Source organism: Arvicola amphibius, chromosome 7 (genome assembly GCF_903992535.2).
Source record: "Arvicola amphibius chromosome 7, mArvAmp1.2, whole genome shotgun sequence".
Taxonomy (NCBI): domain Eukaryota; kingdom Metazoa; phylum Chordata; class Mammalia; order Rodentia; family Cricetidae; genus Arvicola; species Arvicola amphibius.
This window is the reverse complement of record NC_052053.1, coordinates 77736907-77808125: the sequence shown is the minus strand read 5'-3', so window position 1 is coordinate 77808125 and position 71219 is coordinate 77736907. Positions and strand designations below refer to the sequence as shown.

Here is a 71219-nt window from a genome sequence, read left to right as displayed (position 1 = left end):
CCAAATCATTTTTCTTTATCTAACTTCTATTTTTTTTAAGAAAAAATAAAAAAAAACAGACTGGTGGGTACTCACAGAAAAGTTGTATAAAGCCCCCTGTTGCTATTTTTGATGATAGAGAATAAATAGGGTTTTTGAAACCTTTGTAGTGTTTTTTCTTAAAACTCTACTCTTGGCAATGCAATAAAGCAAAGCAAAAACATACAAAAGTCACCAGAATCCAGTGACACCTGACCGAAGCTTTTTGCCATTTGTCATTATCCTGGGAAAAGAGGCAGCTTGCTAGGAACATTACAAAGTGCACTTAGAAATTAGATGGCTAATCTGTGCCAATTGTTTTTTATGTTAATATACTTTCCAAAACTGTCTGGTAAGTCTATTATTATTATTATTGTTGTTATTGTTGTTGTTATTATTATTATTATTGGTTTTTGTGAGACTCGAGACAGGGTTTCTCTGTGTAACCCTGGCTGTCCTAGAACTAGCTCTTGTAGACTAGGCTGGCCTTGAACTCACAGAGATCCTCCTGCCTCTGCCTCTTGAATGCTGGGATAAAAGGCATGAACCACCATGCCCAGCTAAGTCTTACTGTTTTTAAAACTAATTTTTCAACTCATTAGTTCCTGGATGTGTTTTCCTCTAAGCTTTATGGTAACTATTGTAGATTTGTGAGTAATGGATTTTATGCTTTTGTTAACACTTGGATAGGGCTCCATTCAAAACTGTAGATTGCACAGGAGACCAGAGGAGTCCCCGCACTGGCACAGAGCACCAACCCTGGAGTTACATTTCAGAAAGTGGAATTTTAGTCATGGAAGAGCACCGAGGTTTATGTGTAGTCACACCTCAGCAGTTGACCGGATTCCCAGAGCAGCTTCTCCTCTCTGCCCTCTGATGCACTGACAGTGAAGGCGAAATATACACTAAAGCTGTAAGCTGACAGACGATTCGATGCATTTCTACTATCTCTGTGAGCCTGGGGATTTTAAAAAGTTACCTCCAGTGCTAGCATTTAGTTCCTGGCAGCCATTTCTCCAGGGCTTTTGTAGCTCCTCATCTCCTCTAAGGCTGCAATTACTCCTTCAGACAAGGGCTTCCCTCCTTATCTCCACTTTCTGGTGAGGACTTTGAAAGCACAAGATAATATCCCCCTTTAAAACAAGTTGGTTAGCAAGAGCCTCCTCTTTTCTTCTGGGAAGTGTGAAGCATTACTCGGGGGAAATGAGTCCTCAGGTGCGGGAGTGCTCCAGCGAGGACCAGAGGTTGGTGCTTCTGAGAGCCCGCTGGGAGCCTATTGTGGCAAGAGCACCAAAGTGATGCTTTTGTATCAGATTCTTACAAAAGGTCCTCTTGAGCAGTCTGAACCCTCCTCTGTCCCCAGTCGTGCGTGGCTGTGTTTCTGTGAATATTCTGTAAGTTGTGCACATACTTGTTTCACTTGTAAACGGTGACAGGCTTGGGGCATGTGCCATCCCCAGAGTTTGGCACATGTACACATTTAATAATATCTGCTGAATTGAATGCATTTTTCTTTTCTTTCTTTTTCTCTTTTTTCCTTCTCTCTTTTCCTTCTTTCTCTCTTTTCTTTCTTTTCTCCTTCTCTTCTTCCTCCTTCTCTTCCTCTTCCTCCTCCTCCTTTTTCTGTCTAGTGGTCTCATCCAGGGCTGAACTGTCACATTCCGCTTCTGTTCAAAGATTCCTAGAATAGGTTACCAGCTGGAGGGATATGTCCTCTTTCGGGGAATTATTATGCTGACTCCCCATCCAAGTTCAGCTATATGCCCCAAGCAACCTAGATCTTAGTAGCCACATCCTACCCATAGACAATGTCAGTTCCTTCTCCAACTTGTCTTTGCCCTGATTCTTTGAACAGGTCTTTGCCCCTACTTCTCCTGGTATCTGTATACTCAGTAAGAGCTGGAGATGAACCCTCAAAACTCAGAGTCTGGATCCTATGGTCTTAATCCCAGTTGCCCCTACTGGCATGCTCCCACACACCTTTCTCCTTGCCCCCTGGGACCACTTTAATTGCCAGCTTGACACCAACTCTGTCCCTGTGGTCAGTATACTGTCACTTCACTGACTGATAGAGATCCACAAATTACCTTGCCTATGCTGTATCCACGGATGCCACTATCTTCTTGGTCCCTTATGTCAGCCATCCAGTCCTTGAGCTCGGGTACTTAGGAGATAGGAAGAGATGGGGCATTTTTAACAGGATTGCCCATGGAGGAAAAGCTGTCTATGTAGGTCAAGGACCAGCAAACTAAAGTTACACTCTAGGTGCCATCTACAGGACATATGCTATCCACAGGCTAGCTGCTGTCCGCAGGCTAGCTACTGTCCACAGGCTAGCTACTCTCCAGGGGCCAGATACTATCCACAGGCTAGCTGCTGTCCACAGGCTAGCTGCTGTCCACAGGCTAGCTGCTGTCCACAGGCTAGCTGCTGTCCACAGGCCAGATACTGCCCACAGGAAGCTGCTGTCCACGGGCTAGCTGCTCTCCGTGGCCTGTTTGACTGTGATTGGACACACCATAGCTACACTCTCATGTGGACTGTGACCACTCTCGTGTTAGCATTGCAGAGCTGGGTTGCAACAGATACTGCAGGCCAGAAAGCTTCTTAGTGCAGCCACCATGTGGCCCTTCAGAAAATATGCTGACCCTTGTCCCTGGCAGAGACCACCAAAGAGCACTGGGCAGGAACCAGATTACCTCAGGAGGCTTGGGATTTCATTATTAGTGTTTCCTCATCTGTTAAATGGGGACAATGGCACATTCTACCTCACAGGGTTCTTAATGCAAAAAACAAATGATAAAAGGATACAAATTTTAATGAAGCTTAGGGAACTCAGGAAATGATTAGTTTTATTCTTGCTAACGCTTAGAGAGGCAAAGACGCTCACCCAAGGTCACATCTCCCACGTTAGCGCTACATGTACCCCACACCAAATCCAGATGGCAGCCGTAAAAGCAAGGGCAAAATGCCACCTGACCCAGGTGTGGCAAGCACTAGCGGCTTGGAGAAGGTTAAGTCACCCGGTTTTCCTGCCCTTGGAGAAGGATGACACTGGCTTCAGTGTCATCGGGTCACACTGAGATGCCCCAAAAGTGTCATGGGCCCAATCCTTCCTGTACAAAGACTGTTCTCAATGATTTGTCACAGCATGTGTGCCTCTTACTAGTTGGTTGACCTGGGATGAATTATTGTGTCTGGACCTCTGTTTTCCCTTTCTGTAAAATGGGTCTTTCCATAAATCCTGGGGTGATGGACAATCCAGCGGGCAGAGGACTGTGATGCTGTGGGAGCACGGGCATCCAGGGACCCCTGGAGGACGGTTGCTATCCTCCAAAGACACAGAAGAGGACGGCTCACAGCTGCAGGCTTACTTGGTTTCCCCTTGAACCAGTGCAGCTGAGTCAAGATCTGTAAGACCATGGTTATTTGTCGGCAGTTCCCAGACTCAGCTGTTTGTCGTTCCCTTGTAAGCCCATCGTTCTGCCACACACTGCAACTTCCGGCCGTCTCTTCCCTAAGAGCGTCCTCTAAGGCCAAGTGGATACGACAGCTTCATCTCCATTGTCAAGTGACAACAGGACAGAGAAGGCTGGATCAGTCATAGAAGATGGGTTGTCCACCAAGACTCCGGTGAGCTCTGACTGGAGGACCTCTGCACTCACGGGACAGTGTGGACACTGTACTATTCTTCTCTAATGGGAACAGTTTGCAAATATGTGTACTGGACAATGACCTGTTTTGACAGTAATGTTTCTTGTGTAGAATAGACTGTATGGAACTCATTGCACAGTATAAAACCAGGGTGTTATGAAGGGTGACCCATGATCATGGCTGGGGTGTGAAAGAAAGGTTGGCCAGTTCCTTCCACAGCTAAGGAGCAAGCCGTGAGCCTATAGGAAGGACCTTCAAGGGAAGTCATGGAAGCCACTGCCTGTTGAGTGTCTACAAGGTCCCAAGTTCCTTCTAGACTTTACCCTGACTCTCCTGCCTGCAGCAAGTGTTGAGATGTTTCCTATTTCTTCAGTTGGAATACCGGCAGCCCCCTGAGTTAAGTGTGTGCCCTGGGCCACGCAGCTGGCAGTGGCTTACCCTGAAGGCTGTAAGTCCCCACGTCAGAGCTCCATTAGAAATCGCTTGTCTGCTCCTTGGCTGAGCTGTGTCAGAGCATGGGCTAGAGACATCTGAGTACAGCGCGTTCCTGAGGTATTTCCATTTACTGACTGCATTTTGTTTTCTATTCCCCCCAAAATAGCAACCTCATCTGACAAAGGTGTTTTCCCTCTGTCTTTGGGAATAATTTGTGTGTAAAAAAATTATAGATCACAACTTGATTCTCATTTAGTTTTCCAATTACTATAATATTTTATATTATATATATACATACATATATATAATGAATTTGTCTACAAGGGAGATTGAGGCAGGAAATTCACAAGTTCAAAGCTAGCCTGAGTAACTTAGGTCCTGTCTCTAAATAAAAATAAAAAGGACTTGGGGTGTAGGTCAATGGTAAAATGCCTGTCTAGTGTGTGCAAAGTCCTGGGTTCGATCCCTCATGCCACAAAATTACTAAGAAGAAAAAGCATAAACTTGTATGAACTGAAGATTGCGGTGATGAGCTCTTCAGTTTGGAATCCTACTGAGTGGGATTCACTCCGTTCTGAAAAGACCTGCCCCTAATTAATTGTAGCCACAAGTAACATTGACAAAGGCTCACTACATGTCTTGTGCTTTTAATGCAATGATGTCATTTAACCTTCACAATGGTGTGAAATAGGCACTCCTAATCCCTTACCTATGAGCCTTCCATAAGAGATGAGGAGAAGGAGGCTTGGGATGTGTCTTCCTCCCAGGACCTCAGTTGTGTGCACTACAGAGACTAGCAGCTAGACACTAGGAAGGCCCTTTCCTACTCCTCTGACACACAACACAACTTAGAACTATTGAGATCCAAAGGCACCAGCGGGCAGCCTGCTGCTGACCTTGCCGTAGTGCCCCTTGTGTGATGAGTTTGCTGTTTTATTTCTCCTTTTGATTGGTGTACCTGTGGTTGAATACCATGTGGTCTCCAGCATGGTCTAGCTCCCACTACTGATCTGGCCTCACATGGTCTAGCTCCCACCACTGAACTGGCCTCACATGGTCTAGCTCCCACTACTGAACTGGCCTCACATGGTCTAGCTCCCACCACTGATCCAGCCTCAGTGTCAGAACCAACACCACAGCCTCTGAACAGAAATCCTGTGGTCTCTAAGCTGGTTCCTGGCCTGGTAGCCTTCCCTTGTCTACCTTCTTGCCCTGCAGGTCTGGGTTTACTGCCCTCTGCTTAGACTGAGCTCTAGCTTATAAGCCCAAAGACTCCCTTAGCCAGCAGGAAAGGGCAAAGGACAAAGCAAGGCTTGAGACCATGCTCTTTGTTCCACATTGGCCCCCATGTTCCTGGTTGGCATCATCCCTCTGCTGTGGGCTTTGGCTACCAAGAACCCCATCTCTCAGTGTGGCTGACAGCAACGGCCCAGTACCTTGTTGAATTCTTCTGTTGAGAAGCTGAGGTAAGGTGGGTATGCCGAGGTGAGCCCATGGTGCCAGCTGCCCTCTGCAAGGCGCACAGGTGACTTGAGGCTTTAGTTATTTCAGGAACAAATCACTTTTTAATTACACAGCCTAGCCAGGTCCTTGTGGGCCAGTGGAGAAGGGTACCTCCTGGGGCTGTCTGGCTGTCACCTTGATTTCCACCCCTTCAAGAGGCCACTTAGAAAAGAGAGGAATCGTGGATAATCAAGCTGAAGGACGGTTGCACTTTTCAGGTAAGGACAGTCACACTGCCCAGGGGAGGGGGCATTGCAGAGCTGGAGACGGATGGGGTGGGAGCACAAGGCAGGCAGCAGAGTATAGGGGTCTTCAGTGTGTGTAGGGGGGCAGAAGCTGGACTCCAGTGGGTATTAGAGGGGATTGTGCAGACATGGGCCTTGCAGCTGGGTTGGGTTCAGGACCTGCATGTTCTCCTGCCCTGTAGTGAGATGCCTAAGCTTATGTTTCATTAGCTTCAGGATGGAGGGGACAGTTCCGCATCCCTATACAAAGTGCACAAAGAGATGCTGTCCAGCTTTGGCACTGAGAGAGACTGCTAGCAAGACAGGGATGAGCTCTTCTGGGACCTGCCCCATCCCAGGTCTGTAAGCAGCCACTCTTCAGACTCTAATGCTGGTGACAGCTGCTGTTTGGCTAAAGAGAAATCACAGCTTGCAATGGGCGCTTGGCTCCAGCTCCTCCCTGTGCCGTTCCCACGCTACCGAGCTCCGTGCGCTGACTCAAGGCTCCCCACGATGCCAAGTCTGAATGAGCAACTGGGGAACCCTCCTCCACATGGCATGTTCTGCAGCATTTGGAGTCACATGGCGTGAGCACAGCGCAGTGTTTGTAATGGGGATAATATTTTGAAAATAATAGCTGCATATATTTTTTTTTTTTATTCCTCTCCAGGAAACAGCACGCCTCAGACTGTTCTGTGGATGGTGGGGGCAGGAGGAGGTCAGTATGTGAGGAAAGTTCTGGTCGGACAGAATGAGAGGGCAGAAAGCCTACCTCTTTTGGATCGTGGTGGATTGCCGGCCGAAGGAAGAGGACAAGAAATATGGAGGACCGGGAGGCCAGGGTGTATGTCTGTATCTTTCCTCAAGAGGCTACCGTGTTGCTGAGCTGGGCATGTGCCTGGGAGTCCAGTTCTTCTTTAGCCCATGTGTCTGATCGGAGGCCAGAATCCCCAAGAGTCGGGGTCTAAGAAATAAGACACATCAGGAGGATGCTTATAGCACGAGCACTGGGGGCAGCTAGTGACCCCAAGGGCTAGAAGAGCCAGGCATAGCCTGGTCAGCCCACAAAGCAGCCGAGCCAGCCCTTCTGCAGCGGAGAGTGGAGACCACTGAGAAAAACCCCTGGGTCTACGGTCGGTTGCTGTGCCAGTGACTGTCATTGCCTGCTCAGTGGCCCGGGTTGTGGCCTTCAAGAGGGAAGTGGCCCTTGGAGTAATACCACAGTGTCACAGAAAACTAAGATGTCTGCATGACGCTAGCGAAATGGACAAACTACCACCAAGTGTAAATTCAGGTTTGACTACACCCAATTGTGTGCTGTGAGCCTTTATACAAAATAAAGTGCTTTCCAGGGGGTTGGGGCAGAGCAAGGAACAAGGTCATGACAGGAAAACCCACAAACAGCTGACCCGAGCTTGTGGTAGCTTGCTGACTCTGGACGGACAGCTAGGGAGCCGGCATGGAATCCACCTAGGCCCTCTGCATCTGGATAACAGTTCTGTAGCTTGGTCTTTTGTGGGGCCTCTAGCAGTGGGACCGGGACCTGTCCCTGATGCACGAACTGGTTATTTGAAACCCATTCCCTATGACAGGATCCTTGTGCAGCCTTGATATAGCAGGAAGGAGCTTGATATGTCATGCTTTGTTGATTCCCAAGGGAGACCTTACCCCATCTGAATGGAGACAGAGGAGTGGATGGGGAAAGAGGGTGTGGGGGAGGGAGTGGGAGGAGAGGAAGGAAAGAAAACTGTGATTGGTATGTAAAGTAAAATAAAGAAAAAAAATTGCTTTCTTCTTTATGCCCATGTATACTGTGTTAAATTTGTAACCACTGTGTACCAGTTAAACTTAACAAATATTTCCAATGTCTGGCATGTTAGGATGTTTGGAGGGCTGGAGATTTGGTAATGAGTGAGACCTGAACCCAGAGAAGGCCCCTGTTCCTGTATGTCCCTCTTCTAACGGGCAGAGCAGGAAGCATGCACACGAACCAGCAATTTTTCCCGGGTGGACAGCATTGCCATATTGAAGCTAGATTAAGGTGCCAGAATGGAGAGAAGCTGGTAGTGGTTAGGAGAGGTCATGAGTGACCAGAGGAAGAGTCTACCAGAGCTTGATCTCACCATTCTGGTGAGAAAACCAGAGCTCGGACGGGGATGAGCCTGGCCCAAGGTCACCTGCGTATCCACCTTTGTTAGTTAGCTCCAGCTTCCAGAGGCTGGGGTGGCTAAAAGGTTTGCCACTTTCCTAAGGTCATAAGAAATTGTGTGTGTGTGTGTGTGTGTGTGTGTAACAGGCCCTATGAAATCTGTGTACTCATTTAACTTGGAAGAATTGAAACTTAGGACCATGCAGAGCTGGGTCTCAACTGCAGCTCTGCTCCCTTGCTGTTTTTCTGAGCCCTGGTAGCCCCTTAACATTCCTGAGGCTTAGTTTCCCCCTATAAAAGAGGGGTACCTCCTCGGCTTAAGGGGAGGTGTAGAAGTGCTGGAAAGCCGACCCTGGCTGTCCCTTGCTTCCATAGCCCCATCACAAGCTGTCTGCGTGCAAATTATGGACCCACTGTCGCCATCAGCTCACTCCTAAAGGGCGGGGCCCTGCCTGTTCTCCTCTGTATCCCCAGGACACAGCATGGGTATGGGTGGGTCAAGAGTCTCGAGGGGCTTACAGGGTGGCATGGCAGGGGATAGTGTGAGATGTCACACCCACAGGGGAGGACAGGGAGCTAGAGCTACACATAGCCTAGAGGGACCTGTAACTGGCTCTGTGAGAGACAGGCCGCCTCTGGGAGGGGCTTGGGTGGCAGGTTAGATGGCAGGGAGAGGCAAGCCAGAACCAGAGATGACAAGGACCGGCCAAGGAGTGAGGGTAATATGCAACAGAGACACGCAGTCTACCCAGCTAGGGATGGGAGTGAGTGGTGGGGGCAGGAGCAGGGGAGCAGGGCTCAGGACAGCAAAGCTGAAGACCAAGGCCAGGGAAGGAGTCACGGTAGCCAATGGATGGATTGGAAGAAAGCTAGGCTTGTGTTCAGCATGGCACCTGGGTGGTGACAGAGTCCCTTTCTCTGGGGAGAGAGGGGAGAGGGAGCAGGATGACACCTGTTCAGGGACCCCAGTGGTAAGGGGAGGAGGGCTTGGAAAGTACCCCGCCCCACTATGGGAGAGAGGGGTGGGGCCTGACTGACTGTTGGGACAGACACAGCATTGCAGGTGACCTGTCAGGGGAACTGTCAGAGGCCCTGTGACCTGAGATTTGGATTGGGCTGTGGCACTAGTTGGTCAGGGTGGCCTATCGTAAGGGGACCAGCTGGGCTGCAGCCACGGGGCAGGACGGATTTCCAGGTGCCCTGCAGTGTGTTTAGGAAAGGAAGGAAAAAGAAAGAGTGGCTTGTTGCCAGTGCTCCCATGGGCCCAAAGCTGTTTTTCTGCCTCTTCTCCAGCTGCCAGGCCAGGTGCCCTGTGGACACCACTATGAATCGTGCTCGCTGGTCACTGGTCACTTGTGGGCCACTCTCACAGAACGTGCTGCTGTTGGATTGGAGAGAGCAGTGTACTGTGTTGGTCGCTGGAGCTGAAATAAGCAAGGAAGACCCCAGAGAAGAGAGCTGGGCTGGAGACGCGACCCCTGGGATGACTCGCTCAGTCTGTGCCTTGGAGCCCTATTCCTGGGCACAAAAGGACAGAACCTTCTATACAGGCTGGCTACTGTCTGCCTCGTCCTCTGCTGGTCCCAGGACTGTGGCTGGGGTGCGCAGGAACATGTGTGAAGCTTGAGGTGTTTCTACCAAGGTAGAGGGGCTAAGTAAAAAGCCTGGGTGGTCTGGGTGCTTTTATTGACTATGATATTGATAGTAACTGTAACGATGGCCTTTACTTGCCATGCTTGTAAATGGGAGTTCCCATAGCTGGCAGCTCATCAGGCCCCATTGATAGGGGGACTAAAATCAATGAGATATATATTGAGAAAAATATCTCTAGCTCAGCAGGGATCTCCACAGCTCCTCTCATGTTCCTGGTGCCTAAAATGTGGATCCTTGTCCAAACTCATCCTAAGCTGACAACTTCCTAGGCTGGGAGCCATTTGGGAACCACCAGACCCTGGTTCAGGACAAGGAGGGCTCTTTTGTACCCCCTTACTGAGGTCACTGAAGACTGGGAACCTGATTGGAGTAAAAAGATGCAGGAGTGACTCAGTGATAGGGAAACGGTCTATGTTATGGGTCCCTTCAGCCACTAGCAGAGATCAGTGCTGAAGGCTTAGGTTCCAAACCCAGCACATCCTTGTTGGCTGGTCTCCGTGGAGTCCCTTCTTTCTCCCAGCATCCCTCTCGGCACATGTGCAAGGACTGCACTCATCCACGAAATGATGAAAGCATGGAGAAGTTTCCCTGGTGGGGTCTGGATTTATGCGCAGCTCTCAGTGTCTCCTGCTCTACTGCCTCCAGGCTCAGGACAATCTGAGGTAGCCCTGCTCTTCCTGAGGTCCCTCTGCTGGAGCAGATGTCAGGCCAGGGAATTGGGTACTGGTGTCCAGGCAGGGCTGGATGTGCTAGGATGCTGGCTACAGGTCCAACCCCACTCCTCCTCCAGCATGTCCAGAAGATTCTCCATGCCTGGATACCCACAGTGTAGTCAGATCACGTTCCTGGAGCCTTTCCAGTGTGAATTATGGAAGACCTGGGTCTGAACTGGTTCCACCCAGGCAAATTGGAAAGGTTCGTGGTGCTAGTCTCAGTTTAGATGGAGGTACTGGGTGAGAGGACCCGGGACAGGCCTGGTCTTAGAAATATAAGCCTTGCTTAGGATCTTGGGCCCTGGAGACCCGCTGCCTGTTCTTGCCAATCTCCCATAACATCTGCTTCCAGATGTTCCCATACACTGACCCTGAATCAGCTTTGTATCTCAGGGGACCACCAGTCATATATCCCCACTCCTTCCTCTCTCCAGTTTTTGTCATGCACATTTAAAAACCCAACCCCTGGACACGATATGATCTGGTCAACCCAGAACTTTGCTGATGACGTTCTAGAAACAGTGAGTTAGTCCCATACCTGGGACATTCACGTCCTCATGGAGGAAAGAAATAGACGTTTGTGCTGGGTAGTTTCTTTGTCACCTTGATACAAGCTAGAGTCATCTGGGCAAAGGGAATCTCAATTGGCTACCACCTCCATCAAACTGATGGGAAATTCTGTGGCGCATTTTCATTTTTTAAAATATTTTATTTATTTTTTATTTTATGTGTGTGAGTGTTTTGCCTGCATTTATGTATGTACACCATGCATGTACAGTGTCTGTGGAGGCCAGAAGATCTCCTATGAAGTTATAGACAGTTGTGAGCTGCTATGTAGGTGCTGGGAATCAAACCCAGCTCTCTACGAGAGCAGCAAGTGCTCTTAATTTCTATGCTATCTCTCTAGCCCCATTTTTTCTGGTTATTGATTGATGCGGGAGGACCCAGCATACCGTGGACAATGATGCCCCTGGGAAAGTGTCCCTGGCTTGTATAAGAAAGCAGGCTGAGCGGGCCAATAGGCAGCATTCCTCCCCAGTCTCTATTCCATTTTACGCCCTGGCTTCCTTTCATAATGGACCACAAAAGCTGTAAGATGAAATAAACCCTTTCTCCTCCCACCAAAAAAAAAGAAATACAAGTCTTGGGGCTGGAGAGATGATGCTGCTTTAAAAAGCACTTGCTGCTCTTATAAAGGATGCAGGTTTGGTCTCAGCATCCACATATGATAGTTCACAACCATCTATAACCTCAGTTCCAGGGGATCTTCAGGCCTCCAAAGGCACCAGGCACACATATGGCATACACACACACACACACACACACACACACACACACACACACACACACACAAATAAATCTTCAAAAACGAAATAAATAAAAACATATTTCTGTGACTTTAGGATAACCAATAGAAATGAAGTACCTTCAAAGTGTCCAGGCTTCCATGGGGTCACATCAATATGCCTGCTCCTTCTCATGCATGTTCAGGGCCAAGCACCCACCACAGACAACAACGACAACCATATTTATAAGTATAATTTTATTGACAATAAAAAAAATCTCAATGCTTCCTTCCTTGTAAGGAAGGGGCTACTGAGTCTTGACGTGTGTCTGCTCACCAAGACAGAACACCAGCGGCACAGTCACCTCCCATACACACGCATTGCTAAGAAGGCAAAGTTCAGAGTTCAGAGTTCAAGGTATTTACATTCATGCAATGCAGATCTCACACTACCTAGGCTGTTTAGGTCATATTTGTACAGATTGGAATACAGTATTTATATATATATATTTGTATAGATAGATATCTCTTTAAATATATATATAACTATATATAATATTCCTATTTTTTACATCTATTATTCTTCCATCCACACGTCCTCTAGAAGGCTTTGTAGAAACACCTGGTAACTGGGAGAACCTAAATGCCGCTGAGTTCTGACACGACTTGACCACAGTGGAAAGCATCTGGGGAAACAGGTGGACATGGACACTTCCCCTGACTTCTGCATTCAGGCTGCTCGACGGACAGGGTCTTAGCGGAGCTGCTGTGGGGCCCTGTGAAATGATGCTCTAAGTTCACGCTCTCGGTTGACAGGATCACGTTTCAGCCGTGTGGGTTTAAAAACTGGTGACTTCTGTTGTGATGAGAGACGCACCCTCTAAACGGCCTGTCCTGGGCCTGGAGATGCTGTTCTCTAGGGACACCCTTGTAAACCTAGGTCCTTCCTTTGGCTTCCCCTAACTGTGGAGTGAGGTTATGCAAGCCCACTAGAGAGAATTTACATGCACACTAGCCAAGCACAGCGAAAACTCAGCCTTGGTCCCTGCTGGCTAATAGAACACACACTGTAGGCTTCCTAGGTTTCAGCCTAGGTCAGGACGTGGGTGCATGGAAATCTCAGGGTCTGCTCAGTCCTTCATGTCCCCTGGCAGAGAGCTCCCCTCCAGCTATGGGTGTCCCTTCTTCACTCCCAGGAGCCCAAGGTGTGAGTGGGGGTGGTATGCTCTCCCGTGAGGCTCCGGAGTGTGTGTGTTTACAACTAGACCAGTCCTCCTATCTGTCCAGTGTTGGCTACAGGCACGGGCGCCAGGAGACTGTGGCCCTGTTCTCAGTTTAGATCAAGGTGGCGGTGTGTGTGTGTGTGTGTGTGTGAGAGAGAGAGAGAGAGAGAGAGAGAGAGAGAGAGAGAGAGAGAGAGAGAGAGAGAGAGAGAGACAGGGTACTCTGGTGGAGTCTGCCAGGCTTCTCACTCCTGTTTGCCTGTCCCTGACCCACCTCCTCTGGCTTCTTCGTCACTTGGAACCACATCCAAAGAGGACTGCCAGGTGTCTCCCTGGGTGAGGTGAGGGAAGTCCCACAGAAGGTTCTTGGCAACCCCACGCCAGAGCCAAGGTATGCTGTGAAGGGGAAGTTCAAACCCAACCCCAAACCATGTCCTCAAGCAAAGGAGGGCAAATGCCATAAATGCCATGTACAGGAGGCATGCCCCAGACCTCCCCTTAAGCCTGTGCCTGCCGATCAACTCAGGAGCAGGGTAGTGGCAGCTTCAGGGCACCTATCCACATGGGACTGATTTTCTTGTCCCTCAGTTTTACCTGGCTTTGAAATTATCATGTGGCACAAACACCCACCAGAGATCTCTGTTGGGTGAGGAGGAGGCTAATGAACTCAACTAAATCTCTACACTGTGGGGGCGTTGCCCTCTAGTAGGGTCAGCTTCCTTCTAGGCAAGGGATGCTGACTTCTCCGTGTGGGTGGCCTCCAGGGAAACAAGCCTGTGATGTGGGCAGAGGGTTACCACAGCTAGATGGCTCTTCACCACTCTCCCTTGCTCCCACAGAAAGGAGCCCTGGCCCACAGAAAGCCACTTCCGGGAGACACGAAGAACTCCACCTTCTCCTGGGAGCTTTCTGAGTACCAAATTTAGGTTTCAGGGACTGTTGGGGGTAAGGGAGGCACATCGTACCAGACCAACATTGACCTGGCACAGAGCGCCCACATGGTTTTGGCACAAGCTGTAACCTCTGACCAGTGAGGCAGAGCCTGGCTCACACTGATGCTTCCTGAAGAGCCAGGTATGGGGTGTCAGAGCACGGTCAAAGGGAAACCCTGACTTTCTTGGAACACTCTCAGTCTGGGCTTCTGGGAGACACGGAATCCACTCCCAGGGGACTAGGGGACTAGGCAGGCTGGGCTTACTGCTTCTCGTAGCAGGCTTGCAACCAGGAGCCACAGGCTAGGCTGTGAGACTGTAGGTGGGCAAGGGAGGGTGGCACAGGCTCTGGAGGTGGAAGACTATGGCAGGTACAGTTGTGGACAGATGTGTGGGAAGCACCTTTGGAAGGGGACATTTGTCTCATGGCTATGTGATGGCTTTTGTTAGAATGTCCACAGAGAAGTAAGTGGGCTTCCTGGATGAGAGGAAGCTTCTGGAATGGGAGCAATCCCTGAATCACCTTTCTTCTGGCTAAAGAGGGGTGTCTTTCTGCCCCAGGAAGACAGACAGACCCTTGATGTTCACCGGAGTACGTGCTCTTAGTAGCAACTGGGTGACAGTCGATGTGCCCAAGACAAGACAAGAAGGAGGGTATGGAGAGCCCTGGGTGGTGCTGATGCTCAGGGGCCACATGCAGGGGAGCCTGGCTCAAGCCTGGTGTCTGTGCTGCACCCCGGAAGTTAACCAGGGCTACCCTGGGAAGAGGATGCTTTCTCTCTCAGGAGGCCCGAGGCCTGTAAAGCAGGAAGTCATGGACAGGCCCAGGGTCACCCCATGTCCACCAGTGCCACCAAGGTGCCCTTCCAGCCACTGGGTCCAGGGCCTGCAGATTCACACCACCGCAGTGTTCATGTCCACCCCTTTGCTACTCTGGGACGGGCTCATGGGATATTCCGCAACACTGGTGCCGTTTTCATCTTTTCTCAGTGGTTTCCTAGAAAGGGAGGGAGGGGAACAAGGAGATTGTTAGGGGCAGCAACTGGGATGGTGCCACCTCCGAGTCAGAGTCCAGGTTAGCAGCCTGTGGGGTCAATCAGAAGCCGAGTAGACTCTTAGCTAGGATGACCAGGGCCTATTGACAAAGAAAGAGGGGACAGGGACAAGTCCGAATTGGAACTGTTCTGGACAACCCAAAATGTGTGGGCAGCCTAGTATGACCAAGCTCTGATTGATCCCTTTGGGAGCAGGTGGTTCACAAGGAGCAGCATTAGGTGGATTTCGCATCCCGCCTCTGTGTGCTCAAAGTAACGGTAAATGTGGTGAGCGAATGAATGGTCAGGGCGGTGGGTGGCATTAGTCATGCTGGCTGGTGACGATGGGGAGTGATGGCACAGGTGATTCTGCTGGTGACGATAACGGTGGCAGAGGTGTTAGTAAAGTTAGTGGTGGTAGAAGGGATGGTGGTGGTGGTTGCAGGGAGATGCAGGTGGTGAGAGTAGAGGAGATGATGCTGATGGTTGTGACAATGATGGTGAAGGAGGTGGTGGGATTTGGGAGGTTATGGTGGTAGTGATAATGTGAAGAAGGTGTAGAGAAAGTGGTGGGGATAGTTCCAGTGGTGATAATGGAGATGCTGGTGGTGATGGTGGATGGTGGAGGAGGAGATGGTGGTGATGAGGGTGATGATGGTGGTGGAAGAGGAGGAGGTGGTGGTGATGGAGGAGGAGGAGGTGATGGTGATGACGGAGGAGGAGGAGGTGGTGGTGATGGAGGAGGAGGAGGTGATGGTGATGATGGAGGAGGAGGTGATGGTGATGATAGAGGAGGAGGAGGTGGTGGTGATGGAGGAGGAGGTGATGGTGATGATGGAGGGGGAGGAGGTGGTGGTGATGGAGAAGGAGGTGATGGTGATGATAGAGGAGGAGGAGGTGATGGTGATGATGGAGGAGGAGGAGGTGGTGGTGATGGAGGAGGAGGAGGTGATGGTGATGATGGAGGAGGAGGTGATGGTGATGATGGAGGAGGAGGTGATGGTGATGATGGAGGAGGAGGAGGTGATGGTGATGATGGAGGAGGAGGAGGTGATGGTGATGGAGGAGGAGGTGATGATGATGATGGAGGAGGAGGTGATGGTGATGATGGAGGAGGAGGAGGTGATGGTGATGGTGGATGATGAAGGAGGTGGTGGTGATGGTGATGGAGGGGGTGGGGATGCTGGTGGTGATGGTAGAAGGGATGATAGCGGTGATAGTTGTGGTAGTAATGACGGTGGGACAGATGGAAGTAGTGATGGTGGGTGTAATAGCAGTGGTCACGGTTGTGTTGATAGTGGTGGTGGCAATGATTGTGGCGATGGCTGTGCTGTGGTTGTGGTAATGAAGAATTCCAAGCTGAGCTAGTACAGAGCAGGGGTTCTTAGCAGTTTTCATTGAAACATCTGAAGCTCATTTCAGAGGCCATCAAACCCAGGATCCATTTCTGTGATGTGCTCAGGGATCAGGAAGGCTAGGAGGGAAGCACTGCAAAGGGTCTAGCCCACTTGCCAAGAATGTAAACTCACAGTGCTATCTCCCCACCTGGCCGAAGTCCTCGTTCCCCTCTGAGTCATTCAGGGAGTGTCTCTAGCCTCCACCCTAAGTATCTACAACCTCTTGGGCTGTGCTGTACAATCTGTGTTTCACACCACTGTGCTGCTGTCTCTTGGGTGAAGATGACTCAAGCTGCACATAGCTCAGGCACCGCCTACGTCCCTAGAGGTACCCGGACGAATGATCTAAACTAGACGTTTATGGTCATATTCAAAAGCTTCTGCCTTCTCAAGCACCCCCAGAGCCTCCCCAAAGACAGGGTGAGCAGGCATGGTATTTTGTGACTGGCTCAAAGACCGTTGGATAGACTCTGAAAGTCTCAGCAGTGCGGGGAGGCAGGGCATGGTCAGTGGAGTCATGAGACAACCAGGACTTCTCACAAGCTACACTAAGGTCAAGTCTCTGCACGGTCCCCTTTCTTGTAGCAGAAGTTGTTCACTGAGGAAATCACTCTAGGTGGCTGAGCTACTGTGGCTTTTAGAAAGGCAAGATCAAATCCACACTTCCTCCCCTGGTGTGTCATCCTTTGTATAGTGTCTGCTCAGGTAGAGAAAATCTTGTCCCTCCTTAGGGCCTCCCAAAGAAGCTAGACTGGAGGTAAGACAGGCATTTCATGGGAGGGAAACTGAGGCTGAGAGTGACAGCTTTGACTGCATGGCAGTGGAATTGGGACTATCACCCTTGACTGGCCCCTTAGGTCAGCATCTCCCCAGCACTCTCTTAAGGACGGGCTCTGTGGTCTAGCTGCTGGGGAAAGTCTTCTAACACCTCCTCCCAGAGATCTTTCAAAGTCACATTGGGTTTTCCAAGAAGTCTGTCTTGCCTAGCTTTAATCCAAGATGGCCCACTTCATGGGGCTTAAGAGCTCCCAGATGCCAGCTTGTGGTCATGGTGGCATAAAAGGTCTTCATTATTAATAGACTTAGCCTGTCCACTTCCTGGCACCAGAGCCAAGCCCCTCTCTGCTCTGATCCCCATACTCTGTCCTAACTGTTCCCAAAGCCTTCTGGGCTTCACTGGAACCAGAGAAAGCTGAACTGTCCCCAAAGCAGAAGCTAGCTCTGGGACTCCATTCTCTCACCAAACATGTCATTCATGGGTGACAATAGCCATGTTAAGGGGCTGAGGCCACATCTTCAAGAACCTCGGCTTTCTCCCACTCTTTACCTGTGTGAACTCAGGCAATCTAGGCAACTTCTCTGAGCCTCAGTTCCCACATCTCTAAAATGGGTACAGCAATGGCGTCCCCTTCATAGGTTTGTTGGAAGGGTTAAACACATTAGTGCAGATCAAGCATGCGAATGAGTCTAGCATACAGTAAGTGCTCTGTGAGTGTCTGTTAGGACTCAGCACTGCTGGCAGAGAGGTGTCATGGGAGCTGCTTGGCTGGCCAGCGGTGGCCATCGTACCATGCTCTAGTCTGCCAGACTTCCTACTTAGCATGCACCTTCTGAGGCTCTAGAAGAGCTAGCAGACATTGCGAGGACTCCTGATCCTCCAATCTGTGGGCCAATCTGGGCTGGTTCCACTAAGCCAGGCAGAGGCCACAGAGAACGCCTTTAAATGGCCTGGTTCCTAAAAACCAAAAGGAGGGAGTGTGAGCATCTCCACGAGCCCTGGTTTCTGGGCAGAGGGATGGGGGCGCAGCCTTCCCATTTGGAGATCTTCTGTCCCCACCTACTAGATGCTCCTGATCTCCACTGAGAACATCATGTGTTGGGCTCCAGCTGCAGAGCCCAGAAGGGCCTCTGCCTCCACCGGAGTCTCTGCCTGGGTTCTAGGGCTCTGCTGGCAATGAGATAACACTGTCAACCTCAGCCAACCTTTCGCGCGTGCGCGCACACACACACACACACACACACACACACACACACACACACACACACACGCCCTACGACAGCCCAGCAGGAGCCTCCCCTATGGAGTACAGATGTTCCCAACCTTGAGTCTGGAGCTCTCAGAAGCTTTCCCCAACCACCAAGGTGCACTAGGAGAAGCAGAAGTGCATGGGCGCCTCTCTTTCCACACCTGGTGAAGACGAGGCCGAGATGTGACCTATGAACTTTCTCATGTCATCCTTTGGCTGTTTGGGTTGACTGTGGGAGGCTTAGCGTGTGCTCAGAGAGGGGAGCAGAAGGGGACCTGGTGGACAGGGGAGGCACCAGGGGAGGGGGACAGGGAAGGCGCCAGGGGAGGGGGTCCCTCCCAGGCTGGGGCTCTCCTTCTCCACGGAGCACTGCTGCTCTGCATGTGAGGATCTGGACTGCATGGAGCTCTTCCCAGCATGCACGCTGGAGGAAGTTCTCCCAGGCAGCACATGGAGCTAGAGAGGGGCCTTCCATGGTATCTCAGGCTCCCTGGGTGCTCTGCAAACCCCTGGAATGCCACATGGTGATGAGGGTGGATATTGTTTGTGTGGGGGGAGAGGCAGTGGGCAGAGGTGGCCCACATGGTAATGAGGGTGGATATTGTTTGTGTGTGTGGTAGCTGAGGGCAAAGGTGGCCCCACATAGCATCTGACCCACTGAGGTTTTTGGCACCTGCTTTTTCAAGGCTCTATCCAGTGGAATAGTCAGCCACAATACAAAAAGCATAAGTCTGTCCTCAGAAACAGCTCTATACATTTCACTCTGGCACTAGGCACACACAAGACCTCTCCTCTTTTTGAAGACTGGTTCCCAAGGTGACCTTGGACAGCCCAGGAAGGCCTGTCTTGGATTTCCAGAAGTCCTTCCTGGCCTGGGCCCCCTGGGTACACAGGAGGCTGAGGCAGGAGGACTGAGGGCTTGAAGCCAGCCTGAGCTACATTATGAGAATCTGTTTCAAAAACATATGTGTCTACTGAACCTATAATTTGGGGAAGTAACCAGACTGTCAAGATGGTGAAGGGGGGAGAGGGGAGAGTTGAACATGTCAAGACCGAAGCCCTAAAGCTGTGTATGAGACAGAGGGGCCCCATACCACTGGGACAGGAGGACAAGACAAGCTTAATCATATTGTCAACTCCAGAAAAAAGTCACCTCCATGGCTCTGCCAGGGTGGTATCTGTATCATCACCCCGAGGTACACAATGAAGGTACACATACCAGATTTTGAAAGCCCCACAGGCTCAAGGCTCAACTACTGTCAATTAGAATTGGCATTCATCTTTTTTTTAACCACTGAGTAGTACTCCATTGTGTAAATGTGCCACATTTTCTTTATTCATTCTACAGTTGAGGGGCATCTAGGTTGTTTCCAGGTTATGACTATTACAAATAATGCTACTATGAACATAGTTGAACAAATGTCCTTGTAGTATGATTGAGCATCTTTTGGATATATGCCCAAGAGTGGAATTGCTGGGCCCTGAGGTAAATGGATTTCTAATTTTCTGAGAAACCACCATACTGATTTATGATAATACAAGTTTGCATTCCCACCAGCAATGGATGAGTGTTTCCCTTACTCTACATCCTCTCTATCTTAAGCCATCATTGGTGTTTTTGATCTTAGCCATTCTGACTGGTGTAAGATGGTATCTCAGAGTTTTGATTTGCATTTTCCTGATAGCTACGGATGTTGAACATTTCCTTAAGTGTCTTTCAGCCATTTGAGATTCTTCTATTGATAATTCTCTGTTTAGTTCTGTACTCCATTTTTAATTGAGTTATTTGGAATTTTGATGTCTAATTTCTTGAGTTCTTTATATATTTTGGAGATCATTCCTCTGTCTAATGTGGGGTTGGTGAAGATCTTCTCCAATTCAGTTGGCTGCCTTTTTGTCTTATTGACTGTGTCCTTTGATTTGCAGAAGCTTCTCAGTATCAGGAGGTCCCATTTATTTATTATTGCTCTCAGGGTCTGTGTTACTGGTGTTGTATTTAGGAAGTGGTCTCCTGTGCCCATGCATTGAAGGCTACTTCCCACTTTCTCTTCTATCAGGTTCAGTGTGGTCAGATAGAGATTGAGGTCTTTAATCTATTTGGACTTCAGTTTTGTATATAGAAATAGATATGGATCTATTTTCATTCTTCTACATGTTGAAATTTACATGCAAATGGATGGTACTAGAAAAAAACCATCCTAAGTGAGGCAACCGAGACCTAGAAAAATGAACATGCTATGTACTCACTCATAAATGGATACTAGCTGTAAAGCAAAGGATATTGAGCCTATAGTTCATGATCCTAGAGAAGCCAAGTTAACAAGGTGAACCCTAAGAAAAACATACATAGATCCACCTGGAAAGAGGAAACAGAAAGATTGCCTGGCAAAATTGGGAGCATGGGGGTGGTGGGAGTAGAGAGGGCAGAAAGGGGAGATGAAGGGAGAAGGGGAACGGGGAGGAGAACTTGAGGGAATGGGATAGTAGAGATGGAGGAAGGACAGAGATGAGAGCAAGGAACGAGATATTTTGATTGAGGGAGCCCTTATGGGGCTAGCAAGAAACCTGGCACTAAAGAAATTCCCAGGAATCCACAGGGATGACTCCAGCTAAGACCCTAAACAATAGAGGAGACGGTACCTGAAATGGCCTTGTCCTGTTGAATATCTGATGAATGACTGTTGAATATCTTAAATATTACCATAGAACCTTCATCCAGAAACTGATGGAAACAGAGGTGGAGACCTGCATTGGGCACTGGACTGAACTCCCAAAGGCTAGTTGAAGAGTGGGAGGAGTGAGAATATGAGCAAAGAGGTCAAAACCATTATGGGGACACCCACTGAAACAGTTTACCTGAGCTAATGGGAGCTCACCAACTCCAGCCAGACAGGGAAGGAAACAGCATAGGTCTAAACATAGACCCTCTGAATGTGCGTGACAGTTGTATGGCTGGGGCAGACTATGGGGCCACTGACAGTGGCACCAGGATTTATCCCTACTGCTTGTACTGGAACCTATTCTCTTTGGATGGCTACCTTGCTCAGCCTAGATATAGTAGGGAGGGCCTTGGACCTTCCCCCCAAAGCAATGTGCCTTACCCTCTCTGAAGAGTGGATGTGGAGGGGTGGAGTAAAGGGATAGGTAGAGGGGAGAGGAGGAGGGGAGGGAGTGGAAACTGGGATCAGCATGTAAAATAAAAAAGACAGTGTTTTCTTCTTTAAAAAGAAAAGATGAGGAAAGAAAGAAAGAAAGAAAGAAAGAAAGAAAGAAAGAAAGAAAGAAAGAAGGAAAGAAAGAGTTGGCATTCATCATGGCCCCTCTGAGTACGCACAACAGGCAGCTCTCCCCTGGCCTGGGGACCATCAGTCCTCTTGTCTGGGGTCAGGGGTCAGGTGAACAGTTTATGGCAAAATAATCTTTACCGTTTGTAAACACTACCTGTCTCTGTTAATGGAGCCAGCACATAGCAGGCATTCGTAAAAACAGTTTAGCAGTGGGGATTCCACCCATTTTGGTGTCCAAAGCAAGGTCTGTACCCAGAGTTACTGGGTCTCAGGGTCTCTGAGCCCCTCTGTCTGTCTGTCTGTCCCTCTGACCCCAACAGGGCATAGACATCAAATCCAGCAGTCCCTCTTTTCAACTTCACAGAAAGGCAGGCGGGCCTTTGGAGTCTCATCATCAATACAAAACTTTAGTTGAGCACCCCAACATGGCGGGAGGTGAGCTTTGGCACCACACATTTCTGCATTCAAATTCTGATACCAAGGCTGCTTCCTAGCTCCCTGGAGACTCAGTTTCTTAAACTGAAAAATACAGCACATTGGGAGGATGGGAGGAAACGGACCAACAACACAGAGGGGAGATGAACCGAAGCCTTGCCTGGAAATTCCAGTGGTCTCGTCAGTTCCTGAGTACTTGGTGTTGACACCCTTTGTGAAGGCCAGCCTGTGGCCTGAGGGCTGGCAATAAAAAAAAAAGCTCAGGCCCGGAATGCGCATGCCCAGGTCTGTGCAGCTTTATTTCCTGTCCTCCCTCTCCTGCCCAGGTGTCCCGGTTTGAGGCCTGTGTGCCTGACCACACCCTCATTTTAAGTGTTCATTTGTCATTCTTTTTGGTTTTGAATTATTAAAATGAAATTACACAGAAGATTGGGTTCAGCAGGAAAAATTAAGTATTTTAGATGTTAACAATTATTCTAACAATAATACTATAGAAGTAACTTCTGGAGCACAGGAATTAGAGAAGAAAATCCCTTTCTCCAAAATATTATTAATGACTGCTACCTTTTTGGTATTTGGCAATGCCCCTGCATGGTTTTTGTATCAGGCAGAAATAGACGTGTAACTTACAGAATCAAACTTCCTAACGCTGTGAAGGTATGTCTGAGATCACCTCTAAAATGTTAAAGATAGAAGAACAAAGAGGGAAACCACCGTAGCCATTACAACAAACTCATGACAAGCATTAAATGGGGTCGGGATGAAGGGGGTCCCCTCCTGTCCTTTCTGCTCCTGACTGGTGTGACCATCTATCACTTACAATGGTGGCCAGGGAGCTGAAGCCATCCCTGCCAGCCGAGCCGGGCTCCCTGAGGGGGCTCCACCTGGGCGCTGTGGCTGGACACTCACCTCTTTATGGCTTTGTAGCAAATGATGACCAGCACAGTCAGAAACACCAGGGAGGCACAGACGACAGCGATGATGATCACCAGCCCCGACCACCAGCTGTCCTCCGCGGGGCACGAGGTAGAGTTGGGAGCTGGAAGACACTGGAGTCTGAGTATCTCTGAGTGAGCAAGTTGGGTCTGTGAGAGGCTGGCGAGGGAGCGAGCGGCACTCACAGCCATCCATCACCCTGAGGAAAGCCCTCTGACCTCTCCTGCTTTCCCTACCCCCACCTCAGCAGGTGACATCATGCTTGGCCCCCAGCCAGCCCCTCCCCCATTCGGTGCCCCCATGCGCCTTGGCAAGCTCAGAGCCGGGGCCTGAGCGCCTGGCTAAGCAGGCCTCCATCCTCCCAGGCATGAGCTAACTGACAGCAGGGTCGGGTTTAATTTCCCATGAAAAATAACAGAACATCTCATTCTCTCAGTCGAGGCATTAAATCCGGTGTGTCTGTGGTTGGGGGTAGGGCGGCGGGCTCGCAGGGGACTCAGGAGGAGAAAGGAGGGAGGCTGGCCGCTGGATGTGCTTCTGAGCTGAGTTTCTTGTGAGAGGCTCACTCTTCGTGCCTGCCTGGATGCTACCAGGAACATTCTCACTGTGCATGGACGGGGCCAGAACATGGGAAGGTGTGTGACCATCGCAGCTTCTGACCCCTCTGGTCCCCACCCTCTCCTGGAGCAGTTTTTAGGGTAAACCTGTTCCCTCGTAGGTCTGGGCAGTGATGGCGCTCACCCACCGGAGTACAGACCTCAAGAGACTGTTTGCTTCCATGGGAGTAAAGCAAAGAGAGAGCCCAGACCCGTCTCAGAGATCTGGGAAGAACCAGACAGGAGAAAAGAAAGCCCTGGGTTTTACAAAAGGGCTGAGGGAGGGGAGGGGAGAGGAGAGAGGCAGAGAGCAGAGGGAGGGTGAGAGAGGAGAGGAGTGGACAGACCACACAGACAGACTGTGCTACACAAGTCATCAGTATATGCGAAGATTTGCACAAGAGTCAAAACTATGTTCCCAGTTCTGCCCCCTCAGAACTAGGCACTCTGAAGATGCTTCAAAGACACCGGGATAAGTGAGGGGGGGATCCCCTCCTGTCAAAGGACCACCTGACAGCTGTGACAGATGTCTACACCACTAGAAGCCACACTTATTATTCCCAATAATTTCAAAGTATCCTTGAGTCTTTTCCTCAGTAATCCCTAACTTGGGGCAACCATCCTAATGATTGCTGAAATAATAGATAGGATTTGCTTGTTGCTAGCATTCATATAAACCAAATCACATGATAAGCAAGTCTTGTTTTCTTTTACATTTGGTTTATTTATTTAGCAGTGTTGGGGATTCGCCCAGGTAGCTATGTAGTTTATCAGTTTTCCTTTTTTGGCTGGCAGATGGTATCTGCCCCCAGCGCCACACACACGTGTTCCTGTGCTACAGCTGTTTGGTCATTTACCTGCTAATGGGCAGATTCTCAAGTCTCTAGGAAAAGCTGCAGCAAACATCTGTGAAGAAATCTTTTGTATAGACAGTTTCATATTCCTCTTGGGTAAAGTGTGTGTGTGTGATTAATATCATAAGCAAACACCTAGACATCTTTCCCAGATGTTTACGCTCTGGTATGCTCCCAGGCAGAACCAAGAAGGAGAAGTGGAAATAGAAGGGAGTGAACACATCCTGGGATCCGGGAAGACATTCTCAGACTCCTAGGGTATCCAGACTGCCCATTAACAAACACATAGTCCCCCACATTTTCTGACCCCCAGGGAATCCAGACTGCCCATTAACAAATACACAGTCCTTGACATTCTCTGACTCCCAGGGGATCCAGACTGCCTATTAACAAACACATAGCTGATGTGGGGTATTCCCCTCTGTATGCTGTGAATATGTTTTATTACCATTGATTAATAAAGAAGCTGTTTCAGCCTATAGCAGGGCAGAATATAGACAGCTTGGAAGAGATATAGAGAGTAGATGGAATCAGAGAGACGTCATGTAGCTGCCGAAGGAGACGGTCACCAGAACCTTATCCAGTAAGCCACAGCCCCATGGATATATATAGAATAATAGAAATGGGTTTTTTTTAAAGATATAAGAGCTAGTTAATAAGAAGCCTGAGTGAATAGGCCAAACAGTGTTGTAATTAATACAGTTTTTGTGTAGTTTTTCTGGTCTGGGCAGCTGGGAAATGAAAGAGCGGTCTCCACTTACACACAGTCCTGAGTGGACTTCAGTTCTCCACAGATCATTGGAAAACCAGAGATTCTGGATGAAACAGCCAAGGCAAGGACACCACCAGGCTCTGTCAGCTGGAAGGAGCCGGCCTTAGGTAATCAGTCCCCACACTGACACTGAATAGTGCCGGAGAGAGCCAGTAGGATACTTGGGTATCATGTTTCCACCCACGAGCTCATTCAATGACTTTGTTGATAAAATCAAACTCCAAACTGTAGCTTGAATAATAACAGACAGATACTGGGGTTCAAGCTGAAGATCAGAAAATCAAAACAGCCAAACCACTGGAGAAGTCTTACTTCTACCAAGGCTGGGTGACTGCAACCTGAGCCCTGAGCCTCTGTCTCCTCCTGTTTTATATTCCCCTTCAGTGCTGGGATTAAAAAGACGTGTGACTCCCTAGTACTGGGATTAAAGGTGTGAGCCACCAATACCTGGACCTGTTTCTGCATTGATCTTTTGTAGCCCAGGGTGGCCTTGAACTCACAGAGATCCATCTGCCTCTGTCTCCCAAATCCTGGGATTAAAGGTATGGGACTGCACTGCCTGGCTTCTAGTGGTTTTGTTTTACCCTCTGATCATCAGGCAAACTTTATTTATTAAAACATAAATAAAATATCACTACGCCCAATCTTCCCCTTTGGGAGCACGGCTGAGTCTTCCCAGGGTGACTTTAGCTTTAGCACCCTGCCCATAGCTGCAGACACCAACGCCCACAAAGGTTTGCCCCCTCCTTCTTGTGGAGGAGAAAGCTATTTTTCCACTTCTGCGACTTTGCCCCAGGCCCTGACCTGTCTGGGCACATCCCCAGAACCATTCCACCCAGCCTGTGGCAGCTGCAGTCTTCCTGTGTGTGGTCTCAGTGAGTGGTTATACTTTGGAATGTCCCAGAGCATTTGGGTCAGGGGAAGTTGCTCTCTTTGGTCACCAGAGTAAATGATTCAGCTAGGGGTGTTAACAGAGGTACATCTACGTTTGAACCATCTTTAGAAATCGTATCCACATGACAGGTTGCACAGCTCAGTCTGGAATTTGGCAGGGTCTCTTTCCCTCACACTCTGCTAGCTGGGTGGAACTTTTCATTTGATGGTCTTTATTCTAAACACCGGTACTGGAAGCAGCAGGCTCTTGTTGTGTGCCCTTCTGTCTGAAACCCCGTGGGACGCAGTAGATGCCAATGAACACTGTATGTGTGGAAGGCAACACCCCAAGGCAGAAACACTGTGTCTGTGAAGAGGAGGTATTTCCAGAGACCTGGTGGCATGAAGCATGGATTTTGGCCACAAAGCCAGAGATAGATTCGAAGATGGTATTCGTATTTATCCTTGCTCGAGTTGTTAGAGAATGCCTGAGCTGGAGGGAGCCTGGGCGCTATCATTTCAGGAAAGAGAATAAACATTGGAGCAACTTAAGAGAGGGCTGGAGTGGGGACCACAAGATCTTGTAGCTGCCCACTAACCTGGTTACTGCCTCAGTTTCCCTCAATACCTCTCCAGAGATCATAGACTCTCACCATGTGGGCAGGCTAGATGCTCATATTGAGAGACAGCTTCCTGATAGTGCTCATTCATGCATGCGCTCCCCTGGATATGAATTGAGCATGCTCAGTGCCCACTGCTAGGAGCTGGGGGTACAGAGATGAATCAGACACAAGCTGTCCTCTGCCAGACCTGGTGCCAGCTGCCCAGGGATGATTATAAAGCTGACTAAGACCTGATCTTCTTGCATGAGGAGCCGGCAATCTCCCAAAGAAGCGACACACACACACTGACTGCCAATAGGCAAGGGAAGGGCAACCTGCACACTGAGTTGGTAATCCTGGGTGACAGGCAGGTGGCCAGACGGAAGTGTCAAGCACCAGGAAAGAGCTGCCTCAGTCTCTGTCACTCCCTTTGAATATGACAGAAGGCAGGAGCTGTCACGAAACCTAAGGGGTCATGTCACCATTTCCTGAGTCTCAGTGAAGCTGACATAGCAGTCAACTCTCCTGACCCTGGGCAGATGATGGGACAGGCAGCCAGGAGGGCACTTGAAAGGGGCCCAGGCTCAAGTCTGCTGTCAAGGGAGCCTCATTCTTTATAGTCAGCCCATGCTTAAAGGGCTGGGAATACCTAGTTTGGGCCAGGCGCTGGACACCATGGTTAAAGGCTTTGGGAATTCTGCTTCCAGGCAACGAGGGGTAAAGGAGTGGATTTGACTGACTCTCCTAAAACATCCAGAACATTCTAAATATATGAAACAATGGCCAATGGCAACAAGATGGTAGTCCTTAAATAATTTAAGATCTAGATTTCTGAAGCCATTAGAGGAAGATGTTTCAAGACGTAGGCACAGACCAGGACTTTCTGAAAGGGACTCCAAGTCTAGGAAATAATCCCAAGAACTGACTGTTGAGATCGTTATGGCATTAAAAAAATCTCTGCACAGCAAGGAGACAATCATCTGAGCAAAGAGACACTGCTGAAAATCTTCACCAACTACCCATCAGATGGGATTATTATCCAGACTGCATAAAGAACGGAACAAAATAGATAGACAAATCACCCGATCAATAAATGGACCCATGAGCTAAACAGATAGTTCTCCAAAGAAACACAAGTGGCCAATAAACACTTGAAAAGGTGCTTGACATCCTGAACCATCAAGGAAATGGAAATTAAAATAATTTTGAAATTCTTTCTCATAATGGTTACATTGCTCACATTAGCTAAGAAATGGAACCAACCGAAACCTCCATCAACAGATGAATGGGTAAAGAAAATGTGGCCCATACACATAATAGAACTTTTTGATCTCTAAAGAGAAATGAAACATTTACATCAGGGGGAAAAAAAGGATGAAATCAGAGATTAGTAATTGAAATAAACCAGATTCAGAAAGACAAATAGTGTTTTCTCTCAGATGCCCAATTAAGATTCAAGAGTATGTGCGTGTGAGTGTGTGTCTGTGAGAATGAGTATGTGTGTGTGAGTGTATGTCTGTGTGTGAGTGTGTGTGAGTGTATATATGTGTGTGTTTGTGTGTCTGTAAGAGTGAGTGTATGTGAGTGAGTGTGTGAGAGTGTGTGTGTGTGTGTGGTGGACACGTGCATGAGTGTAGTCTGTGAAAGCAGGAAGAGGAGGAGAGGAAGAGATGGCTCATAAGAGAGGAGTGGGGCAAGGAGAGGCTGGTGAGATACATGTGGCATCAAAGCAGAAGGCAAGACTACTGGGAGGCAGGAGGGAAATGGAAAGAGTGAGGGGAGGGGGTGAGGATGAATGAGAACAACGTGTATTGGCAGAGATGTATGAAAAGCCACAACGAAGCCTGTTGCCTTGGATGCTAGCTCACTATGATGACAACGAGGACTATGACTAAGATTATGATGGCGGTGGCAACGAGGATGACGATGATGACGACGATGATGGTGGACAGTAATCCCAGCTTTTGGCCTCAAGGAATTTCTAGAGCAGCATGGGAGGGAGGAATCCAGGCAGTGCCCAGGACAGAGGCGGCCCCTGCCCTCAGAAGTTCTGAGAAGAGTAGAAGTCAATGGAAAGCTTCAAGGACATCGGTTACACATGCTGCAAGTGGGCTCAGCAGACCCCACAGGAGCCTGGAAAAGAAGCAAGTAGGGGTGGTACTTCAGATGCACCCACTGAATGGGTATTAAGGAGACAGAGAAGACCAGAACTGCCCTCTGGGGGGGCTCACAGACTTCAAGACACACAACCAGACACCAAAGCGCCTCGTTGATTTACTCCCTGTTAGCAGTGGGGAAATTGAGGCCACAAAACCAGGAACCTGGTGACAGTTCTTGTAGTCAATTCAATACATACTAAGAGGTAGCCCGAGAGAGCCAGTTATTCCCAAACTAATGGGAGGAAACCAGATGAAGCAGGAAGGAACTAAAGTGGCTGTCTTAGTTTTGTTTCCTGTTGCTATGACAAAGATACCCAAACAAAAGCAACTCAGAGGAGCAAGGTTTATTTCAGCTCACAGCTCAAGGAGCAGTCCACATCACGGCGGGAAAGTCTCAGTGGCTTGAATTTAAGACAATGAGTCATCACGCCTTTAATCCCAGCCCTCGGGAGCAGAGGCAGGCGGATCTCTGTGAGTTCGAGGCCAGCCTGGTCTACAAGAGCTAGTTCCAGGATAGGCTCCAAAGCTACAGAGAAACTCTGTCTCAAAAAAACCAACCAACCAACCAATCAAACAAAAAAGAAAAAAAAAGAAAATGAGTCACATATATCCACAGTCAAGAGCAGAGATCTAGCTCTCTGTTCACCCTCTCCACATTACACAGCCCAGGATCCCCTGTTCAGAACGGTCCTGCTCACAATTAGGATGGGGCTGCCCATGTCAATCATCACAATCGAGACAACCCCTCACAGACATTCTCAGAGGCTAACATCAATCTAGTTTCACATAGGTTTGCCCAGAGGCCTTCCTTCTAGTTCACGGGATGCTGCCACAGGGGCTTTGAGAGGTCTGGGAGAAATCCTGCCTTTAAACATTTAGAAGTCACTTCTCTGGGGCTAGGGAGGTGGGTTGGTTGGTGAAGCACTTGCTGCACCAGAATGGGGACTTGAGCTTGGCTCCCCAGCATCCATGTGAAAGCTACTATGGTGGGGCACATCTGTAACTCCAGAGCTGGGGGACGCGTAGTGACAGGACAGGCAGATTGATAAAGCTTATTAAAGACGAGAACCAAAGTCGACCTCAGCTCCCACACCCCCACAGCACACACATGGTGGGGGTGCACCGTCACTTCCCATCTTGAGTCATGGCTGTATCTGCTGCTCTGCCTCTCAACCCTGTGTGTGGCTCTCTTCAGAGGCACCCCGCTCATAGGCCCAGCCTGAATGCTAGGCACCACTGGGACACCGCAGGCCTTGGAGATATCATTAGACACCTCTCCTTGTTTTCAAAGTCCTTGGTGACTCATGTGCAGGCTGCCTCAGTGGTCTGTGGCTGACTCCCTGGGAACTGAAAGGGTTGTAGGCCTAATTGGCCTTTGTTACCCTGGCTATGCTGAGGTGAGGAGAGTCTTCCTCCCTGACTTTCCTGCTTCCAGCTTCTGGAGACACAGCATACAGCCTGTGCCTGCCCTGGTCCTGTGTGGTTTGAGTGAGGAGCTAGGGGCTATGTTAAAGATCTGAGTGATGGCAGGATCTGTCTCACAATCCCTTAGAGGAAACTGAGGCTTGGAGTGCTGGGGGACCTGCCCAGGGCTGCACAGTAACCTCACAGTCTGAGCCCCACTTTCTGACCTGGCCCAAATGCAAACAGCATGCTTGCTCAGAAGTTCCATTGCAAGTTCCCAGCTCCTCCCCTGCCTCGGTGCCCAAAGCCCTGGCACTGCTGGGCAGTTTGACACAGACCCAATGTCCACTAAGGAAGGAGGTGTGGGGGAGAAACACCACCTCTCTCTCATGGCCTGCCTCACATAGAGCTCCATTGTCTAGGGACACAAGGAACTCTCAGCAGCTGCTAGCCATTCACACGCACTGGGCATCCATGGGGAAGCCTGTGCCAGGGTGTCCACCACCCGTGGAGGTCTCAGGGTCAGTGTGGGGGTGGAACTATCCCTCACTTCTCACCAGGGCTAGACTTGAAACCACAGATAAGCCACAAGGCTTTGGTGCTTGTGAGCTCTGGAACTCAGGCCTCGTAGCTAGAATTGCTAGGGATATCCCTAATGACAAGAACACTTTATTAGGATCTTAGGTGCCCGCCTATGTTGGGGGCAATATGTAGACAGGCAATGCCATGCCTACTCTGTCTTGTGCCCACCAGCCCTCCTGCAGCCCATTCCTACATTCCTACATTCCTAGCCACCAAGGTGCTTCTGCTTGCTGCAGACAACTGGACCAGGAGGGTGGCCACACTGTGATATGAATAAAGACTCATTCAGGCTCTGAAGGGGTGGGTGCCAGTGTGTCACCAGGACTACATGGGGCTGCAAAACACAGGGGATGACAGGCTAGACCTTCGCTGGGATGCTCAGAACCCTGGCCCTACACTCAGTGTAGCCCTAAAAGCCATGTCTCTGCCTCCAGTATCTTCTCAGCGTCCCTGTGTATACAGCCTCTCCCGGATGAGCACCACTGGCCTGCACCGCTGGCCTGGGCCAGGCTGGAGACATCTAACAGCGAGGTGTCCTTCTCAGTCTCACCAGGAGTTGGGCTTTCATTCAGTTTCAGCCCCACACCGGACTTTCCCCCTTCTGGGCCCCTTTCTCTGAGTCTCACAGCTGTCAGTCACCGTCCCCTGACCTCTGACCTGTCCAGGTGATCCCATCTTCCTCACATCCAGAGGTTCATGCTCCCTGAGTGCCCATTGCTCAGTTCAGGGCAGTGATTATCCACAGTGGCTTTGAATCGGGAGCTGGCCTTGATGTCTGGGCTCTGAGTTGGGCAAGCCATTGGGTATGTTAGACTTTATCTCTTCTGCCCACTGTAACTTGGGAGAAGCCACAGAACCTCCTCCAAGGAGGTACCAGGATTAGAGAAGATCCACGACAGCTAGTACAGATGCCTGCCTCCTTCCCATCTCCCTAGGTCTCTTCCTGTAGACCATCCTTCACAGAGCCTAGCAGAGGGAGGTTTTCATGGTCTCAGGCCTGGTATGCCTAGTCCTTAGCCTCTAGTTCAAGAGGTTTCTGGGTCCTGTAGGTCTGGCCAAATGAACTCACCTCAGATACCACTGTGTCATCTTTGCTTTAAGTCAGAGCAGTGTAATGGGTGGAGTGTGAACAAGTGGGTCTCAGTGTTAGGATGCCCAAGGCATTTGTGAGGGTGGCACTCGAACAAAGACTGGGATTCAGCAATGGAGTTTGTCCTGAAGGTGTCTAGGGATGGGGCCAAGCAGAGCGTCTACAGTGAGCTTCAGCTTGGCATGTTTGGAGACAGGGATGGAGAGACTAGGGGACACTGTGGGAGGTCTGGAGGCTGGGAGAAGGAATAAGAAAAGAGGTGGTACTGGAGGGTCTTGAGAAAGGATGGTGAGGCCTGGCATCGTGGGTGTGTGTGCGTGCAGGGTGTGTATGTGTGTGCGCACGACAGGATGGGGAGTTGTGAGGGAACCTGAGACCCAGCAGAGATGTGATTGTGCCTCAGCCTGGAGGTTAGTGGCGCAGCTGATGAGAAGAGGCCCCATTCAGAGAAGTGCATGAGACAGGAGAGCAGGTAGGGTTCCCTGAGCGTGGGGAGAATGAATTCTTTCTGTGAGTAGCGAGAATGGAGCAGGGCATGGAGGTCAAGTCCAGGGTGGAATTCCTATAACACTCCGAGGAAGCTGGCCAGCCAACAGCTGGGTCTGAGTTCAGACATGGAGCTCAGCAACAGGCGTTCGCCAGCACCTGTCCCCCAGACTGGGGCAGCTGAGCAAGCAAGAAACTGCAGGCAGAACTGAGATGGCTGAGGCCTGAGCCCTGGATACCTCAACACTAGGAGACCGAAGGAAGAGGGCCGGGCAAGGAGAGAGAGAGAGAGAGAAGCCAGGAAGTGGGCCAAGCAAGAATCTCATGCAGCAAGATGACATTGGCCGTGCCTGGGGCAGCTGACCATTAAGTACAGTGAAGTGAGAACTGGCGGCTAAGGTGCCAAGGTGGCTTTGGAGGGTGGAAGAAGGAAGCTTGTGGGGGCTCTAGAAGAGGAGCTGTGTGGGAACAAGATGCAGACAGCAGGACACAGGGCTTTGTTGCCAAAGGAAAGGGTCCCATGGAGCCACAGACAGTGGGGGAAGTGATGACCAGAGAAGGATTTTCAGGTGTGCGGCAGAGCACATGTGTGTGCACATGTTGTGTGTGGCGGGGGAGAGGTGAGGGTGAAAGAGAATTCACTGGGTATGTTCTAGGGGAGAGGGAGAAGATTAAGGCCCCTGAGCCAGCCAGAGGAAGACCCTCCCACTTCCTAGATCAGGAGCCTCTGCCTGGGTCGGTCTCAAATGGAGCCCCTGTGTTGGAAATGTAGGCTGGAAGTTTATACAGCATGGGGTGATGTCTCTAGAGCCTGGGTGCCTCTTTCTGGATGTGTCAATCATTTCAAGGAAGAGAGGGGAAGCCAGGGCAAAGTATTGAGTGTGCCGGGGCAAGCGGCAGGTTGTGCGCCGTCTGTCTAGAAAAGTGAATGACAGATGATGTAGTAAAGGGAGGAACGAGAAAGACTCCAAGAGACTTGAAGTCATGAACCCAAAGTTCAAGGTCATGCGCCTTGCTCGGGCAACCTTTCACTGCAGAGATGCTGTGCTGGCTCTGTCCAGCGGGTTAGGATGCAGTGAGTGCCGAGTGTGGGTGCTTATAGGGAGCAAAGACAAGGTCTGACAACCGAGGAAACCATGGCACAGATCCCGGTGGCATTACCTCAGAATTGGGACCTAGGCAGATTTGAACCTATGGCTTCTAAATAGACAACACAAGAAAGCAAGCCAACAGGTATGGAGACTGCTGGGAGATGCTTTAGAGAAACTGAGACAGGAGGAGCCAGGACTGGGGGGAAAGGGAAGCTGCTGCCACTGTGAGAATCAGGGGGCCCTCTCAGGAGATGCTGAACCTTAGACCTACCTGGAACAGCTATGGAGGCAACCCTAAAGAAAGGTCCTATCTGGATGAACCTTGGATAGCAAGGGCAGGCTGGATGCCTCTCCCCCAACACACACACACACACACACACACACACACACACACACACACACACACACACACCTTCAGGCAAAGGACTCTCGACTCTTCCATCTGTGACTCCAGCCAGCAGCTCATGCTCCATGGACCACTCTCTCCTCTAATGTCTTTCTGCCCAGTGTCTGGGCACAGAGCCCAGTGTGGTGGCGGTGTGGCTGTTTATCATCAAGAACACCATTTCTCAAGGCTCGGCTCCTGTGGGGCACTTAAAAACCCGGATACATTATTAATAATCGTCTCCTTCATCCCTGGGCCTAATTAGGAAAGGCAAATTATGAATCAAGTCCAGGCCTCTCTGGCGGGGGCAGCAACAGCTTCTCCTGGGTGAGGAAGAGATCCCAGGGAGGTCTGGGCAAGAACCGGGGAACAGTGGACCACAGGCTGGTGTAATTAATTAATTTTTCTTCTGTGGGGACTGAGAAACACGACCTCACTTGTTTCTCGCCCAAATAGCCCTCTTTGTTACATTCACAAAAATAAAGATTTGCTGCTCTGGGAGCCCGGCCCAACCTTTTCCTGTCTGCTCTGGTCCCCTTCTCAAATCTGCCATGCCTGCTGGCCCCAACAAGGCTGCGACGCAGCATAGCACAGAGGGTCCACGTTTGCCAGCTCTGGGACAGCACAGCCCTGTTCAGAAGTGACGGTGAAGTCCCATAACTAGAACGCTCTGGGTGATTACTGAGTAGATCTCCTTGCCCCGTCCCCGTTGATCCAGTGTGAGTCTGCTCTCCCACTCCTGCAGTGTGCAGTGCACTGGGATGGGCCCTGCTCTCATAACACCAGCAACATCAAGAAAATGCAAGCTGGGACCCCAACTTCACCCAAACACCAAACACCATAAAACAAACAGGTAGCTACGGCATGACACGGGAACCGTTGGGAGCTGACTGAGCACAGTGAACTCATTTTAGCTTGAGAGAAGCTTGTGGCCCAAGGATGGGGACACGTTCTTTTATCTACAGTAAATGCCCAGCAGGGCCTCTGTACTCAGCATCAATAGATGCTAGATGGCTTTCCCCTTCATGACGGTCCTTAACCCATGATGGAGGCCTTGTGAACGCCCAGGTTAGTAGAAGCAGTTCTGTCTAAACAGTTAATTATTTAAAAGAAAGTTTCAGGCTCACCTTGGACCAGTGGTGATTAACTCTGGTGTGAAGGCTAACTCTGGTCCATCCATGGCTTGTTTTAGAAACAAGGTTTTGTTTTGTTTTTTTTTTTTTTTTTTTTTTGAGACAGGGTTTCCCTGTAGTTTCTAGAGCCTGTCCTGGAACTAGCTCTTGTAGACCAGGCTGGTCTCGAACTCAGAGATCCGCCTGCCTCTGCCTCCCGAGTGCTGGGATTAAAGGCGTGCGCCACCACCGCCCGGCAGAAACAAGGTTTTGATGGAACACAGACATACACATTAATTAAGTGGGCCAAATAGTTGTGTGAGGGACTACATGCTGTCAAAGACTGAAATATCTACTGTGTGGCCTTTGACAAAAGTTTGCTTAGCTCTAAGGGATACCATTTTGACCTCTGGTTCTTCAGCCATCATAATAGAACCTGAGCCTGCACTGAAAGTTACATCTCATTTGCATTGTAAGTGTGAGCTTTCTGGTTCTTCGATTTTATTATTTCCCCAAATGTCACACCAGTTTCCAAGTGTAATCTCTAGGTTTGTGGCATGGGGCTCTCTCTTTTCTAGAAAGCTTAAGAGTGACAATGTGAGGAGCAGTGAAAGCACAGGAGACAGACGGACAGACGGACAGACGGACAGACAGTGGAGTTAAGCTTGCATCTCGACTGGGGAAATCCTACCCGCTCAGTCACCCCTCAGCCAGAGCTCATTTTACAGCCCCCAAGTTCTCACCCACAGAAGCAGTGAGAAGCTTCCCTGGGAGGCTGGAGGAGAGTACCTTCCAGTATGGGCAAAGATGCAGAGACTCTGCTTTGGATGTCGCTGACCCAGGGCTGCAGACCTTCTTTGTGGCACCAAGTCAGGCTGCTAGGGAGGCGAGGCACAGAACAAGAGGCCTGGGGATCTCAGTCTCAAATGACATCTTCAACCAGGGCCTGGCAGGTGACACCAGTCGTGGACATGCGGCCAGGCTTGGTGCTCTAACTCTCATGCCCTCCCGCTTCCTGCATGGCCCCACAGTCTCTCCCATGGAAATACCCACTTGTAAAATCCTCATAAGAGGTTCCAAGGACAAATTACATGTCAAGACACTCAGACATGAGGTCACCAAGGGCTGACAGTCCCTGGCAGCCTTAGAAGATGAAACTCTATCCCAAGGAGGTACATATGAACTCTATGTTCTGGAAGATTTTTGATGCAGGACAATTCTGTATTCTGTCAATTATGTTTAAATAAATGCTGATTGGCCAGTAGCCAGGCAGGAAGTATAGGCAGGGCAATGAGAACAGGAGGATTCTAGAAAGGAGGAAGCCCGTTCCTTCGCAGTCCTGTCCAGACACCAAAGAAGCAGGATGTGACCTGCCCCTGATGAAAAAGGTACTGAACCATGTGGCTAACATATACTAGAATAATGGGCTATATAAGTTATAAGAGCTAATACAAAGCCTGAGCTAATGCGCCAATCAGTTTATAAATTATGGAGACCTTGGTATGATATCATTGGGACCTAACGACTCTGTGTGGGAACCAGGCAGGACAGAAACCCCAACAAGCAGGCCCTCATGTTACAGATTTGCTCCCAGAACCTCCTGCCCTTTACTTATTCTCTGGACAGAGCCTAAGTCTTGTTTAAAAGTCTCTGTTAGGTAAAGTTCGGATCAGTTCTGTCCTGGTTGAGGCTGCACAGCACAACCTGCTGAGAAAGTACCTGATGCTCATCAGGCCTTTGTTTAAAAAAAAAAAAAAAAAAAAAAAAAAAAAAAAAAAAAAACGAATGAATGTGGCTTTGTGACAAAACTATATTTAAAAGTACAAGTATTCATGCTGGCCATCCAGGGGCACGCTGTCCAATACAGTAGCTATCATCCACATGTGATTACTGTAGCTTGATTTAAACAATCAGTGTTGTAAGGGCTGTAGAGATGGCTCAGTCAATAAAGAGCCTACGTGCAAGTGTGAAGACTCAGGTCTGATGCCCAGAGTCTGCATGACAAATCTGGTGGTGCAAGTTCTGTAATCCTAGCCCTAAGGGGACAGAGACAGGTGGCTCTGTGGGGCTCCTAGCCAGCCTGTCTAGCTTACAGTTGAGTCCCTATCTAAACTAACAAACAACTACCACTCCCCCAAAACTCAGGTGGACGGTACCTGAGGAATGCCATCCAAAACCAACCTCTGGCCTTCAAATGCACACACACACGCAGGCACACATGCACAAGTGCATGCACACACAGGAACACACACACTCCCACACACATGCATCCACTCATACACATGCACACACACACATGCACACACACACATGCAGGCACACACACACGCATGCACACACAAGCACACATGCATTCACACAGACAGGCACACACACAGGTATACACATATACACACACAAACAGACATACATCGGCACACATACACAGACACACACAGGCACACACATATACACACACGCACACGCGCGCGCGCACACACACACACAGACACACACACACACACATACAGAGAGAAAAGTAAAATCTGGCATTTAGTTACCCAGTGACACTTGCCCAGTGCTCAACAGTCATGGGGGGAACAGCTACCCTGTTACACAGGCACCACCATGACCGTTATGATGGAAGTTTGTTGGATGGTTGAATGGCACTGGGCCAGAGTTACGAGAACAGGAGTCCCCTTTCTAAATGGCTCAATAGCTACTTTACTTACCCTACCAAAAGCAAAAGGAAAGAATGAGATGGGTTCCCTATGCCACCAGTGGCATCTGGTGTGGTTAAAGTGTGTGTTTCTTACATTTTTCTTTCATTCTCAGATTCTTCCTCTATCAGAAGAGCATTGCAGAAGGCAATCAGCTCTGTTTTCCAGATAAATAAATGGAAGACTCCAAAGATTCAGAGAGGCAAAGTCACAGAGCCATGAGGAAAGTGACAGTCACGCTTTTAAGTGGGAAAGCTTCTGCTACTACCACGGGGGCAGAGTATAGTGGGGTGGGCCATCCTCCCAATACTTCGGCTCTGATGTGCCAGCTAGGAGCCATGGACCATCCAGCCCCACATGTGGCACACACGTGGCAGGGTGAGTGGGATGCCTGGACCTAAAAAGCAATCTTTATGCCTTTGAGACAATAGTGAAGCCTTTCGCGATGGGCAGACAGACCATTGTAGAGACACTGGCCAGGCCCAAGACCATGAAGATCCTGCTACTGCAACACACATAGATGGCTCCTCCGTCCCTGGCTAGTCCAGAGCATAGTGATGCTAAGACTGTATGGAAAGTCTCCCTGGCAACAAGCATTCTCCTGGGCCTTCCTACCCAGACGTGCAGTTGCTTCTAAAGATCAAGGTTACCCCACCCCACCACCTGGGTTCTGGTACTGTCATCGAAACTCTCTGAACTTTTCTAAGTCACCACATCTCCCTGGTTCCCCAAGGCCCAATGAGAGTAACACTACGGAGCTAGGCCAACATCCCCAACTTCGTCACAACCAGCGTCTCAGGCTGCCTTTAGGTTTTTCAGTGTCTGGGGGTGTCTCTGGCTTCTGCTCCCTAGACGAGAACGGCAGCTGTTCCCCAACTGTGATGAGCAACTGTCTGTTTCTGGGAACTTTTCCAGAGCTCTGTCCCAACTCCGGACTTCAGTGCAGAGGCTGGTTCATCCAACAGTCAGCATCAGATGAGAAGACCAGATTCAGGCTCCTGGTGTGCAGTGCACCAGACCTGGCTAATCGAAGGAGGCCAATTTGATAGCCTTCCCACAGGACATTCTGAGGTTCTGAGCCCATTGCCTTCGGAATGACCCCCAGCTACTGAGAGGCTAACAGGATTCGGAAAGAAGCCTGGGCATTCTTTCCACAATACCCATAATCCTCTCTGCTAAGGAAGGGGGTGATGTGCCTCTGCTACCCCTGGTCTAATTCATTCTAAATCCGAGAACAAGAAACTCATTCATTCTGGGCCAGGAGGCCTAGGGGTCGGGGTAGGAAATAGTGGACTCTGTCCATTTCTGATTGTTGGCAAGGGTCACAGGGAAACTCGGGAGCAGGGAACAGACACTAGTCACATGTGTCTTTTCCGCTGGAAGAAGGTGGGGTGGGGGACATTAACCAAGGCGTGCTTTTCCTTGACCCACCCAAAACCTCGCCATCTTCCCCAGGCAGAAGGTACAGGCTGCTGAGACCAGGCCTCGTCTAACAGAGTTAGGTAACACTAGCTCATTCCAAACAGGTCCTCTCCCAGACAGCGCAATTCCACATTGTACCAACCAACCTCCAGGATAATTTAGCTCTACAATGTGCACCAGATTCTTTCCCATCATATGAAGAAGTCGTGATCACAGTGTATACAAAGTCGCAAGCAACACTGCTTATGCTCATGCTAAAGGCCAGGGAGTGCCACCGTAGGGAAGCACCAGGCTGTGTCTGTGCTGTCACAAGTATTTATTGGTTTCCTGTCATGCGCTGAAAAGCAAGCAAATTGCCAAGGTTTCAGAAAACGTTACAGAGGAACTCTGACAGGCTCCACTTGCCGAATAATGATATACTGACAGGGAGCTGAGAAGGTGGCTCATTCATGAAGTGCCTGCGTGGTAACAAGAGGACCAGAGCTCCAGCCCCATCCCGGCATGAAAAAGCCAGGAGTGCTGATGGGTGCTTATAATCCCAGCACAGGGAGGCAGAGAAAGGAGGATCCCTGGGACTCACTGGCCAGCCAGCCTCATCTACTTGGTAAGTTCCAAGTCACTGAGAGTCTCTCTCTCTCTCTCTCTCTCTCTCTCTCTCTCTCTCTCTCTCTCTCTCTCTCTCTCTCTCTCTCTCTCCCGTCTCTCTGTCTCTCTGTCTCTCTCTCTCTCTCTCTCTCTCTCTCTCTCTCTCTCTCTCTCTTTCTCTCTCTCTCACACACACACACACACACACGTAGCAGCTGGTGTGACCTCAGCTGCTGTGTGCCACTCACCACTGCAGTAGCATCACCTGACTGAAGTCTCCTGATCCTACAGGAGAGATCCCTCTCATTTCCACTTGCAGAGGAGACAGCAAGCTAATGAGGAAAGTCAACGGCAGAGCTAGGACTCTAGGCCACCTGACCCCAAAGTCCCGGCTCTCTACCACACACGACGGAGAGCCAGACATGACCATGGGTACCGGACTTTAGTGAAGACACCTTGCCTAAGCTTGATGAGTGGATTTGAACACTGCCTGAGAGACCCTGGTCTCGGGTTTCTGACTTCCTTGAGGAGTGTCCCCAACCTCTAATCTCTCACCTACTCCTTCCAAGAGCAGATGAGGGGTTGGAGAGATGGCTCAGCAGTTAAGAGTGCTTATCTTGCAGAGGACATGAGTTCGATTCCTAGCACCCAGTCAGGTGACTCACAATCGCCTATGACTATAGCTCCGGATCTGAAGCTCTCTTCTGGTCTCTGTGGGCACCAATAGCAGTTGGCAGGACTCTGGGAGAGTCAAGTCTGCTTCGTTCATACTGTGGACCCCAAGAGTGACAGCAAAGGAAACGGAAATGCTCAGCAAGAGAGAAACAGAGAAGTGATTTTTTTTTTTCAGAATCTTGTGTAATCCAGGTTAGCCTCCAACTCATTATTCAGCTGAGGATGGCCTTGAACTGCTGATCCTCCTGCCCCTGCCTCCCAAGTGTTGGGATTACAGGCGTGTACCATCACACTCCACTCAAAAGTTTTCTCTTCCTTTCTGGTAGTGGGGATTGAACTCATGGCCTTGGGGATGCTCAGCAGTCTCCCGGTAAGCTATACAGCCAGCCCTGCTAGGAGTATACAAGGAGTTTTTCCTCTTTAATTCAGGGTCATCACGGACTCCCCCGAGCACCTCAGTCTAAAATCTAAATGACATTGAGTCCCTGACCAGCCCGGTCCTGCCATCTGCTCTTTACTTTTCCTGACAGCTGGCCTCACAGGTCACCATAATCAACTGCTCCATCATTCTCCCGTGACAGGGCTCAGAGGTGAAGATCGTCTCTCGTAGACAGGGTGATGCTTCAGAGGCCAGCCGTGTTTACCAGCTGCAGAATCCAGCTTCTGCATTGCCTGTACCCCTACAAATCACCACGTCCCACACCCATGCTCAAGCAAGGAACCCAGCCGGCCATCAAAACAGAAAGACACAAAAGCTGAGGGGTGTTAGGAAGGAGGGGGAGGCTCAGAGGGAGCGAGAGGAGGATAAGAAGGAAGCTGGAGCTGAGTGCATTTGAAATATAGTATACGTGTGGATGAAATTGCCAAAGAACACATTTTTTTAGCTTAAAGAAAAGGAAACCAGTTGCCAGGCATAAGCAATGTACTGTCCCACGACTACTAGCTTACATCCAGTTCCCCATCATTGAGGCGGCCTCTCCACTGTAACCCAGTCCCTTCCTCCTCACTGGCCAGCATCTGGACGTTTCTAGAACTTTCTAGTCCAGAAAGCTCGCCCATTTCCTGTGAATCCTTCCAAACGTATGTCTTTACAGCCACACCGCACACACCGGGGACGCTGGTGCTTTTGTGTTACAATATCCGCTCTGCAGAATATACGTCTGAATCAGCATGAGCGGAGCCATTCTTTGTTCTCTTTCCCTAAGAGCTGACATAGAGTGACAGGGATATACCACAGTTCATCTAAATCCTCCTGAGACAGTTTTCGGATGGGGGGGGGCACCGCAGCCTGTTACCTGCAACTTCCAAACCTAAAAGGGAGTTTAGTACCTGCAGTCAAGCAGAGCTGGGTAGAGAATACAGAGAGTATTCTTCTTAACTCCCCTCCCTGCCAGTGGAAAGCCACAGATCTGTGGCAGGAATATTACTGGATGCCAGACAGCCCGGCGCTGCCACTTCACCTATAGTATACACATGGCATTGCTCTTTGTAAAACCCAAGCCCTCTGGCTCCTGGTGAGCTGTCTCCCACCCTTCCATGCCTCCCTGCCCTCTTCATCCCTACCCATCCTGACCCTGCATTGCCTCAAACACTGTGTCTCCTTGATCAACTCCGCTCTGGGCCTCAGCTCACACATCCAGGCAGTCTTTGTACAGAGAATAAAGGGGCAGGATTTTAGTTGTAAAATTTCCCTGACAGTTCAAGACTCTTTTCTCTTTTGAAACACTGGATGTGACAGGTTAGGCATCTGGTGTTGTTACTAATATGGCTTCCAAACAGTCCTTCTTAAGGGCAAGGGCCTAGCCACAGACTTGGGGACTAAAGGAAGGGCACTGCCATCCTGAAGGAAGAGCTGCTTCATCCTCAGTCCCGAGGCTGTAGTTTACTAGCCTTGGCTTCAGGGCTGGGCCTGTCCCTCTTCATTCTCCCTCAAACACGGACCCAACCCCACTGTTTCAATTCCAGCTAGAGGCCAACTCCACACTTCTAGCTCCAGACCCAACCGATGCCCAGCTCCTGGCCTGTGTTCAACTGTGACTTGGCATCTCTACTCACAGGGTGCAGGGAGGAGGCTCAGAGTTCATGCAAGACAATGAACTCACCAGCTGCTCCATCCCCAAACAGGGGCACTTCCTGTCACCTCCCTCCTTGTGAGCCAACAGTAAGCCATGTACTTCCTCCTAAAGTTTGTCTCTGCCACAACAGCCTCCCACCTGACCTCCTCTTTCCCCCACCTCCCCTCCCAGTCTCCCCCTCACACAGCAGCCTAAATTAGACACATTACACCTGTTTTGCATATCTTCCAGAGGCTTCTTGCCAAAGATGGCCTCAACTCTAATCTTTTTATCATGGCTTTGCTAAACATTGCTTCCATTTAAGTCACTTCCCTTGTAGAGAAGTCTCTAGAAGCTTCCTCAACAGTAACAGAGCTCCCAAGGCTAGCACAAAGGGTGAGAACTCCCGAGGGGAAGATGGATGGGTTACGGGATGTGTGTTAGGAAGGAAAGGGGGTTAGTTTTGTTACCCAAAGGCTCAGAAACAGCGCCTTCATTCCCATCAGCCCTCACTCCTACTCTTCCACAGAAAGAGGGGCGGATGGGTGGAAACAGCAGAGCTGGTTAATCCCACAAGGCTTACGGCTGCGGAAAGCATCTTAGCGGTGACTAGGAAGATAAACTGCTTTGCGGCTACACGGCCCAGAATGTTCTCAGAGATGAGAAGAAAATCCTTTGTGTATTCCTGACTGTAAAGGAATCCAGGTCCTGGCTTCAGGGGGGAGGCAGGGGTGGGACTTCAGGCAGCCATTCATCTGTGTTTAAGGCCCCGTGGGGGAGCTGTCATGCTTCCTGATCTGGGGACTCTGAGGGGAGGTTAGCATATAGGAGCAATGGACTCCATCTCCGTGGAAGCAGGAGCTCAGCAGCATGGAGGGAAATGAAAGGGAGAATGAGGGGGCATTATTTAAATCTCAAAAATAGTAAAAGAATTTGGCAAGTCTTGGTGCCATTGGATCTTGCCATGTCTGAGCCAAGAACTGGAAGAAGAGAAGACAGTGTGTTCAGTGGAGGGTCTTCAGTCAGAAGAATGTGGGGTACACAGTATGGGGCCCCAGTTCCCCGATCTGAGGCAGCCAATGTCAATTTCCTGTGTGTTCCCCATCACACTTCCTGTGGGCTCACTTGGAGTGTCCTACTGAAACCACATCCTGGCTCCAAAGGTTCCATCTGTTCTGGTCCGTTTCTCTTACTTCCTTACTGCTTCCTCCTGGGAGCAACCCCTTTTCCCTCACATACACCCAAACCATTCATCTCAGCTCTGCCTCTAGAATGAACCAGACAGGATGACTGATGAAAAACAGAGTCACCCATGAAAGCACCGTGGGCCACATGAGTCCAGTGTGCGACAGTGCCCACAAGCACAGAGCAGAACAGGAAGCTGCTAAACACCTTCCTGTCCTCTAACCAAGCTAAAGTCAACGTCCACGGCTGAGCTGGGTGGGTAGGGGACCCACACTTTGTGAAGAATGGCACTTCCTATATCTCTGCCTCCTGCCCACTGTGCCCAGGGCATTCATTCATCCTTCAACCCAAATACCGGAGCTCACCATGCCTGCATTGCCACGCACACCTAGACGGTGCTTTGCCATCTGATGGAGACCCACTGCAGGAAAGCCAGCTCAAGAGAGAGCGAGGAGAGGGAAGGAGGTGAGCACTCTGCTCCCGACGCTGGGGGTTCAAGCGAACTTGGAATACGAAGCGGGTGAGGAAGGAACTGAGAACAGGAGGGAGGAAGAAGAGGGCCTGCCAGGAATAGCAAGGACTCCACTCCCCTGCCCCAGAGTTCAGGTAAGGTATTCCTAGTTGATCTTCTGTGCCCAGTGCCAGTTTCCCAACATGGGAGGTGCCCTGGCAGAGAAGCGTCCAGAAAGGACTGTGTTCACCACCCCTCTCTGCCCCTGACAGACTACAGTTTAGATACCGCATGCCAGAGCTTCCCAGACAGTCTGGCCCAAGACATGAGCTTACACTGGGTTCCTTCTGGAAGGGACAGAGAGGGGCACAGTCGCCACTGCCAAGGCACAACTGGTTCTGGTAAACTCCAGCAAGGCCCCAGAGGCTAGCAGATGATATCCCTGCATGCTGCTTGGCCATATTTAGAGAGACGAACGGGAGGGCAGTATAAATCAAGTCCTAAGAAACCGGGCTGCAAACCAGGCCAGCATCTCGGCATAATCTTAGAAAGAGATGGTTGCCACAGTGAGGCCCCTGAAACAGACACACAAACGGTCAGGGCCTTGGCCTCCTTCCATCCCAGAGAGATGGATCACCCTTGCGCAGTGCTTAGTCTCATGATTCTCTCCAGAATTCATCCGGGAACTGTCACTTTGCTCTGAGTCATCCGAGTCCAGCTCTAGTCTACCACCTGGACGAAGTAGTAGCATCTTAACCAGGCTTACCCCCTCCCCTCCCCCACTCTCCACTCACTGCCAACGATCATCTAAAGAGGAAGGTCCCTTCAGGTCATCCTCGTGGCCCCAAGTCTCTTTAATGGCTCTCCACAGTACTTTGAAGAGGCCCCAGATCTGTGCCATGTGAACCATGGTTTATGGACCCAGACTGAATTGGTGCTGGCTCTCCTGTCTCACTCTCTACCATCCTCTCCTGCGAGCCACCCTTCCCCATGGCTTACAGTGCCCAGTGGCACCACCTGTGAGTTCCCCGAAAACTGTGGCTGTTCCATTCCGGGACTTTGCCTATGTCCCCCTCTGCCTGGACATCATAAGTCAGTTTATTCAAAGCCCATATTACTCGGAGATGTTCCCTGCCTCTCACTTGGAGCTAAGCCCCTCCTCACAGCCTCCTAGACCTCCACCTCCTACCCCAGTGTCTGGCCCACAGTGGGTGGTCAGTGGATGTTGATTGGTGGGGACAGAGCTGAATAGGACCCTTGAACATCTGTGATGGCCTCTCCCACAGGACATCCAGAGTTTACTTTTATTTGAAACTTGACCAAGAAAACTTACAAGAATTGGGGGTTATGTGTTTTTCTTCTCTTCCCCTCTCCATCCTTCTTAGCAGAAATCAGGTGCCTCCTTGCCTTGGGCACCCCAAGCCTGAGTGCCCTCACTGCTGTCCTTCCTCTTGCCGTGCCACTGTTTCCCTTCATCCTTCAGTGTTGCTTTTCTTTAGACTACACCCTGCCTATGATGCTTCCAGGCTGCTATGGTTAATCTTCACTGCCAACTTGACTGGGCTTAGATCACCGTGGAAACCTACCTCCGGGTGTGTCTAGGAAGGTGTTTCTAGAAAAGGTTGACTGGTGAGGTTAGACCCACCAGAGATGGGGGCAGGCGCCAACCCATGGGCTGGGGTATGAACATCATGAAAGATGAGCCAAGTACCAACACTTCATGGCCCAGACCCTGCATCTGATGGGCTGTGTCCCCTCAAAGTCTGGGTCCAAATAAGCCCTTCTCTCTTTTCTTGTAGGGTGCTTGGGAAGAAAAGGAACTGATGCACAGGCATTCTTGAAATCTCTTCTTGTGTCCCCAGAAAATATTACCCTCTGGGGTGACATGGGACTCTGCCCTGGGCCAGGCTTGGACGGCAGCTCTACAGATGCTAGTCCCTGGGCTCGGAGATGCAACTGGAGCCAACCCAGACTGTGCCACCCCATTCCTAGTATTTAACAGTAGTGGCAGTAGTGGCAGATTCTTAGGCTCAGTTGGGGTCCCTGATGTCCCCACCTAGAGGATGTGGAAGCAACTTCTGCCTTTGACTGTACCACCACCAGATCACACACTGGCTGCTTAGTTCAAGCTATGACAGAACTGACCTGTTTTAGCTGGAAGGTCTTACTTGGTTCCACCATCTTGGACCACCCTAATATCTCCTCTCGTTGCCTGCAGCCCTTCTCTTTGTTCCTTGTTCTGTCCCTGTCCTTCCCCAGGACACCACCCATCAGCACCTGACTTGCTCAAAAGTGCACACAGCAGGCTGCTGTCAAGAATCTGAACCCTGCTGGCACAGCCTGGACCCAGGGCCATTCTCTCTCCCCTGGATCACTGCAGACACTGACTGGTCTTCCTGGATCTGTCCATTCTCCTCAGCGCAGAGCAGGGAAGACCATGTTCCCCTTGGACTCCAGCCCCACCCCCTCGCAGTGGCCCACTTTCTCTGCCCCTCTCCAACCCTCATTTCCTACCTTGCTCCAATCCTGCAGGGCCTCAGGCTCAGTTGCTGATGAGTCTCCGAGCTCAGGTGTCAGCCATGGCTCCTCTCCCTATCCATGGCACCCTCCCAGGCCCCTCCACACTTTCTCTCAGACACTATCTTCTCTTTCTGTGACCTTGTCTGCCCCAGCCAGCTCCCCCTCACATCCTAGGCCTTGCTTTCTCTAGCACACCTGCCACAGTCTGGCTCCAAGGATTAGCACAGTGATTGCTTCTGGTCTTTATCCCCTGCCAGAATGTCAGTTCTGCATCCATTTTGTCCTAGAGCACATCTCAAGTTCTGAAGGCATGTTTAATAAAATGTCTGAATGAGTGAAAGTTGGCTTCCTCCCAAATGTCCTCCCTCAGGCTCCTTGGGGCCTGGCCTTAGAACCTCCATTAGCACATGCCTGTAGCAGTGCTGACCAGAATGTCCGTGGGGGCCTCGAGTGGTCCTAACCACACCTCTGCTGGCTTTTTTCCAGTGACCCCACTCTGGGTCAGTACATCTCCTGAGGATCCAAGTATCTCCCTAAGGCCTAGCCCATCTTTCCCCACCTTCCACACCACAGGAGCACTGTCTTCTCCCTGAAGCCCCTGGATTCTGTAAGCTCCCATCCCTGACTGCTTTCCACAGCTGGACCCTGAATGGACACACCCACTTGTCTGGCTCCGAATGCCTTCATCCTCTGCACTCACAGAGCTCAGGATCTCTGAATTGAGACGACTGAGGGTAAATTGATAAAGGGCGGTGTACACCCGCCATGCTGCAGCTGTAGCAAGCACTTCCGTCCTCAACTCCTTCCTGGCTTCTGACTCCTCTCCACACGCCTGGGTCATTCCTCAGACTCTGGTCCTCATGACCCTCATGATCCATCCTCACCCCCTCTCCTCCCTGTCTGCACTCTCCCCAGTCATCCCTGTGACTCCAGGACCATTGTGAATGGCACCCACAGCCCCATCCTTAGTGCTGGAGGAAGCGTCTGCCTCCGCTTGAGACTCGTGATATCTTCAAGGCTCTGTGACAAACCTGGAGCTGAGATTTCTGTTGTCACACTGCTCCTGCTCAAGAGGTGCCTGAGAACACCAGTCACATAATCTAAGAGTTCTTGTCCCCTCCCCACAGTGGCTGGCCTGGCGACCTTTCAGGCCCTTTCCCTAGCCCTGCTGGGCTGGGCTGCAGTTCTGAGCTCTGGCCCACCCACCTCCTCTCTTAGCAATTTGCCTTCAGCCACTGCTACTCAGCCAGTGTTTTCTGATCCCTTGCCCGTCCCTGCTCCAGCATCCCTCCTTCCTCCAGGGCCAGTTTTTTTTTTTTTTTTTTTTTTTTTTTTTTAACTTGAGACTAGTTTTCTTAACTGTGTTCCTCTGGTGGCTCCTCCAGGTGGGCCTGCTCCAGGCAGGTGCTTTTTCTCCGGCTAACCCTGGAGACAGGCACACTGAGTAAGTAGCCTGCAGTTTCTTCATGGTCCCCTCCCTCCCCTGTCACAAACTCCTTAGACTCCATCAGAGACAAACAGAATGCTGTGAACCTTCCTGTGGGGTCCTCAGCCCCTCTCCACTGTCATCCTCAGCCAGTGGCCACAGCATAGTACTGGGCACGCTCAGAGCTCTAGAAGGGCTGGTCCATAAATGTTTGTGAGAGACGTGTGTGATATGTGAAGGTGTGCGTGTATGTTCCTATGGGTACACTGAAGATACATTTATGTGCATGTAACATCACCCCCTGCTTTTTATTTTTTTTTTTTCAATGTGGGCTCTAGAGCTACAGCTCAGGTCCTCTGTGCCTTACTGATGGCACCATCTCTCCAGACCCCTCGTGCTTTCTCTATGTAGGAGAGAGAGAGAGCTGTGGGCTCCTGAGGGGACCCCAGAGGGTATAGGAGCAGTGAGTCTGACTGGGGACAAGGCCAGCCACCGTGGTCCCATGGGAAGAAAGCAATTGCTTATGACAGATGCTTCCAGGACACGTTGCCTCTCTGGCCTGGGAAGTGACACTCCAGTTCACCAGCTGTGACAAGTTGATATGACACCTAACTCTCCCTGCCAGTGCCTCTCGGGTGCCAGCCTGTACTACTGCCCTGAGCTCCAGGGTCAGATGTAGCAGCCACCACGGCTGGCTGCAGTCCTTTCCCTTCTCACCGTCACCTCCCTGTAGGTGTTTCCTGGGCTCACCTCCCAAGTGGCCTCTTGCACTGGACTCTGGCATCTGTTTCTGGAGAAGCCTAAATCAGACAGGGTCCCAAGAACTGCTAGCAAGTGACAAGCAGGACCTGATAAAACCTGAGTCCCCTCTCTGCTCCTCTCTCCCGGACAGCATCCCCTGTCCTCATCATAATGTTACCCAGGCATGCATTTATGCAAGCACCTGGCATGCACTTGTCACGTGTCAAGCCCAGTACCACTTGGGGCAGTTGAGGGGGGGGGGACGACAAAGATGTACAAACAGTCTCTGAACCTGGGGACAAGAGCAGACACTTAATAGGCTAAACTAGTAACTTTGTCCTGGACACGAGTGGGGCATCCTAGGTGAATTTTGTAATAATATTAAAGAGCTGACACACTGGCAGGACATCTCCTCTCCTCCCCCATGATGGGCGCCATCCTAGGCATTGTCTTGACTTTCCCAACTGCCCTAGGTATAAAAATGAGGTCCACACAAGGTGAGAAGAGGGAGGGCTTTCACCTGGTTCCAAATCACTGGTGCTGGGCAGCAGAGTTCGTTCAGGCCCTGGCTTGCAGAATCTACCCTGGCAATGGCTTGAAGGTAGTAAACAGATGTGTTCTTTCTTTAAGTACACCCCTTCACATCTCCTCTCTCAATTATCAGTCACTTTAGGGAAACCAAGTCAGCACCCAAGTTCCCAACTCCAGCACCCCTTGCTTCCTAGCCCCTCAGGCTACATCTTGGCTGCCTGTAAAAGTTTCTTTTCGGCCAGCACTCTCCCTAAGCAATGGATTCTAATTGATTGGTTTCTAGCTTGCCTTCATTCCTAACTTAAAATGAGGACAGGGACATAAAATGGAACACAGAACAAAGCAGATAAAACCAGATGTTAAACGTCATCTGCATCTGGGCCCACGTGTTTTCTCCATGCTTCCTGGTAGTGTGTAAAAAGGGGACTGGGCCATTTTCGTAGCCACGGTTGCTACAGATTCTAAGAAAACAGTTTGCAGAGATCGCTCGTCTGTCTTGGTGCTACGCTGGGAAGGTGATGGGCCCTGGAGAGGGAGCGAAAACAAACCACATACTCACAGCGCCTGATGTCTGTGGTGCTTGGGAAAGTTCCAGACTTGAGTGGCCTGGGTTTTGGTCCTAGGCACCTCATTGATGGTAAATTTGGGGGGGGGGTCCCTTGGGCCTTCTGAGAATATGTTCTCTTAGGGTCAGGTTTTCTGGGAAAGAGGGACCAACAGATGTTTTGATGACACGACACTAGCTAGCTAGCCGTTCGCTACTAGGATGCCAGTGACAGATGATACCCAAGAACTGCCACTTCAGATTCAAGCCTACGTCTCCCTCCCTGCTCCGAAGGGTATGCCACAGCAAACACAGAGTGCTTCCAGCCTTGGCACAGGCTTGATGCCTCGATGACACCGCGAAGTATGAAGTGTGCAGCATTGGCACATGGGGCTCAACAGAGGTTTGATGAACAAAGTGTAGGTCTCAAGGAAAACAGGACTGAATTCATTTACCAGTGGGAACCCTGTGGAAATATGAGATCTGTTCTCTCCTTTGAGAGATGAACAGAAGAAACCAGGGAGCCAGTCTGCTGGCCTCTGTGAGGATGGCTCGTTATGCTCTGGGACCCACGAAGAAACATGCACAGGTGCTCACACGAGCACACATGTGAGCACACTGAGAGAGAGAGAGAGAGAGAGAGAGAGAGAGAGAGAGAGAGAGAGAGAGAGAGAGAGAGAGAGAGAGAGAGAGAGAGCTAACAAGAAGCAACTTAAAGAAGGAAGGGGGCTTCTGGTTTGATGATAGAGTACGTCATGGTGGAGAAGTAGCAGCAGCAGAAGTCTGACATGGTTGATCGCGTTATGACCACAGCCAGGAAGCAAAGAGAGATGAACGCTGGTCCTCAGCTCAGGTTTCCCTTGTTATCTAGTCCAAGAGCCCAGCCCACTGAATGGTGTCACCCATACTCATCAGTTAAACTTGTCTGGAAATGCCCACACAGACACTCCTGGAGGTGTGTCTCCCGGGTAATTCTAAAGCCAGACAAGTCCAGACTAACCATCTCCTCGGTAAATCAACATACACAGAACCTGGTAATGTTTTCTTAGTTGCTAGATGCAAATTAAGGAATGGAAGACTGAAATAATTCCTTTATTGAATAGGGAAAAAGAAAATTCAGTTAAAAAACATTTAATAATCAGAAACCCTGGAAGCTATTAAAGATCCTTGTCTGGGTACAGCACCATGCTGGGGATGCCCTGGGCTTAGTGTAGAGTAGAATGTGAGAGTTGGTCCATTTTACAGATGGAGGAATAGAGGCTGACTTAGGTAAGGAATTTGTTAAAGTAAGGTTCATAAGGACAAAAACTACTTAATGGAGAGTTGCCACTCACCAGGGGCAGTGCCAGGCCCTCATTTGTTTTGTTTTGTTTTGGTTTGGTTTTATCTCCAACAACTACCTCTGAGATGGAGAAAACAGGAACCCCGAGAGGCAGAGTGACCAGGATATAACTGGAAAGAGCCAGAGCCCAGCTGGCCTCCATGTCTTACCTCCAAGACCAGGAATGTGGATCTGTGACCAGATGAAAACAGTGCCCCTAGCAAAAGTCCCAGGAATCTGACTTTGCAGCCCCGGGGAAGGCCGGCTCTGCATCAACACATAAGTTCCGCAGACGCTGGGGGTCTGACACCTGCAAGTCATCTGGTGCTAACACCATGTCCGGCAGGGGGAAACATCAGCGGCATCTTTGGACCTCCATCTATCAGGAACCTGGCATCCCTCGGGGACGGCAAGGTGATGGGGAGTGACTTTACCTGCTGTGCCCACCAGCTTTGTGACCCCCCAAGGGCAAGCTACCATGAGCCCTTCACACTCATCACGACCCATGACAACTCTGGTTTGTGTGATGCGAACCTTTGCTTTTAGAGGCTCCGTGGCACTAAACCTGGATTAACGCCCAGGAATTCAATGCTTAACCTGGATTAATGCCGAGGAATTCAGTGCTTAAGATGGAAGCAGAGGAGGAAAAAAAAATGGGTCACCACTCCTTGGTCCCACCTGATTGTCATCTTCATGCTACTATGAAATTACAAGCAAGGAGAGGGTGTGGTGAATGGTCCACTCAGGGACTCCTCAGGCCCAGAAGTCCTGCCTCCTCCCTTCTCCTCAGGCCCAGCAGCCCTGCATCCCCTCTCCTCCTCAGGCCCAGCATCCCTGCATCTTCTAAAATGGTCTTAAATCAGACAAAGTTAGCTCACCACCACTCACCTGCCCCTAGACTAATCCAGCCACCATCACTGCCATCTCTGGCAGTACCAGCCTCGTCACTGTGCCCTAACATCTATTCTTCCCTTCTCCCTTCCTTGCTTCCACAGGACCAATCTCAGAAAAGCAAATCTGAGGTCTTACCATCTAGAGGTTCCCTGCTACACTTAGGTAAAAATCCAAACTCCTTCCCTAGGCTCTGACCTGTGAACCCCATGCAGCCTCCCATACTGCTGCCCCACCCTTGCGCCTCTAAGGCCCCTCCTGCTTCCATAATCTGCAGCCAGCAGCCACAGTGGCTTTTCTCACAGTCCAGGCATTGCCCACATGTGGACCGTGCGCAGGCTGTTCCCTCCCACCCTCTCAGCTTCCTACTCTCCTTTAGTGGGCTCTCAGGCCCACCGGTGTCAGGGGCCACCCTGATACCCCTTCAGAGCACAGCGTAAACTATCTTCCATTTTCCTGCACTATACCTGTCTCCCATTCTCTGTCACAGCTACTGCCCCCTCGAGGCATACAAAGTCAACCATGGGTGCTATGATTGTGGGGACCCTTCCGCCCTGGTCACTGCCGTCTTAGAACCCAGCCTGTGTCTGGCGCACAGAAGATACCACAAGTATATCTGGGAAATAAACTACTGAGAGCCATGGGCTAACGAGCTGGAGCTGTCACTAAGGACCCAGTAAGATACTCAGCAATTGTGCCTATCTAGGCAAGGATCCAAGCGTTAGTCAATCACAGATTTAAAAGCTGAGATGATTGCAATAAAGGAAAATGAAAGGCCGAAGTGCATGTGCCTGTCTGTCCATGTTGCTGAAGAACAGCGTGGCTGCCAAACATAACTGTGGTATAAGGCCAGCACTAGACTAGGAAGGCTGAGGCGGGAAAAACATGGTTCACGGCTAGCCTAGGCTACAGAGAGACTTCGAGACCAGTCTGAGCCTAGCTACAACAAAACAAAACAAACAAAATAAAACAAGGGCTTGGGATGTAGCTGGGTAAGGTCATTTGCCTTGCATGTACAAGGCCCTGGGCTCCATCTCTAGCACTGCAAAAGTAAAACACACACACACACTTACAAAGAAAAGGAAAAAGGGAAGTAAGTGAACTCTTTAACCCTCTTCATTAAGAGGTGAGGTCTAATCTCCTTCATTAAGAGGTGAGGTCTAACCCCCACTCCTTGACGAGCCAGCTCTGGCCACTGGATGCTATGGAAAGGGACACAACAGGCACAGTGTTCTTTGTCTTTCTCAATCTCACCGGCTTCTGCCTGCCTTGTAGCCTTGCAACTTGGCCTCCACGTTGTGAGGAAGCCTGGACCACACGGTGACACCATGTGCAGTGCTCTAGAGGTTGACTCCGCTGAGGACCCAACCAACAAGTGACCCAACAAGTGACCGAAGCCACTGTCAACTGCTAGACCGAGAGAGGAAGGCTTTGAAACGGCTCAGCCCCAGGCAGTTAACTGCAACCTCATAAAAGGCACATGGGGTCATCCTGAAGGGATGAGTGGACCCTGTGACCTGGGGAGGGAAGTAACAACCCACCTATGGGTCATCTACTGAGGTAGCTTGTTCTCTAGCCGTGTGGCACCAGAACAGGGCTGGGGTGAGGTGAGTTCTGCATGTGTCACTGTGAATCCCTCAGACGCAGGCTGTCCCTTCCAGCTGCGCAGCCTGGAACAAGCAGTTTACCCTTCTGAAGAGCTGAACTTTTCAGAGGCAGTAAGGATAATGCCACCGTTTACAAACGAGTGTCTGAGGGCTCGCAGAGCTCCTGCCTGTGGGACTGGGGGACTAAATATCAGTTTCTTTCTACTGTTCAGAGAAGGGGGGCATTCTAGCTGATCATGGTGGCACATGCGTGGGAATCTTTTACCTAGAAGACTGGAGGAGGGAGGATCCTTGCCTACATCAACCTTGCCTACACTGTGAGATCCCACCTCAAAAACAAAATATTCTAGAACTTTCACAGCTAAACTGGAACCTTTCTGTTAATACGTGGCCCTTGGGGAATAAGGGACCCAGGCAACCCTATTCCCAGCTCTACCACCACTGTGTGGCCTTTGGGGAGTCACTTAACCTCTCGTCTGACTTTTGTAAGAATAAAATAAATGCATAAATAAAATCTGTCCTAGTGCGTTGAAGTTTTGGGGTTCATGCCTCTGCTCTGCCATAGCTATTTCCGGCCTGTCCACCTTGGACCCTGGCTCCTGGAGGGAGTATGCATGCTTTTCCTTTCTGGCTGGTACACAGTACTTCCTCCCATGGCCTTGGTGATCTCAATCACAGGCAGGGACAACAGGCTACAGCTGGCACGCACAAAGTAAACTCAGGTCCTCCGTTCTGGTGGCTGCCGTGGGCTTTGTCTGGGTATTGTCCCCCAACACCTTCTAGAAATTTCAGCATGGAGGGTGGGGCCCCAACTTGTCTCAGGGGATCGAAGGCTGGAAAGGACTGTTCTAGAAGGCATGTGAATGACGTCTCAGAGCTCTTTCTTCCTCTATGCTTGGGGAATCTTAACAGTTGTGGAATGTTACGTGCCCACTACATCTCAAGTTTATCCTCAGCCAGGTTCCAGATTCCTGTTTCGACCACTGTCAGTCTGATGGTTAGCAGCCTAGGACGACTACAACTGTCGGCCTTAATAAGTCCATTTTGAGAGAGGGTCTCATGTAGCCCAGGCTGGCCTTGAATCCCTCAATAGTCAAGGATGACCCTGAACTTCTGATGTTCCTGCTTGTGCCTCCCAGGGGCCAGAACTGCAGGTGTGAACAATCATTCCCAGCTTAACCTTCATAAAACTTTTATTACATTTGCATGTGTGCGCACACATGCGTGCATGCATCCATGTGCGTGTGCAAATGACCAGGCATGTGTAGACGTTAGAGGACATTTCATAGGAGCCATTTTCTCTTTCTGCCTTGTGGATCCTGGGGATCAAATTCAGCTTGTCAGGCTTGGCAGCAAGTGTCTTTACCACTGCACCAGCCCAGCCTTCGCAGTTATTAGCTGCCACTTACTGAGTGGTAACTGGGTTCCAGGTTCTCCCTGGAGTTCACTGTAGAGACCACATGACCACCCACACGTGACATGGACAGCTACCACGTGACCACCCACACGTGACATGCATGGCTACCACGTGACCACCCACACGTGACATGGACAGCTACCGAGTGACCACCCACACATGACATGGACGGCTACCATGTGACCACCCACACGTTTCATGGACGGCTGCTGTCCTGGTTCACAGCAGCTCAGGAGCCCAAGCAACTCACATGGCTAATGAGCAAAGGTCCACAAGGCAAGGAAGCCAGGCTCCGAGTCACAGATCTGTGATTCCCCCCACTTGGGGTGGCATGGGGTTTGCCCAGGGTGACCTGCAGCTGGCCTGATGTCACAGAGCAGAGGAAAAGGGTCTGGTGGCCCCCAAAGCCCTTTGTTTTGACTGCCATTCTCTAGGGCTGTGCTTCTCACAGTGCCCCTGTGACTAGGAAAACGAGTGGTCAGCTCGGGTTGTTAGGCCCATGGCGACCTATTGAGCGAGGGATCCTGGGGAGGGCCAGCATCTTCTTAAGACAGCTTCTCAGGGGCTTCTGAGGACCCTGCTTGGGACCCCCGTGACTACAGCTCACTAACATTCATAAAGAGTGAGGCCCCTAGGCAGCTGCCCTTTGTCCCGTGTGCGAGGGTTATGGGCAGAGCAAAAGGAACAAGTTGGCAGCAAATAAACATGCTGTTCAAGAATCTTCTATGGCATGCCAGGCATGGTGGTGCATGTCTGTTAACCCCAGCACACAGAAGATTGACGTGGAAGATCTCAAATTTGAGGCTAGCCTGGACTACTTACTGTCATACTGTCTCAACAAATTAACACACTCACTCAGTCATCCACTCGCTCATGCACTCACTCTCTCACACGTGAACCTTCTGTGTCACAGGAACTATTTCTAGACGCCTTCCTAGTGGCAGAAAAGGTGAGGGCTCTTTCAACAGTGGCACAGAGCTGGGCCCTACAGAATAAGGGGCAGGCTTGACCCTAGCGCCACATGCAATCAATAACCCTCCAAAGAACATAACAGGAAACAATTTTAAAAATCACCTTGCCTTTGCCAGGGACTCACAGCTGAGCAGTTTCCCCATCAGGAGACTTTTTGGGGCCCAGGAAACTGGGGAAGCTAGGATAAGCGGGTCATCCTGAGCAACAAGGAAGTGGCTGAGTGCTCTTTGATGGGGCAGGGCTGCTCAGTCACATGGAGGCCACCCAAGAGTCACCGCAAAACCTTCTGATCCTTACTTCCACTGGGTCTGCACCAAGGGTTGTCTCTCTTCCTGTGCTATCTACCCCAGGCACATGTCCCCAGCCCTTGTGCCCCTGTAACAGCTGCTCCTTGTCCTGTCAGCCTTCCTCAACCTCATGCCTTCCTCGCTTCCTCCTCAAGTCCTATCTCCCTCCCTGCCCGTCTGGTAGAAGATGGAGACACCATCTCAGACATTCCACAGGATGAAGCTAGACCATCTCTAAGGCAAGATTCCCTTTAAAGATCTTGTCAACCAGCAGATGTGAGCCAGGAGCTTTCTGTGCACTGGTCAGAGCTGAGGCCTGAAGGAATCTATCTTGACTTGAATGACCAGGGAATCCCCTTTCTGGACTATATGGTGTGTGTGTGTGTGTGTGTGTGTGTGTGTGTGTGTGTGTGTGTGTGTGTGTTGGTGGGGACAAGGGTGATCCACAATCCTATTTTCTAGATGAAGAACCTGTACTGTTAAAGGAATCCTGGAGCTTAGACTCATAGGGAAAGTAGAGGGATAGAGAGAGAGAGACCAAAACTGAAAGACAGAAGAGAGAGAAGAGAATCCCAGACCAGCATCATTTGAATTCATGGATACAGCAGATCTAATATTGCAACATTCTGACTCATGAGCTAAAGGGCTATCATCTTTTTCTCTAACTTTTGTATTGCATAAGTCACTTGCAGAAGTATTGGAAGAGAGAAAGAAACGGAAGAGAGAAGGCAGTGGGGATGGAGTAACAGTGGGGTAAGGGGCACACTCATCCATTGCTGGTGGGAATGCAAACTTGTGCAACCACTTTGGAAAGCAGTGTGGCGGTTTCTCAGGAAATTCGGGATCAACCTACCCCAGGACCCAGCAATTCCACTATTGGGAATCTACCCAAGAGATGCCCAATCATACAACAAAAGCATATGCTCATCTATGTTCATAGCAGCATTATTTGTAATAGCCAGATCCTGGAGACAGCCTAGATGCCCTTCAGTGGAAGAATGGATGAAGAAACTGTGGAATATATACATGCTAGAATACTACTCAGCGGTAAAAAACAATGACATCTTGAATTTTGCAGGCAAATGGATGGAAATAGAAAACACTATTCTGAGTGAGGTAACCCAGACCCATAAAGATGAACATGGGATGTACTCACTCATATTCGGTTTCTAGCCATGATTAAAGGACATCGAGCCTATAAGTTTGGGATCCTTGAGAAGATAATAAGAAGGTGAACTCCCAAAAAAGATATAGTAATCCTCCTGGATATTGGAAGTAGACACGATCGCCAGGCAAAATTGGGAACTTGAGGGTTGGGCAAGACTGGGCCAAGGGAAGATGGGGAGAGAAAAGTGTGAAGGGGAGAGCGGGGGGAGCTCGGAGGAATGGGGTGCTTGGGATATAGGAAGGGTGGATATGAGAGCAGGGAAGCATATATCTTAATTTAAGGAGCTACCTGAGGGTTGTCAAGAGACTTGACCCTAGAGGGGTTCCCAGGTTTCCAGGGAGACGCCCCCAGTTAGTTCCTTGGGCAGCTGAGGAGAGGGAGCCTGAAAAGGCCAGTTCCTATAGCCATACTGATGAATTTCTTGCATATCACCATAGAATCTCCACCTGACGATAGATGAAGAAAATGACAGAGCCCCACCTTGGAGCACCGGTCTGAGCTCCCAAGGTCCTGATGAGGAGCAGAAGGAGAGAGAACATGAGAAAGAAAGTCAGGACCGTGAGGGAACCTCCAGCTGGTGACAGATGGGGAAGATGACTGAGCCCCACATTGGAGCACTGGACTGAGCTCCCAAGGTCCCGATGAGGAGCAGAAGGAGCGAGAACATGAGGGAGAAAGTCAGGAACGAGAGGGGTGCGTTCACTCATGGAAACAGTGGGACAGAACTAATGGGAGATCACCAACTCCAGTTGGAATGGGACTGATGGATCATGCGACCAAACCCGTCTCTCTGAGTGTGGCCAACAGCGGGGGCTGACTGAGAAGCAAAGGACAATGGCTCTGGGCTCTGATTGTTCTTCATGGACGGGCTCTGTGGGAGCCTTCTCAGCTTGGTCGATCACCTTCCTGGACCTGGGGGGAGTTGGGAGGACCTTGGTCTTAGCATAGAGTGGGGAACCCTGATGGCTCCTTGGCCTTGAGAGGGAGGGAGGGGAGGTATGGGTGGAGGGGAGGGGAGGGAAGGGGGAGAAGGAGGGGAGAGAAGGGGGAGAAGGAGGGGAGGGAGGGGGGAGGAGGAGGGAAGGAGATGGAAATTTTTAAATATAAAAAAAATAAAAAAAATTAAAAAAAAGAACACATGTGTATGAAAGTGACATAGCCAAAGTATTACCTTGCCGAGGAAGGATTGCCATCAAACTCCAACTTGCTGTGGACCCTGCATGCTACCCTACTGACCTGGCAAGGCAAGGTGTGCCCACAGGTGCGAGAGTGGTGTGACTGTCACAGGGGTAACCAACCACTCTCTGCTTGGAACTGAGGGCTGCTCCACCAGAAGGAAATAGGGTTTGGTACTGCAAACGTGGCCAGAAGCCCATGTCATAGACCATCATGAAGAAGCTACAAGCTACTGCTATCATCTTGCTAAATGGATCTTATGTGCCTTCTAAGTATTTATATCAGTGCTTATGGGAGAAACTTTCTGTTGCAATGAGAATAAGTGTTGAATGCTTGGCCCTCAGCGAAGCATTTCTGTCACTTCCTCCAGTGCTCATGTGGGGTAGCAGGAATATAACTGGCGGAGGACGGAGCGGGGTGTTGTGGAATGCTGGCTTCTGGGCATGACGTGGCACCTAGGATTATCTGCACAAGACTGGGTTTGTAAACATTCTGTCAAGGAGGGGGAAAGGGCTCACAAAGTCCCACTCTTCCCCTAGGATTTAGAGTTAGTATTTGTTGAGGGAGGAAGAGAGGTTTTCTTCGGTGGTGTAGCCACTGGCAGGAGCATAGGCAAATGCTCCTGGAAATAACTCTCACCCACGCTTCTAGAGGCAAACATCATAGAACTCACCAGGGCATCAACTGTTGTAGGGTGTGAAGGGAGGAAAGCGACTGTTGGTGGTGGGAGAGGACAGGTAAGGGCTGGGTGGAGCGAGGGTCATGGAGGACAATCACAATCAAAATCCATCGCAGACGGAAGAGCCATGTCTGCCTTTATAACGAAGCATCCTGCTATTGTTTCAATCATCTCTTCTCTTCTCATCCAGAAGCATCTTCCTGCCCACAGCTCAGCTTTGTCCCCTCTACCACATGGCAGCCTCTCTGCTCCCAACCCTCTTTTCTACAGCACCTAGCCCTGGTTTCACATGCCAGAGACCTCTGAACATCAAATAATCGCAAGACATCCCCGCATTCTTGTCTGACAGATCAACCCTACCACCCAATCCAGGGTGTTGAAACTGTTGATGTCTCTGGGCAGAGGGAGCGACGGTCCACCATTTATCTGCCTAACATCTCAGCTGGCTCATTCTTGCCTAGGCCACGTCGCAAAAGATGGGCCTGTGTCCTTGCAGTACTGTAGACGTTAGACAGCATGCAGTGCTCACACACACTGAAGCTTTTACAGTTTGGATCCTGAATGCCCTCTGAGGGCCACATGTTGAAGGCTTGGTGCCCAGACTGTAGTACAACTGGGAAGAGATGGGACATTTAGGAGATAGAGCCAAGTAGGAAGAAGTTAAGTCATTAGGGCTGTGACCTTGAAGGGGATACTGTGACCCCAGACCTTTCCTTACTCCCTTTCCTTCTTAGCTGCCAGAATATGAACATGCCTCCTCCGCCATCCACTCCCGCCATGATAGACTGCTGCTGACACACATATCCAAAGCCCAGTGTTGAACAACCCTACCCTGAACCCTCTGAAACTGCGTCAAAATGGTTCTTTCCAGTTAGTGAGGTGATTCTCTCAGGCATTGTGCTACAATGACAGGAAGCTACCACACAATCTGAAGTGACGACACCACCACCAACTTAACTTCCTTCTGATTCTCTCACAAGTCTTCAGATTGCCATGACAAAGCCCGGGCTTGTCTGCACTGGACTTGCTTCTGTGAGCACCATCTACCTAAGCAAGTGGCTTATGACTTCATAAAAGCATCTGGAAACAGGGGTGAATATACACAGAAAAACGCAGGCAAATAAGGGGTGATACTTGGATTTGGCGAAACTGGTGGGATATGGCTTGCTCCCCCAGGCCTTGGGGGTCCACGGGCTGCCACTTTTAAACCCTGCCATAATTTGGATGTCATTTGCCTTAGCAAAACTCATGTTAAGATTTGGTTGGCTGCCAACGCAGTGACATGTGGAGGTGGCGCCTTAAAGAGGGATTAATGTCTTCCTCGTGACACTAGATGGGTCCTCTTGGGAACAGACAAGTCTCAAGAGCAGTTTGTTCTGGCTAGCTTTTCTCCTCTCACATCTGCACATGCCCGCCTGCCCTTTGATCTATCGTGGCATGAACCAGCAGGAGGCCCTTACCAGATGCTGCTCCTGGGCTTAGGTTCCAGCTGACCCAGAGCTCTTCCCTTTATAAACTACCCAGTCTCAGGTATTGTCTTACAGCAGCCAGAAGCGTTTTAAGACAACCCCACTGAAGGCTGCGATACCCAAGATGGGTCTCGCACAGCACGAGACGGATCTTACAAAGCACGAGATGGGTCTCACGCAGTCCAAGACAGGTCTCACGCAGTCCGAGATGGGTCTCAAACAGCACGAGACAGGTCTCACGCAGCACGAGATGGGCCTCACGCAGCACGAGAAGTGTCTCACACAGCATGAGATGGGTCTCAAACAGCACAAGCCGGGTGTCACACAGCACGAGAAAGGTCTCACACAGCACGAGAAGGGTCTCACGCAGTCCTACCTCCCAGATTGCCCAGCCTTTGTTCATGCTGTACTTGTGTTGCCTGTTGGATGTCATCTCCACACAACCTCAATACCAACCCAGGACAGTCCCATTTAACTCATAGACCACGTTCTGCATGCATGGCGGGTCACATAGCAATAATCCATCCACCTCCCCAGCCACTACTTACAAGAAACACAGTCCCTACCCCAGGTTGAATACAGTTGGGAGGCTAATTTGAATTTTAGGGGTGGAACTTTACCTAATGACTCAGGATTGTCCAGTGTCCCTGGCAAACGATTCCCATACTTTCATAGGCTACCCTGGTGGCCGATATGATGCCATCTGTGGAGTTGGGCAATCCCAAAAGGACCAAGACAATCCTCCCCTGTGTCCAGGGCAGATGTGTAACAGCACAAGTTGAAGGAACTCTGGCTGAACATGTGGAGCTATTAGATCCCAGAACTCGGGCCTGGGGGCCAGAGACTGGGCGGAGAGGATGTCTCAGGAAAGGAAGGTGACATCTCCAGGAACAGGTGAAAAAAGGCTGCCCTTATCACATGCAAATGGGATCTCTCAGGATAAACAAGTCAGAGAGCGCCCAGGGACAGAAAGAGGCCAGAGCAGAGCGCCTGATGAGATTTGGTTCTCACTCAAACCTGCAGCTGAGTAACCTAACAGGATGCTAAGCCCCACCCCAAAGGCTCTGACTCATAGATGTAAAGAGAGAGGCTGTAAATAGGTTATTTGGGGTTACACTCCTAGAAGCACAGGGTTGCAGGGTAGCCATAAAAAGGAAAGAATTCATACAAACTGCAAAGATGGCCCTGAACATTGTATTGCCAACTAGGTACCAAGGGGCTGGACACACAGCCTGGCAGGGATGGAGCCTTATTGCAGTTATTTAAAACACACCACACTTCATTCAGTGGAGAGATGATCATAGGCACGCTACAGGGTAAACCTGAAGGGACCCATCTACAGCTCAGAATCTCCTCTAGAGACCCCAGGAGCCACCACTTGAAGCAGGAAACTTAGCTGTGCAGAAGTCTGGGCCGAGGCCATTCCTAGCTAAAGAAAGGCTCCTTTGTTTGCGTGACCAGGCAATTGAATTGTTCAGAGATGCAGTCGCCCAGGGAGGAGGCGAGCTCAAGAGGCTTCCGCAGGTTGGGTACAAATGGCCAAAAGACAAAAGTGGATCTTGGCTCCCAGATCTTTGCCTTTGGTGCTAGCCTAACCGCCTCCTTAAGCAGGCATCGGAATTGAAAATGAAAACTGTGGGGGGTGGGGTATTTAAGATCGTACCCAGCAGCTGCCCCCTTTAAAGATCTGGCCTTCAGAACATTCCAGGCTGGGTCACTTATCAAATGGAGATTGACTTTTATCCGATTAACCCATGGAGAGGCGTCCCTTCTCCATCTCGCAGGAGCATTCTGGGGGAAAAGCATTCTGCAGACTGCAGGGGAAAGTTGGGCCTTGGCTTCCCTCCCGCTCGGCCAGTGGAAAATTACAAAGAAGACAGAGCTGTCCTCTGTCTCATCTTGTTCATCGGCCCTTCCCCGGGCACAGGAAAACATATAGAGTAACCCCTCCCCCTCAAATAATCCCAATGAATGATTCTTCACTTACCTGGGGCGGATAGTAGTCTGGGAGGTGGTGGAGGTGGAGGCGGAGGGGGTAGAGGGGGTGGGGGCCGGCACTGGCAGATGTGTTGGCAGCTGTCGGTCACTTTAGAACAAGACTTCTGGGGCTCAGCATGCGTCACCTGCAGATATGAACATAGCCAGGAGACATAGGGGGCCACGAGATAGCTAGACGCTGAACTGAGCCTGCCCCAGGTCCTTTCCGGGCCACAGCTTGGGATTCTTCATTAAGACCAAAGTAGGCAGAATAGACAGAGGAGTCAAAGGGACTATACCCAGAGAGTGGCCCCTTCTCCATCATCTAAGTCCCGTACCCGCTTCTTATTCCTTGAGACAGCACAGGTCATAGCTCATTCATTCTTTCTGTGTCTGTGAGGGGCAGTGTCCCCCATCTTGGAGAGGGAACCGACCTGGCTGGGCCTTGGTCTGTATCACATGTGATCAAGGGGCAGGATAACCTCCTGATGTTCTCTAGATAGCCTCTGAATAGTTTGTGGGGAACACATCGACCAAATCATCCAGTCCCTCCCAGTGGCCCCCAACTGCTTCCTCACTATCCAGAGGACCTCATGACCCACAAGTTACAGCACAAGCAGCCCCTGGCAAACCTCCATGCATCTGCCTTTCCCTGCCCCACCCTCCTGCCATCCCTGGCCACTGCATATACTGTCCTGGTGGCTGGAATGTCCTCCCACCTGACCCAATTTGTCACCATTCAGCCCTGCTGTCACTTCCTTGGCCAGGCTGTATCTCCTTCTCAGAGGTTTCCTGGTATCAGGTCTAATTTCCGCTACTTAGTTCCAGCCTGTCTTCACCATAGGACTGTAAACTATGCCAGTACAGGGCTTCCCTCTCACTGTTAAAACCAACACCCAAGGGAAGGGCCCAACATTCCCAGAGAGCTGGCCATTGAATGGACAAACATCAAAGACTAGACCAGAACCTCTGCCTCGTAGGTGCTGGGCCTGGGGTCTTCCCAGGATGCATCTCTGCTTCTTGATGTTAGCTTCAGAAGTCTGTGATGGACAGTGGTTCCTCACTCTAGCTGTGCCCTGGAACCCAGCCAGCAGCTTCGGCACATCACTGCCTTAGCCTTACCTACAACCAGCGAACTGAGACTTTTGCAGGGGAGCTGCGCCTGGGGGTTTTGCTTCAGTCTCCCAGTCAAACACAAAGAGAGTCATCCTAAGAACCATGGGTTAGACAGTTGCCAGTGTCCCTCCATATGCAGAAGATTGTAAATCCAGGAATCCAAAACTGACTTCAAGATAAGAAAAGACCTGGGAGCATTCCCTTGCATCAGTGAAAGGCACAGTTAATTATTCTGGCTTCACACAGGCAAAGAGAAACACAGAATACCAATGTCCCTGCAACTTCCACCCTGTCATTGCAGGTGACTCCCCTAGGTCTCTCAGTTGTGTGAGAGAGGGTACAGGACTTGGTGCCACCTGTGTACTTGGTGGCACAGCGGCTGCATACAGTGGGTGTCAGGATGGCAATGAGAGGCTGAACCAACTTACAGCCCCAACTTATCATCTAAGAAGTCAATGGGCTCCTACAGACTACCTCTTGGTATTTTAAAAGGCCACTGACTATGTTTCTGACCCTGGAAGGCAGCCCTGTCTCCCGAGGGAAGGGTGTATCCTTAGAGTATATGTGCTTCCTTCATTCCTGCACCAACATGATTCAATTGTCAGAGTTGGAGGTAAAAAGACCAGACTCTACCATAGGTCTGAGGCTCTCCCACAAGCAGGCCTGATTCCTGCCCTACTCACACCATGCCCAACCAAATCAATTGCTTTTCCAGTTTCCGAGACACATTCAGTGCAGGAGAGTTCAGGAAGAGCGCATTGGTTTGACCTGGCCTGACATAATAACCTACTTTTTCTGTGAGGGGATACAAGGGTACAGGTCTACGAGGTGTTTAATGTGATCAAATGACAGGCAAGACAATTGAGATCAGTTTTCAAGACTGAAGGAAGAAGAAATGAAGGAGCTTGCTCATTGCATTTTAAAAATCAATGGCTCCTGGTTTCTCATGTGAAGGCTCTGCTGAGACCCAAGGGAACAACTGCCTGACCTTACAGAAGGGCCAAGTCTGAGACGGCTGTCCTTCTTGCCAAGGGGCGGGCTCTAGCTGGGACCCCCCCCTGGAGTTTCGTATAGGTAGTTCTGCATGAGCCCAAGACTGATAAGTCTCTGTCCATTGAATCCTTTATCCACCAACAGGCTTCTCTTCCCCTTTCAAAGCCTTTTCTTACACAATGGCCTCGAACAAGCTGCTCCTGCAGCCTGCCTTGGGCCTCCCTGCTCCCTGCTTTCCCTTGGTCGTGTAAATATCTCCTCTTTGGGGAAGTCCCCTGCTGTTTTATACTGTCTGTCTGTTCACACAAAATTACAGGTGTCTCAGCCAGACACGGAGGTGGCCTGTGTTTTGTTTGTCCTGAGCAAGTGACATGCCAAGCCCTGTTAGTGACATGCAGTTTTCCTTTCATGAGGACAGATATGAGAAGTTTATTAGCCACACAACAGGTGAGATGATCAGAATAATAATGGACTAGGTGTCCAATCCAACACTGTCAGAGCCCAGGGACCACCTGAGGCTTGCCTTAGATACTTTCCTCGTTTACTGTGAAGGCTTCAGTTTGATTCACAGCTCTTGGGACATCTATCACGGTGGGGTGGGACATGCCTAGCAGCAGGAGACTGATGTGGCCAGTCACATTGTGTCCACCGTCAGGAAACAGAGGGACGTAAATGCAGACAGAGGCAAACAGGCACTTTATCGGGAATGGGGTAGAGCTCACTCATTCATGGGATATTCTGGCTGAGAATTTGGCTATATTTTGTCCTGAGAATGTGACTTAAATTCAAGACCAATTTGTGTGACTCTCACATTCAGTGTGGATGTTGCTTCCTTAACAAGTCCAAAACTTATCTGCCTGTCTCCATTTTCTCTGTTGCTTGAATCCATGCCTACTGAGTATTACCTGCCTCTTACCTAATATTGCTAGGGAAACTTCCTTGTTAAATCTGAATGGTGGATAAACACTAAACAACACTGTTGCTGACAAATATCCCCAGTATCGTATGGAATATACTTATGCTAAAAGCGAAAATGGGCTTTGAATCTGCTCAATATGGTAAACCTGCCCTTACCATAGACCTCTTTGCCCCTTGTTTTGTGCTGTGGAATCAGAATCCATCCTCCCAGACAACCTAGGCTGGGATGTCTAAAGTGACAATCTGAGACGGTGTCGTGTCTGACTTTGAACTCTCCATTGTCCTCAGGAGTCCTAGAATCAAATCTCCACTAAAAGACAGTCAGGGCCTTGCCTCTTTCTCTTCTCCCGGGTTTTTCCACGCTCCATCCTTGCCCTTGGCTTCAGCCTGTTCCCTCTGTCAAGATCCTGACCTCTCTCACGTCTCAGTGGTGACACCTCAGTGGGAGGTTTCTTGGACTCTCCTTCCAGGTCTAAGCCATTTGTTCCTCCTGAGAGCTTTTGCCTACAATAACTTGTTTAATGACCTCGCCGACGCAGCCTGTCAGTGCCACAAGGACAGGGACCACAAGCCACTTGCACTTGACGCACAAGCTGTCATCCAGGAGGTGCCCGGTAAATGTTGCTGCTAGGAAAGGCAAGCCGAGGGAGCTAAGTGTAAGAATCAGCTTCTGCCAGGTCTGGGAGAGCTCAGCTTTCGTGCCCACACACAGGGACGCATAAGGCCAGATCCAAGCCTGTCTATCTGGCACTTGCTTTAGACGAGTGCCCACAAGGATGACGGCTTCTGGCATCTCTTAAGGAGATAGGCCAGCACCACAGTAACCTGAGGAGATGCACTCCTGTCACACCTAATAAATCTGCCAGCCCTTCGTCCTCGTCCCTTACAAGAAAAAATAAATAAAACCGGCTGAAGTGAACTTAGAAGAAACCCAAATCACAAAACCTCCATTACGGACACATTAAAGGGGGCGGTAGTTCAGGAACGTCCCTACCAACCTTTGGCAATTAAAATGCCATTGGACTCAAGCAACTCAGTATCTTATCTTTCCACAGCCAGAGGTTTCTGCCAATTTCAAGGGAGGAACCTGCCGCACGAGGGACCTAGGTTTCTTGCCTCATCAACTGGTCCATTAATCACAAGACAGTTATACGGAGCCTATCTTTTAACCCTCTGGAGGATTCTTGGGAAGGATGCTCATGGAAGCAGTGATGGTTCCGAGCTCTTTCTCTATGTTGGGGAAACTCCTGACAGGTTTATCCTCTCCACTTAAAGAGGAACACAGCCTTAAGAGCTCGCAAGCTTCTTCCTCCCTCCAGGGTTCCTTCCCGAATCCAGCTCTCCCACTCATTCCCAAGCCCCCTTCCTTTCCCCTGCCCTCTCTGTCCCTGTCATTTGCAGATTAATTTTCCAGAGCTTCAAGCCAAGATCTTGCCCGTTCTACTTAACTGGAGGATTCTTTTCTAATTGATTTTCATGAGAATTGATTTGTATTGAGTTTGAGAATCTGAAACACACTCGCCCAATTGCTCCTGTAAAAAGCTGCCTGGCTGTAGGACACCCCGAGCTGGGGTTTTTGTTTGGTTTTGCTTTATTCATCCTTTGGAGGGTAGGCAGGTGGCAGTGACTCTTCTTTTTAGATCCCTCTAAAGCGCGGGGCAGCCAGCACTCTAGTCCCAAGGCAATGTTATCCATGCTCTCTCTGTCCTAACCGAAAGATCTTTGGGAGGGCAGAGAATGAAGCATGTGCATGCACAGACAGGTGAACTCGGCGATGGAGCCCAGCTAGAAGCTGAACCAAGGTTCCTCGTCTCAATGGCCCAAGTATTGAGAAGTGACAAGGACAAGAGCAAGTTTAAACAAAGCAGTCCTGAGCCAGAGGCAGGCCAGAGCAGAGGAAGCCCAAACACTGGACTGTGCTGGGGATGGGGTGTCTCTACAGGGTGATGGAGATGCGGGGTCTGCCCAGGGATGGCAGGGCAGATAAGCGCCTTACATCCCAGTCACAGCAGGGACAGCTTCTAACCACATTGCCTGGGATCCAGGTGAAGTACCAAGTCAACAAGTACTGACTCCATAGCAGGAAGAAAGGAGAAAGTCAGGCTCAGAGAGCTGCAGGATGCTGTCCAGTTGCTTAGCTGGAAAAGGACAGAGCTGGGCACGGACATTCTGGGCAGGACTAGAGAATGTCCCATCCAACCTCTCTCTGCCCTGAGGAGGAACTGCAGTTGGTAGGTGCTTGCTTAGTCCCTGCTCTGGAAACTGGGGTCCAAAGTTTTTCTCCTCTGGCAGTCTCGACAGATGCTCTGCATTAATGGTGGGTCACGTGGAAATAATTCCTCCACCTCCCCAGCCATTATTTACAAGAAACACAGTCCCCACCCCAGTTTGGAGACTGTAGGAAGGCTGATTCAAAGTTTAGGGGTGGAATCTGGTAGGAAACAAAGAACCATAGTGGGATTCTTTTTCTTTTTAAGTTCGTTTCTTTTCCCAAATGCTGCAGCAGAGATTACAATGAGGTCTCAGTACCTTTCTGTGCCAAGTTCGGTCCTGCTGGCCTTAGGCCACAACTGAGGCTCCTTATGAAGCTTATCTTTTGGGGGTTAGAGCATGCTTTTCTTTCTCCCCAACTGTATCCAGGATCAATCAGTGAGTGACTAAAGAAAACGCTCTGAATTGACCCCACCTCCTTCTCAGGAGGCCTCTATGGTCTCTCACCTGAACGAAGCCCCAGAGAGGGTGAAGCGCACAGTGCAGCAGTAGTGAGGGCCAGCAGCAGCCACGGCGCAGCACCAGGTCCCGGAGTAGCATCTCGATCCGCGGCGCCCACTGGTGGGCTGAACTGTCAAGGGAGCAAGGCTTGAAACAGATGGACACTGTGCAGGCACAGTAGCATCAGTTCACGTACCAACTCACTTGCCCGCACTTTGGGGCACCTGCGCGAAGCAAGCCTTCATTTTTGTTCCAGCGTGTACACTTTCTGACTCTTCAGTGCATCCCAGAACTCACACCCAACCCTGGCGCACACTCCCACCCCCTCAGAATACTGCATGCACACCTTGATCCCATACACGCCTCCAGAAAGACCCAAACACATTAACTGAACCTCATACCGCCTCAGAAACTGCCTTGCACAACTCTCACGAAGAGTAAGCTTCAAACCCGGCGAAAAGCACCCATTCTGCGCGCGCACGCACTGTGACCCCCGTGCACTGCCACAGACTCCCGCCCGCACACTCTTTGACTCTGCATGCACAGTACCACGAAATCACTCGCTGCCTGCAATCTCTCTCTGCCCCAAGGACTTCACTGCACACACTGGTACTTAGGCACCTCGGTGCGTGCCCCATTGGCAGCCCAAGCCCCAGCTCTTGCTCCCGGGCAGGCGTAGGTTTTCCCGAACGCCCCCATGCCCGCCCGCACCCCTCTGATGCCTCATGCCACCTTGTCTGGCGGCGAGCCCCACCGATCCGAGACACGGGGAAGGGAGGTCAGGTTTCCCCCCACAGCAGCTCTGTTTCTCAACGGCAGGACGGCCCCCATTTAAAGCCAGCCGCCTCCCCAGTCCCCCGCCCTCTAGGCGGGGCCTCCAAGCTCACCCTGGCGGCTGCGCGGGCGCTCGGGGGCTTCACACGCAGCGGAAGAGCGCGGGGCGCTGGAGCAAAAGTTTGCGCGCCGCTTGGGCCTCTAGGGCAGCTGATCTGGGGACCCGGGGCGCGGCGCGCTTGCACTGAGCTCCGGGCTGCGCTTGGCCGAACGCGGGCCGGGAAAGGCGGCCAGCCCCGAGCCCAGGGCCCAGGTTGGACTGCCCAGGCAGAGGGCGGGGAAAGTGTCCTCGGATCCTTGGGGAGCTGGCCGTGCGAGCCCTCCTCCAACCCTGCCGCGGGTCCCTGCGCCGCCCGGGTCCCCGCCCTTCCCGGTGGCGCCGCGCGGCTGTCCGGGGCGCGGGGTGCCGGGGCCCCTCGGGAGGTTGCAGGCGAGAGACGCCGGCCCGGAGCGCCCGCTCCGGCAGCAGGGCCGCGGGCGGAGGCGAAATAAATAATGCACGAAAAAGGAAAACAGACGTGAGCGGAGCCAGAGCCTCGCCCGCCTCCCTCCCGGGCTGCGCTCCCGCCCGCGCTCCCTGCTGCCGCGGCCGCCAGCGCCGCTGCAGTGATTCCTCGTCTCCATCTAGCGAGGCTATTGTGTATTGGGCGCTTAATAATTTATTTATTCACCCTAGAGGCCAAGGACTCCCAGTGACAGTGGCATCCTGGTCCTAGCTTGCCCTTCCCTCAAGTTCATCCCCAGGCTGCTGGAAGGTGGCAGTGAGATCTGACGAGTGGGATCCCAGTCTGTGCGCCATCCTCCCGGATGTCCCCTTTCCCTGCAGGCTCTGCGGGTGCCGGACTGGGAGAGTACAGGCTAGCCCTCCAGTTCAATGTGACTGACCTCCCTCCCCTTGCCCGTCAAGACCTCAGGACTCTCCTTTACAACGCTGAGTCTTGGAGAGGGAGGGGAGTTGCGACGTCCCAGAAGAACCTTTTCCCCAGGGCTTTTCCTCGGCCACCCGCAAACTCCCGTTTGAGGCAAGATTATCAACAAGTCGGTTCTTCAGGAAGAAGCTGGTTGCTTCTTGTTCAAACGAGCTGCTCGCTGCTTCTACCTCACAGGAATCTTCGCGGGCGCCATGGAGGCGCCCTGCTCATCTGTCCATGGCGCTTTATAAGCACTCTGATTGATGGTCTCTGGAGGTGGGGGTGTGACAGTCCCAGGCAAAGTCCCCAAGAGCTGGGCAATCCTGTTTTGGTCTTGGGTGAGAGAACCAGTGGCTTAAAGTGGAGGGTAGATACCACAGCTCACAGACTAAAAGAAAAAAGTGACTTTCTTCCCTTTGTCTGTTCCCAATGGCACCCTCCAGTCACGCCACCTAAACCCACACCTAAGTATAAACCGCTCCGCAAACCAGGTTTCAGACCAATTTTCGGATAGCTTCCTTCATCAGAGCACATAGCAAGGCCTTCCCTTCTTACTACACGCCTGGCTTGTGTGCCCCGCGGATGCCCAGTTCTATACAGGGGATGTGAGTGAAGCCTTGCCCCTTCCAAGAACGGGCAGGAGGGTGTGGGGGTGGCAGATAAAGGAACCCATAACATCAATCATCGCCAGTCCTTTGACATTCCACAGTTACTGAGACAGGGGCCTGCACTTATGAAGAGTGTCGAGGAATAGAAGCTAGGAAAAACTGCCAGGATAAAGGGGCCAAGGGAACGTGTCAATAATTTTGTTAATCACTTAGGCAAAAACCATGGAGACACGTGTCCCTTCATTAATTCAGTCATTGGTTCCTTGCAGTATCCACAGGCACCTAGTACAACAGTAACAAATGTCTGTAACCAATCACATGCTATTATGGTCAGGGAGATGGGGTGGGAGGAACCACTGATGAGAAAGGAGCTCCCCCAGACAGTGTGGAAAGAGGGAATGGAGCATAGAACTGAGGCC

At 50.5% G+C, this 71219-nt stretch overlaps 1 protein-coding gene across 1 annotated transcript; it reads right to left on the bottom strand.

Moving 5' to 3' along the window:
- Positions 1 to 14683: 14683 nt before the first annotated feature.
- Positions 14684 to 68546, bottom strand: Prima1 (proline rich membrane anchor 1). Its single transcript, XM_038338221.1, has 4 exons — positions 68454 to 68546; positions 62719 to 62854; positions 22879 to 23008; positions 14684 to 14786 (listed from the first exon to the last, which is right to left on the bottom strand). Exons 1-4 carry the CDS (start codon positions 68544 to 68546, stop codon positions 14684 to 14686), a joined length of 462 nt encoding a protein of 153 aa, XP_038194149.1.
- Positions 68547 to 71219: the final 2673 nt, after the last annotated feature.

Excerpts from the sequence above, each read along its gene's own strand:
- Prima1 (XM_038338221.1), bottom strand. The coding sequence starts at position 68,546 with ATGCTACTCCGGGACCTGGTGCTGCGCCGTGGCTGCTGCTGGCCCTCA. Across the intron at positions 62,855-68,453 it reads CTCTCTGGGGCTTCGTTCAG|GTGACGCATGCTGAGCCCCA; the intron begins GTGAGAGACCAT and ends TCATATCTGCAG. Across the intron at positions 14,787-22,878 it reads TGCTACAAAGCCATAAAGAG|GAAACCACTGAGAAAAGATG; the intron begins GTGAGTGTCCAG and ends CTCCCTTTCTAG.